Genomic DNA, 72,089 nt, shown 5'->3' with positions numbered 1-72,089 from the left:
TTGCCTTGGCACAAGCAGTGTTTATTTTAATGAAAATGACAAAAGCCAATTTTTTCCTGTTAAAGGTGAAAGATGTTTTACAATTTTCAGTACTTTTTCCAAGATGGACTAAAATAATACTTTCTAAAGGTTCTTTCATCTATGGGTCTCAAAGGACTTCAAAGATAACTCTTGTGGTGGCATAGTGGATAGAGCACCAGCCCTGGAGTCAAGAGTGCCTGAGTTCAAATCCAACCTCAGACACTTAATAATGACCTAGCTGTGTGGCCTTGGGCAAGCCACTTAACCCCATTTGCCTTGCAAATACCTAAAAAAGATAACTCTTAGAGTTAGCCATTTTTTTCTCTCTCATAAATAAAGTAACCAGAGAACTGAAAGTTTAAGACAATTGTTCAAGTCTACATGGCAAGACTGGGTCGAACTAAGAGTAGAATTTCACCTACTTGTGTGTATGTGTGTGTGTATATATATATATATATATATATATATATATATATATATATATGTATATATATGTATATATGTTGCTAGACTATATAACCTTAAGTTGACCAAAAATATTATGGAAATAGTTTAATGACAACCCACATGTCTACCAAATTTTAAGGTATATTTATGAGGTACTTTGCTCCCAGAATCTGGGGTGGTTTTATTAAAGAAGTGGGCTTAGAAGTTAGATCAAAAGGGTTTGAAACTGAGAGGTGAAGAAATGAAGACAACAAATGATGACCTCTTCTGTTTGACTCTAAATGGGAGTAGAACATACCATATTGGTTTGAGAGATTGGCAGTTTTTAAAAATGGGGGAGAACTAAGAATGTTTGTGGGAAGAGGGGGAAAAAGGAAAGAGAATGACAGGGCAAGCTTCTGGAATAGATGGAGTGGCATGGAGCACAAGTGGAGGATTCAGTTTTGGTTAAAAGAAGAGCTCTTCTTTAGAAACTAGAGAAGAGCAGGAGAGGATGAGTGAAGATGTAGAAACGTTCTGAAATGATGATATGATGGATAGTTTCAATTTGGGGAGGGAATATTTTTATTTAAAATTTATTTTACTATAAACTTAAAAATCAACAAATAGGAAAAGTTCAGTATGCTAAGATGAGAAAAAAGATTACATTTGAAATTATGAACTTCAATTCCTTATAATTTGAAGGGGTTTTTTTAAAGTATATATTAAACTTTTGTTGTTGAGTCATTTTTTTCAGTCATGTCTGACTCTTTGTGTCCCCATTTGGGGTTTTCTTGGCAAAGATACTGGAGTGGTTTGCCATTTCCTTCACCAGCTCATTTTACAGATGAGAAAACTGAGGCAAACAGGGTGAAGTGACTTGCCTGGAGTCACACACCTCATAAGTGTCAGAGGCCAGATTTGAACTTAGGAAAATGACTCCTCCTGATTCCATGTCAGGTGCTCTGTGCATCATGACACCATTTAGTTGCCCTTATTAAACTAATCATGCTACTACAAAATTTCCTTGATTATCCCCTCTGCGAACAGGGAGAGGAAGGTGGTATAGGATGTTTGAGGAGAGTGGAAAAGATGCTGCAGAAAGTCAGGAAAGAGTAAAAGGATAACCTTGTAGCACTGAGAACCTAGTTAATTCTTCCTGAAGGATTCAACAGTACAGAAGTAGAGCGTGGGCAAGGCTGCTGATGGTCCAGGTAAGTGACTCATAGTATTGGCAATTAAACAACAGAAGGGCAGAGAGGTAAGAGCTTAAAGCATAAAGGATATTATATATTTGACAAAACTGCGTCTATAAATGAGTTGAATTAAACTGGTTAATTATGGGGTGAAGGGAAAAAGGCATATTAGAGTAGAGGTGATGGACTGGTAATAGTAATGAAGATGGAAAATAGGATTGGAAGAAATCAGATGGAGGAAGACATGGAAAGACAGAAGATGAGCAATTTCATAGTTGAGAGTCCTAAAAGTAATGTTGTAAAGTTGTAAAGTGCATTGACTCTTCCATGTGCCTGAGATAAAGAGCATGATCAGAAGAATTGAGCAATCTGCTCAAGTGGGAGGCCAACGTCAAGGGACTGACTGAAGTTTTTAAGTCTGAGGGCAGAGTTTGGGGGAGAGAGGAGCCTAGGAACCAAGTTCAAAACTCCTCCATAAAGGAAGTAAAGTGAGCTGAAGATAAGCACAGCAAAGATCTGGAGCATTTGGAACCAGGAAAGGAAGTGGACTTTAAAGAAAGACAAGCTAGGGGTAGCTAGGTTACTCAGGGAATAGAGCATTGGCTCTGGAGTAAGGAAGACCTAAATATAAATCTGGTCTCAGACACTTAATAATTACCTAGCTGTGTGACCTTGGACAAGTCACTTAACCCCATTGCCTTGCAAAAAAACCCAAAAAAACAGGAGAGAAAGACAGGCTGGTCAGTGATGGTAGCAGAGAAAGGACCTAGAAGTTTTGTAAGGCTAAGACGATTCAGTGTAACTCAATCTAGTTTAACACTGTGCTGAAGAAGATATAAAGACAAAAACACAATTCCTGGCATGAAATAAACTTGTGGACTTGGTGCAATGGTTAGAGCACCAAGCCTTGAGTCAGAAAAGCTTGAGTACAAATCCAGTCTCAGACACTTACTAGTTGTGTGATGTCGAGCAAGTCACTCAACTTCCCAGTGCTTCAGTATCCTCATCTGTAAAATAAACTGGAGAAAGAAATGGCAAATCACTCTAGTATCTTGGTCAAGAAAACCCCAAATGGAGTCATGAAGAGTTGGACATGATTGAAATGACTAACAAATAGACAGATATAGATTATAGATTTGTGTATATGCATATATATATATATATATATATATATATACAGTAATTTTTTTTAACTTACGGAGGAAGAGGAGAGAACATAAATAGATGAAGAAATCAGGAAAGGTCTCATGGAGGAAGTGGCACTTGAATTGAGATTTAATGGGAGCTATGGATTCCAGGAGGTGAAAAAAGAGAGCATTTTAGACATAGCTGAAAGTGTGTTCAAAGGATATGAAGACAGAAGAAGGCATGTTATCTTTGGAGACAACTGAGTAAGCCAGTTTGATGGGATCTAAAGTCTGTGAAGGACTGAGTCAAATGAAATCCATCTGGAAGGATCCAGTGGAACCAGATAGTGAAGGGCTTTCAATGCCCAATACTAGAGGCAACAGGGACCGGGCTGACCTCACCTCCACGGGCTTAGGATGCAGCTGACACTGCCTCCACAGGGTTTGCACCACACAGGCTTCAGATGACTGAAGGGGAAACTGAGGCTGGCGTCCAGCCTCCGCGGGGTCCTTGGAACCTGACAGGAGGGATAGAGGCGCCAAAATGAGTCGTGTCAACACAGGGGCAAAGGCAGGAGCAGGTTGCCTGACTGGGATTGGTTTTGATAGTCTCAGGTTCCTGTATGCCTCAAGCAAGCTAACATCATTTCCAGGGTTACCAAACCATACAGTTTTCATCATCAGTCATATAGCTCATAAGGTTACAAGTTTTAAGCATGTGATTCCAAGTTTAAGTAATAATCATATAGAGAATTGATTTCTTATCCCTACTCAGACCATGATGACTTTAACCTGTCTATTACCTCATTTATTACTACATTGTATAATTGTACATTCATTTAAAGTTATTAATCACGCAATTCTTTTAATGAAAAGTTTTTTATATTTTCTGTGTAATGTTTTTCGATACACTTCCTTAACAACTGAGGGTCGTTATGCTTGTCCGCCCATCCGTTCACTCTTACAATAACCAATTTTTCTTTCAGGCCTTGTTGGATGAAGCCACAGTTTCTGCAACTTTTTGATTCTTTCCCATGAAACTAAGGCTGCTGGAGTTCACATATAGGTCACCTGTACTACCTATTGTCTCACCATCTTTTTCATATATTCCTGTGTTTGTTAAGGGCGGCAAAACTCTTAATTTCCCTGTAATTCTATCTGACCCAATTTGTATCTGTTTTCCCTTTATATACTTTGACATCTCCTTGGAATTCCCAGTGTGGGGTTTTCCAGTGATTTCATAATGTTGAAGCGTTTTCTATGCCTCAAGGAGAGGCACTCCTGTTAAATTTGGATAGAGTTTACAATCTGTTTTATTCAAGGAATTTCTCTGAAATCCTTCCTTTATAGTCATTCCACTATTAGGGTGAGTAAGTACTGCAATCAATAATAGACCTCTTAATATTTGTATGCATAGAATACCTATATATGTTCAAGAATGAAATGTTGTTCCATCATGCGGTGTGACCACCATGAGTCTTCTTGCTGCAATGGTGTCAAGCAGGTTAGACACCCTGGCTCCCAACAGTAGGGTAGGAGAAATTTCTCAAGCCATTTGAGAAAGTATGTTTTCCCCTCCTTCAGCCAAGTCTATTGAGAGTAAGATTTATGCAGGACTCAAATCCTTCTTTCTTTGTCTTTACTATAATAGGTCCTTTGTGACTCATAACTTGTGCTGTTATTTAAACTCCAGTGCCTCCTTCTCCCTGTATAATTTTCTTTTCCATGTCTTAATTGTTTTATAGCTCTTGTACTCATATCTTCTGTCAAAGAATATTCTTTTTTATCTATCCTGAGAGAAGAGCAGTTCTAAGTGATGGATTGATTTAGGAGCTTCAACACCTCATAATCATTTCATACCTACACACTTCCTCCAAGTACCATCACCCTCAACAGTCCCATTAGAAATGAAATTCTCTTCAGATGCCTCTGCTTTCTTATGCCATCATAATGCTGTTTCCTTTTCCCATGTCCTAATTGTTTTATAGCTGTCTTGTATCCCTTCTCTCTATCAAAGTAGTCGCCTTTCAATTGGACTGATAGAAGAGTAATTCTTGAGGCCTATAAGCAATCTTACATCACTAGAAATAATAAATGCATGTGCTTTTCAGGTTATGATGCAATAAGTATTACATGCAATAAAGGGCCATAGAAGGGAAATATAGTCCAAAAATTAATTGGAAATTTAATCAACTTAATTTTAAAGTTATTTAAAATAGTCGATTAAAGAACAAATCATACAAATAATCGCTTCCTCCATGAAAAATTATACTAATGAGGCATCATACCAAAATTTATGGGATGCAGTCAAAGAAATTTCAGGGGAAATTTTATCTCTGTAAATGCTTATTTGAATAAAATAGAGAAAGAGAAGATCAGTGAATTGCGTCTGCCACAAGGAAAAGCAAATGAAAGATCCCTAATTAAATACAACTTAGAAATTCTGAATATCAAAGTAGAGGTGAATAAAACTGAAAGTTATTTTTTATCTTCCTTATGGATATGATTTCTCTCTCATCACACTCAATTCGGATCAATATACAACATGGAAACAAAGTGAAGACTGACAGATTGCTTTCTGGGGGGTGGGAAGGAAGTAAGATTGAGGAGAAAATTGTGAAACTCTAATATTTTCATTAAAAAAATAAAAAAATAACAGTGAAATTTAGAAGACTGATAAATAAAATTCAGTTCATATTATGAAAAAAAGAAAAGCAAAGCATTGGTTAATCTGATTGATCAAAAGAAAAATACCAAAGATCCAGTCCCCAAAATGAAAAGGATGAACTAAGTAGCCATGAGGAAGAAATTAAAGAAATGGTGCAGAGCTATTGTGCCCAACTGCATATCAATAAATTTGATAACTTGAGTGAAATAGATGCATATTTACATAAGAACAAATTACCCAGATTAACAGAAGAGGAAATAGAATACTTGAATAGCCCCATTTCATAAAAAAGAAATTGAAGAAAGCATTAATAAATTACTTTAAAAGTTTCCAAGTCCGGACGGATTTGCAAATGAATTCTACCAAACTTTTAAGAAACAATTAATTCTACAAAAACTATTTTTAAAAATAGAAGGAAGAAGAAGTAGTTCTACCAATATGGCACCAATATGATGGTGATATCTATACCAGGAAGAGTCCAAAGAAACTAAAAAAAAAAAAAAAAAGAAAATGACAGATCAATCTTCCTAATGAACATTGATGCAAAAATTGATGGAAAAATCTCAAATAAAATTTTAGCAAAGATATTACAGCAAGTTAGCACTAGGATAATACTCCATGATCACACAGAATTTATAACAGGTAGGCAAGGATAGTTCAATATTAGGAAAACCCTCAACATCATTGAACATATGAATATCAAAACCAACAGAAATCATATGATTATCTCAATAGATGCTGAAAAAGTCTGTGACAAAATACAAATTCCATTCCCACTAAAAAGACTAGAGAGTATAGGAATTAATGGAATTTTCCTTAAAATAATAAACAGTATTTAATGGGCATAAACTAGGAGAATTTCCAATAAGATCAGTGTGAGACAAACATGTCCATTATCATCATTACTATTCAAATTGAATTAGAAATATTAGCTTCAGCAATAAGAGAAGAAAATGAAATTGAAGGCAATAGAATTGGCAGTGAGGTAGCAAAACTGTCACTCTGGCAGATGAAATGATGGTATAATGAGACAACTCTAGAAACTCATCTTAAAAACTACTTCATATAATTAACAGATTCAGCAAATTCACAGGATACAAGCTAAACACACATAAATCATCTGTCTTTCTATATATGAATCACACACCTTTTCCAAAAATAATCCCTCCAAATGTCCCAATATAAATACGACCGTCAAAAGCTAAGAGTTTGACCACCTCACAGCAAATTTATAGCCATACTCCCTTTTTAAGTACCCTCCCTTGCAATGACCCAATAGGAATACAACTCTCAAGAGCTAAAAATTTCATCCCATCACAGTCAATTTATACTATCTTCTGCCATCTTTCTTTCACTTGTCCTAAGAGAAATATCATTCCACATAATTAACTAGCATTTCCCACTTTGTTTTTTTTTAACTTATACTTCTAATACATTATACATCTTATACATCTCTTCAGTCTTTTATTTGAAAATTAAATTTTCTGTTCAATTGTAGTCTTTTTATCAGGTAAATTTGAAAGTTCTTGATTGCATTGCAAGTTTACCTTTCCCCTGAAACAATGTGCTGAATTTTGCAGGGTAGTTGATTCTTGGATGCAATCCAAGGTCCTTTCCCTTCCAGAATATCATACATCAGTCCTTCTGATTTGTTAATGCTGAAAATGCTAAGTCCTGCTTTGTTCTCACTGTGGTTCCTTTAATTTGTTTCTTTTTTTACTGCAGTTGCTTTCTTTAACTCAGAAATCTGAAATTTACCTATTGTAATTCCTTGGAGTTTTCACTTTGGATCTCTTTCTGGAGATATTGATGGATTATTTTAAGGACTATTTTTTCTTCTTCTTCTTGGATATTCGAGCACTTTTCCATGATAGTTTACCACATGTTACTGTCCAAGCACTTGTTCTGATGGTGGTTTTCAGGTAAACCAGTAATTCGTAAACTATCTCTTCTGGGTCTTTTTTGCCAGATCCATTATTTTTCCGCAGAGGTACTTGTCAGCCTTTTACTGTTGTTTGATGAAAACTTGGTGTCACACAGAGTCATTTGTTTCCATTTGTCCAATTGTACTTTTAAAAATTTTATTTTCTTCAGTTTGATTCCATTTCAAGTTGGTTCATTTTATTTGCTGACTGATCGATTTTATTTTTGAAATTATTGTTTTCTTTGGATAATATTTCATAATGCTTCTATGTGACTCTCATTTCTTTTCTCCATTTTTCTTCTTCCTCTTTTCTTCTGTTTTTAAAATCCTTTTCTGGCTCTTCAGAGCGAGCTTTTTTTGAATCAAGATCAGTTCTTTTACCCCATCGAGGCTTCACCTGTAGGCATTTTGTCCCTGTTTTCCTCTCCTGAGAGGGCATTTTTTCATACTCTATCACAATAGTAGCTGTCAATGGTTAGTACTTTTTTTTTGACTTTTGGCCCTCTTATCAATTGAGCTCTGTTCTTAGGGTCTAGGCTAAATAATCCCATGTTTGGTGTGTTTTTTTTCGGGGGGGGAACCTGGGTCCTGATGCCTGACTTTCCATTCTGATATTTCTGATGCTTCCAGGTTGCTCCCTATGCTAGGGTAGCCCAATTCTGCAAGAGTTTCCCAGGGCTTAAATCCTTGTTCTCTCAGCTGGGGATGAGGCCCTCAGTGCTCATGGAGCTGCACCAGGACCTTTCCTTTGATGTGACAAATAAAGACTTTCTCTGTCTTCCTAACTCTCCCATCTATGCTGGACTATACTCCCCCTTTTTACCCAAACCACAGGCCTTTTCCTGAAGTTCCTTCAAGAGCTTAATGGCTTCATTTTCTTTTTGGGGGTACTCTTTCCTTTTAGGATCTAATTAGAGACTTCATTCAAACTTGTTTCTGGAAAAGCTCCAGGAGGTTTCTATCTTTGTGCCAGCATCTTCTTTCTGCCCTGGGAGTGGCTAAGGATCTTTCTTGAGCTGAATTGCCAAACATACAAACTCTGCTACAGAGATCCCAACTCTAATTCGCTGGTCAGGTAGGCTGAATGTCAAATATAGCTTTGGCAACATAAAATTTTAGACTGTTTATAGAGAACTCACGAAAGACAAAGGCCGCACAGATGTCAAAAGAAGATATGCGAGGATCTTGAGAGGTGTCCGAAGAACCTTGAAATTGTTTGTGAGACACAGGAGACATGGGCACAGGACCTCTCAGCATGGCATGTCCCCATGAAAATAGATGTTGTGTTCTCTGAGCAAAACTCAGTTGGAGTAGTTCCAAAGAAATCTGAGATGTGTAAATTGAAAGACTTCTCTATTCCAACTGTACATATGAGTTATTTGTGTCTGATCTCTGGTAGAGCCTTCAGAGCTCATTTTAGTCTGATATACAAATGGATGCGTTTGTGTCCTGACATGTCATTTTGGTCTCACTTTGAGCCAGCAGCACCTTGTTTACATTTTTCCAAAATACTCATTAGATGTCTTTATCAAAACCTAAAGTGTATGGAATTCAAGAACACGGAGGCCAATCTAAGTCTGGAATATCTAGGCTTGAAGGAAATTTCAGAACACAGAATTCAGAATGTCAAAACTAGGAGCTCACTTAGAATAGGCATTTTCTGAGTTGTGTGTAATTTCCAAATCAAGGTGAGATAGATACTAGAATTTGTTATGACAGCATTGGGAGGGATTATAGTAGATAGACTGTGAGAGATGTCTAGATCCTAAGAAGAGACATTTCCAGAGTCAGTGGGATCCTCAACTGAGAAGGTCAGGATTGGTAGGATCCATAGAGCAGAGAATGGCAGTAAGAAGAAAACAAGGGGCATTAAAACCAGGAGTGTTTTTATAACACAGAATGTCAGAAGGTGTCTTGAAGGCAGACAAAGTCAGAACTGGGGTTTCTGGGAAGTGGTAAATAGTCAGTTCTGGCAAACCAAACAATGTGCCTAGGAAGGAAGGTGCTTGGGTATGTGCTCAGTGGACCAAAGTATAGGCAAGAAGCCACTGTAACCTTTTGTAATAGTTTATTTAATCTTATCAATATATTTTATATCAGACACAATGATGGTACATGAATGAAAACAGAGGTCTTTCAATACCTAGATAATTCTTCAAAGTGCCAAGACAATGGCTCCTTTTCCTTAAAGTGATAAGGAAAAAAAAATAAAAACTCGTAATATCCCGAAATCTCTTCCTCAGTGGGACAGGTCTTGATATTCCCCTAAATGGTAATGATTGTGGAGTATTTTAGGGAAAAGAATAGATGTCAAGTTGTTGGAAGTAAAAAAAGTACTGGATTTGCAATTTGAAGTTATTATACTGATAAGGCAGAAGAGAAGTGTATCGAAAGAATAAAGAATTGAAAAATCGATAAAAGAATATCAGGAACATCATATATCTGAGGAAGCTATGTCCTTCAAAGCTCACACTTCTGGTCTTAAAAGATGGTATCTGGGGTAGTATATTGGAAGTGGCAGGGAATATCGAAGAAGTACATTCCTTGTTATAAGAGAAGTCATCTATGCAGGCTAACAGAATGTTAGCTTAACAGACTGTTAGGATATGAATTATGAATGTAAGAATGTGGATAGGACAGAGATGGCGGGATATCAGATCTGAGAGAACACAAATGACCCAGAATTTATGAGCTTAAAGAAAACATTGGAGGGCACCTGAACTGGAGGATGCCTTAGAAGCTCTGTAGGAAAGTTAGTAGACATTTTAGATCTTAGAAAGTGGGATAAACTCAGAACCTGAATGTGGTACTCAGCTGAAGAAGTGAGATTTTGGCATGCTGAATTTGATGCCTGAAAGGAATCATGGATAAAAGAATGAGACAGGTAGATCACCATACAAAAAGGGAACTCAAAGCAAAGAGGCAATTTAGTACAAAAATGATCAGACTGTGGAGGGTTCGGGGCACCTAGGGGCCACAGTGGATAGAACACCAGTCCTGGAAACAGTAGGACCTGAGTTCAAATTTGGCCTCAGACACTTAATAATTGCCTAACTGGGTTTAGATTCGTAAATTCTATGGTTTTAACCATGTCATCTTGATTTCCCACACTGAACTAGTCTTAGGCCGCACAGAAGTTATCCTGAAGAAATTTTCCCACACTGTAGTAATGTGACAAAATTTTGATATTGAGTTCACAGTCTTTTCCTTGTTCTTAAGAGACTTAGTTTTTACTTTCCCAATTACTGAGTCATTCACGGGAGAAAGTAGAGTGGTAAGGTCAAAAGTCCTCCAGAAGCACCAGAATCCAGTTTTTCCCTTTGCTTAACAGATTTCTTAGCATATCTAGACCAGGGCTGCCCAAAATCCAGCCACACACAGCCTGCAGTGTGATTTTATGCGACGCACTATGGGTTTGGTAAATGCTTTAGTGAGTGAAACCGAGCTACTGTAGAGCTCTCATTAAAGTGGCAAATCAAAATGTGTTGTCCATTGCTTCAATAAAGGAAGGTTGTTTACAAGTAAGGTCGGAGAGCCCTGCTGTGGTCTCACTTTCTGCTGAAGAGAAGAATCTTTCCCAGTTCAAAGGAGAGAGTTATTTTAAAAAAAATCTTAGTGATGTGCACAAGCAATCTTAGGTCTATGCCTAGAACTGCCTAACATGCTAATATTACTACAGAGAGTGCATCTTTGATGGGTTGGACACATTGTTAGAATGTCAGGCGTAGGCTTGCCAGAAACTTTTCTATGGAGAACCCACACAAGGCAAGCGCTCACAGGAGGCTCAGAAGAAGAGATGGTGGACTGTTGAGTCCAGTAGGAGGGAACTCAGTGCCGACACCAATATGATGCCTAAGCTGGTTCGTTTATTGATCACAGGATACATACTTTTATACTCTACATTTAGGTAACCAATTACATAAGCGTTTTAGCAAGCATTTGTTTCACATGCATACCTTGTGTGTGTGTTATGTGATTGTTTTGAGAACCAAACAGTGTTTTGAAAAACAGAGTGCAGAAGGTAATTATCTCAGAATGTGCTTTCTATCTGAGCCTGGGAATACATCTCGTTAGCTCAGACATGCAGCTACTCCCTTATCTAAGCTCTGAAGCACATCTTGCTCGTTAAAGCACATAGCTATTTCTGTGTTAACCCTTCATAGCTCTTAGCCTAGAACACATATGACACCACACTGGACCACCCTGAACGTCCCTCTGAGGAACTTTAGAATTGACTGTGCAGCATGGGAGACACTGGCGCAGACCGCACAGCCTGGCATGCCCTCATCAGCGAGGGGGACTGTGCTCTAAGAACAAGGCAGAATGGACGTAGCTCAAAGGAAACGTGACGTCCGTAACTTAGAGTAAGCAGACAGGTGTTCCTGTGGACTGTTTGTGTCCACCCAGGGCAGAGTATTCTAAGCTCCTGTTGCTCTGATCAGCCACAGCCTGACGCACTGTCATTTGTTTCAAATGTACTGATGTCATTTGGAGTGTCTTCGATAAGTGAGGACAAGAACCAAACAAACACCTCTATGCAACTAAGAAAACCTACCCTGCACCCCTACCCCTGAGTTCAAAAGGAATATTAGAAGATATTTCAGCATTTAAAAATCAAAGAATAATTTAGAGATTTACACTAAAGGTGACACATATCGTTACAAATATAGTCTATCATTAGGTTCCACTGCAATAATTTTCTTCAATCCAGCAAAAGGTTTCCCAGTCCTTCTTAACTCTCCTTATCTTTCACTCTCAGTGTGATCAGGGTAGAAACGATCTGGAAGAGCCTCTTCTAAAACCTTGTTTCCCACTGAAAGTCTGAGCACAGGGTCAGTGGAAGTAAGTCCAGGCTTCCTGAGCTTCTGAATTTTGTCATTTATTACAGTTTGGAGTGAGAACTGTTTTAATGGCTTTATATTAATAGGCTTATGCAAGTTTTCATTTGAAAACAAATGAACCTGTCCTGTCATGCAGACAACTTGGAAGAGGCTACTTACAAATGTGTGGCCCAGCTACAGTCTTCTGCACCTTTCTAAGTTCCCTAAACTTGCTTTATTGTTCTCACAACACTCTTCTTGGGAAGAGTTAGGGGAATAGTGGGTGTTGGGAATTGAGGCCTGGACTCTAGTTCCTCACTTGGAGCAGTGGTGTGTTCACAGCATCCTTAATAAAGTGTCCTTGAGTGTGGTCATACAGGCACTGGCTGTTTGGGTTCGGTTCTGCCTATGAGGAATCATTATTTAGACTTGCGAAAGCATGGGTGGAAAGGTGGAAATCAAACAAAAATTTATTTTAAAAAGTTACAAGACATAGGCAGGGCTGGGAGAGAGAGGGAGAGAGAGGGAGGGAGGGAGGGAGGGAGAGAGAGAGAGAGAGAGAGAGAGAGAGAGAGAGAGAGAAGAACAGCTAAGCAGTGTTCTCTGGTCCACAGTTGAGAAGTCTGTGGCCCTGAGCTGGGATCCAACTGAGGGTTTTCTATATTGCTTCTCCTAGTAGAGCAAGAATTAGGTAAAGCCTAAGGAGATCAGGATACAAATTTTACATTAAACAATGAATTAGTGATATATCAAGAATGAGGGAGGTCTCCACCCAAGCATCCTTTAAGAGTATAACTCTTTGTGTTACAGTCACAATTCTCTACTTCTAGTCATTTTACATCTCAAGAGGAAGGTCTTAGTCAATTTACATCTCCACCCAAGTTCTACATTCACAGTTCTCTTCATCTTTCCCCTGCATCAGTCAGAGGGGGCTGGGGTCCTTCTTCCTCTGGCTGGTGCAAGGGCAGTGAGGACAGAAGGAAAGTCATCCATAGTTGTCTATGAAACTCTCCCAGAGTCATTGGCTGGGAGGGGACCAGGTGCCTGGCCTTGCAGGAAGGGTCTCCTTGGCTCCTGTGGGAGATTCACTGCCTAACCTGTTGTTCTCCTAAGGAGAAAGACGAGCGAAAGGTCAGAGATGCAGGTCCAGGGGCAAGGTACCCCTGCCTGGATGGGTCAATCCCTCCTGCAGGTGTGAAGCCTTATGTCGTTAAAACAAAAGATCTAAGGTTTTCCATGGTCAGGCCTTGTAGTTTAGCTACAATTACTGACCCCCAATTCACCCTTGATATACAGGGAGGGGAGAAGAGCAGGATTGATCTCATGCGCATATTTAAAACAGTTTTACTATTTAAAAAGACCACTGAACACCCTTGACTGGTCCTGGTCAAACTCTCAAGACCGTACTTGATTCACATTGCCTATCTCTTTAGGAACTAGCCATGGCTGAATGGAAACAGCATAATGCTTGGGGTTCGGGGAGGAGTGGCTCCCTCCTCAGGCAACCTGGAAAATTTGGTTTTATTCCACAAAATATTGGGAAGAAGTCTTCTTTGTTCTCCAGCTATATGAGATCTAATTAGACCTTAGCCTAATTGGAGTCTCACCCACGGAGAGGATGCTCTGCCCATGACCTTCCAGATTGGGACTCTAGAGGCTGTACCTCAGGACTCCCCAGCGTCTATTGATTCAGGTGTTGAAGCTGCCCCAAATGGGTGTTGTTTTCTCTTCATATTTAATATATTTATCTTAATATTTCTCTTACCATTTCTGTTTATGCAGGCTTTGCTCTTCGTTTTATTATATCTATTTATTATATTAGGAATTATTGGTTACTTTTGCTGTTAAACTGATTTATTTCTACCTGTTTTATAATCACTTTATCCAATATACGTTTTAATTTTGTTGGTGTGAATGCATCATGTTGTAGGAGCAAATTGAAAGCGAAACTCATTAATCAAACGTGCCTTCAAAGGAAAATATTGATCCTTTATTTCCATGAGTCCCCAGTAGTGATTGGGAGATCTTCACATCGGGCATTAGTTGTGCCCTTTTTGTACTCTGACCATATGCAGGTTTGCATTAAGGTCTGCCTGAGGAAGACCCTGAGCCTGTCTCTGGACACCTCTTATTAGTATTCTGGCTTCAGTCCCTGTTCCTGACCTGGGGGCACTAAGCATTTACTGAAATGGGAGAGTAGGTGGCAGGAGGGTGTGATGGGGAAACTTTCACTTTTATCCTTCTGGCTTCCCACTCCCCAAAAAGAAATAGAGATGAGAAGTCCCTGAGAAACAGGAAGATGCTCAGCCATGAGGCAAGGTCAGCTCCATGCACCTGCAGAGCAGTGCCACCCAGAATGATGAGCCCAGGGCGAGCTAGGTGGTGCAGGGGCTAGAGCACCAGACCTTGAGTCTGGGCAAGTGGCATTACCCTATTTTCTTACAAACACCCCCTCCAAATGATGAAGAGTCCAGGCTGGGGGGCTTTTATAAAACCACCTGCAAATGTTCTCCCTGTTCTGTGTAGATGATGGATCTCTCCTGTGTTGGGTGGAATTGTCTCAGACTGCTGTGTAAAGGGGATTCCTTCCCTCATGGTGTTGTTCTCTGTGTCTCTGCAGTCTGTCATCTCTGGACTGGGCCTGGCCTCTGACAGAAGGTCGGTGGAGGAGACCTAAACCCTCAGGCCACAGGACAACAGGCTCTGTGCCATGGTCTGCAGACCCCATGATGTGAGTCTCAATGCAGCTTGACCTCGGATTGTTCTCAGGTCCCACTAACATCAGGATCCTGATGTGACTCTTAACATACAGGACATGTATTCCAGCCAAAATCTACAATGAAAACCTCGAACCACCCCATGTAACCTGAACAGATTTTGAGGGCGCCTTTCCCTGTGCAGGGCTCCCCAGATCTCTGCAATCTCCATGATCTCTATTTCAATGCAGAATCTGTGGAACCCTAGAATTTCATTTGCCTCCTTTCTATCAGGAGAGCACAGAGGGAGCCCATCTTCCTGGACCCCTCCCCGCTTGATTGACTTCTAAGGGACTAACCTGAACAGACTTTTCCCATTCCTTTCACTGTTCAGAGTTCTCTGGATCTAGGTGTGGCTTGTTGCTCTTTGTATCTCTGTCATTTATAGAGTGCATCCATCCCCTAGCAAGGAAAGGACTAGACACAACACAGATTGGACTCCCCTGCAGTCTTGATCGCCTCTTTGAGTATCCTGCCATCCCCACCCTCTCTCTCCTTCCAAGCAGGGAGTGGGGGAGTAGTTGCAAAGAGAAAAGGAGCCCAGCTCAGAGAAGAGGGCTTGGGCCATCCTTGGCTCCCCTCACTCCTTGTCCTGACATGTTCACTTTTGTCCACTTCCCTTGGCTGGTCTTTGCTCTGGGGCTCATATGCACCAGTCTTCTGGAGGGGAAAAGTCTTCAGGTGACTGAGAAGACCTCAGGCCACGAGGACCCGAGGGTCAGTTCCAGGCAGGAGGCATCAAACGACCATTATATCAGGTCAACTAAAATCCTTCAGAGATTGGTGACAATTTCACAGGTTTGCTGAGCTTATTTTATAACATAAAACATCTAACTTATCCATATTCACCAGTCTGGTACATACGTTTTACAAAGAAGTTGGTACATTTGCAATACGGAGCTGCTGGGTGGGTCAGGGGCATCTTGGGAAGTTTGTAGAGTTAAATTCCAAATGTCATTTTTTTTAAAACTTACGTTTCCATTCTCTGAATTTTTGTGAGAAGTGTCTTTCAGAGATTCTTTAAGGATTTCTGCTATGGGTGTGTGTAACTCATTGAAAAAAAGTATTAATTTACTCAAATAGAACTGGGGGATGGTGAGCTGAGATTCAACCCTCCACCTCTCTACAAAAAGGCTAATTTGAACTTTAGTAAAGAGTCCCATGATATCTGTACATAATCCTATGGTTGCTTTATTTTATTCCAATAAAGATGCATTTAGGTTGATTGTTAACTAATCTATTAAATTTTGTCCAGATACAGACATTGGCAGAAAGGTCTGGGGATGGCACCCTACTGAACAAGAGTGCACATGCAGCTAATACAAATGAACTATTGCTACAAGTGAGTTACTTCTCTGCTTTCTCCCCTACCCTTCTCACCCAATATACTTAAATCTCAGTGACATACAGTATTGCTCTAGGTAGAACTCTCAAAGCAGATGGCAAGATGTGGCTATCCAAAACTGGCCCTCCTATCGACTGCCTATGGCAGTGGAGGCTGGCTTGCTTCCTGCAATCATTTAAAGTCAAAAGAATGAAAAAGTAGAAGAAAAAACGAAAAATCTGAGCAGAAAAGCAATTGACAGGGAAATCTACATGGAGAAGAGTTCATTTAAGAGTTATTGATCTACCTGAAAACCCACCTAAGAATTATTTTGAGAAATTATTCAAGAAAAGGACCCTGATAGCTTAGACCCAGAGCATCAAAATAAAAGTAGAAAGGACCCAACAATCACCTTCTGAAAGAAATACAGAAATTGGAAACTCCCAGTAATCTTTTAAGCAAATTCCTGAGGTGTCAGGTGAATAAAAAAAAAAAACATTTCAAGCAGCCACAAGAAAACAAATTCCAATATCATGGAGCCAAAGACACATAAAAGTTAGAGGCTTCTGTGGTAAAAGAGCAGAGAGGCTGTATATGATATTTGGGAAGTCAAAGTGCTAGAATTGTGATGAAAAATAAACTATGCAGCAAAGCTAAGTAGCATTAAATTCCAAATGTCACCGATGTAGAACTTATGTTTCCAGTCTGTGAATTGTTGTGAGAAGTCTCTTTCCCTCATGCACAGGGGGAAGTGGACATTTCAAGAAATACAGAAATTTTAGGTATTCCTAAACAGAAGTCTCCAGAGAAGCCTAAAGAAGGCTAAATTGTTTAAATAGCAACATGTAAAGATGATGCATGTAACTCATAAGATCTTCATTATGATAAAGGGTAGTTTGAAGGATTCTACATAGACAGAGAATGGATTATCATGCAATGATCTCTGGCTGAGACAGAAGTTTAACAATGAAAGGGAAATGGGGAGGAGTCAGTGGGCAATGTTGGAAGCTCACTCTTATCACAATTGATGAAAGAGGGAAGAAACAACATATAGACAGGCTCAGTTGTGGATTGAAATCTAGCTGACTCAGAAGGGAAGTGATAGCAGAAGGGAAGGAGAGCAAAGCACAGGGATGATAAGGAGAAGGGAAGATAAAGGGAGGCCATGGATACAACAAAATAGGCCCTTGAAGAGGGACAGGATAAAAAAAGAGAAGAAGAAACAGAAGAAAATAGGATGGAGGGAAATAACCACTAATGATCATTACTGAAAATTTGAAAGGGGTTGACTTACCCATAATCCAAAAGCAGATGGACAAGAAACTAGAATCCAACAATATGTTGTTTACAAGAAACAGTATTGACAGGGAAAGACCAACATACAGAATTAAGATGAGGGTTGAAGTAGAATCTCTTTGGTTTCTGCTGAAGTAAAAACAACTGAGATACAAAGCATGATCTCAGACGAAGCAAAATTAGACCTTATTAAATTAGATGATCAAGGAAAATAAAAGTTGAATGAAAGCTACCATAGTGAATAAATGAATATCAGAAAATTAATAGCTAGTTTCTATGATAAATACCTTCTCTTTCAAAGTTATCTTATAGGGCCGCTAGGTGGTGCAGTGGTCAGAGCACAGGCCCTGGAATCAGAAGCACTTGAGTTCAAATCCGGCCTTAGACAATTAATTTAAATTACCTACCTGCGTGGCCATGAGCAAGCCACTTAACCCCCTTGCCTGGCAAAAAAAAAAAAAAAGCTAAAAATATTTTTAAAACTGTCTTATAGTCATATAAAAGAGTGTAAATAATGAATATTTAGAGAAAAGTAAAGGAAAGAAACTGTGATATACCAGCTGATGTTATCAGAAATGACAACTGATGGAAGAGATGAGGACAAAGAAGTCCTCTAATGAATTATTGGTGGTCTGCTGCTCCCACCTATCTGAAGAGCCATTTGGAATGTGTGTATCTCAAAGAGATCAAAGGTAAAGGAAAAGATTTACGTGTAAAAAAATATTGATGGAAGTCGAGGGGAAGCTATTTCTTATACTTTGTGTTTCTTCCTTAAGGATATGATTTCTCTCTCATCACACTCAATTTGGATCAATGTATACTATGTAAACAATGTAAAGACTTACAAATTGCCTTCTGTGGGGAGTGGGGGGAGAGAAGTAAGATTAGGGGGGAAATTGCAAAATTCAAAAGGAATAAAATCTTTAATGAAAAACAAAATATAATAAAAAGAACTTGGGATGTAATAATTCAATAATACTAATTCACATTTGGAACTGGGCTTTTTTCACAAAAGCAACTTTTTTGCAATGGACCCATTGAGTTATTAAGCATGTTTCAAATAGATACATATCATTGCGTTCAGAATTCTTTAAAATGATCAGAACATCTTAGGGGATTTTAAATTTTCTTTCTTCTTGGGATTTTTTTTCAAGGCAATATGGCTATGTGACTTGCCCAAGGTCACACAGCTAGGTTATTATTAAGAGTCTGAGACTGGATTTGAGCTAAGGTCCGCCTGACTCTAGGGCTGGTGCTCTATCTACTGTGCCACCTATGTGCCCCAGACTTCAAATTTTCACCCTTTGTCATTAATTCCATTGTAATTAAACAATATTTAGAACAATCAAGTTTTCAAGTCAATATATATATATATATATACACACACATGAATTATTAGGTTTTACAAAACAATATTTCCATTATTATACTGTACATTCTTTAGTTATATCAGGACCCCTGGAGGTGGTCCTGATATTTTCCCATTCATTATCCCTACCAAATAATCAACTATTAATTTCTGGTTTCAATGCTATTACGGTAACTTCAAATAGTTTATATTTTTTCACAACAGACAGCCAAAAGTCAGAGATCCCAAAAAATTCCTAAGAATGTCACCCACCAGCAAGTTATACTAGGAGCTACATAATATGAGTTGGCAGATTTAATTTTCAGAGACCCTGATTGGGTGTTATCTCTTCCTGGCCTCTTAAAGCATCTTGAGGGCGGGATCACTCTTCCTGTCTAATGTCTTTCTGAGTTACAATTTAAGTAGGGAAAGTTATTCTAAGACAAATTCACCCTTATTTCCAAGACTTGAATTTATAATCACAACGAAATGCAAAAATAAGCTCCTCAGTCCAGTAAACAAGTTACAAGTAGCTGCATATTTCCCTTTTACAAGCCCAAGAGAATACTTAGTCTCCTTAATTACAATAGGTATCAATCAGTATTAGGTTAACAGCAAACAAATTAGCTCATAGGCGAAAACCTTTCACAAAGGTATTCCTTACAAAGCTTCCAAATCAGACACTCACACACACACACAAAGACACAGACACAGACAAACACACACACACATAGAGATACAGACACAGACACAAAAACAGACAGAAAGATCAATGCAAACCACATCAGGGGCCCAGCTTTTGTCAAGCCTGGCAAAGCCAGGAACAGCTAATCTGTTGATCCTGCTGAGATTTTTTAAGGAGCTCTTCAAATTAAATAAAGAGATGAACAAAAGCACAGCATTGTGTCCTTTGGTCTGGCTGCCAGTAATGTAGAGAACAGTGAATTTGCAGAAACAGAATCTATTAAATAGGTGGAGCTTCCCTCTCTTGAGATTCTGCGTCCCTTGGACACTGTTGACTGTATCTGGTCTCCTCTTGACCCTGTTCTTTGTACCTTATCCTCCATTTCCATCTACACCTGACCTTGGCCTGTACACTGGCAGGCAGGAAATGATGTGTTAAAATTGGACACTGAGTACCTTGAGACAGGAAGGACTAGCACATACATTGCCCATGGAGGTTACCCGCTCCAAGGTGAAAGACCACACCCCAAACACCACCCTCTGTCCTGTCTACAATGGAGGGGTATTTAAAGGAAAGTGGCACCCCTTCATTCTCTTGCTTCTTCCCGCCTCCCATCTAAAAGGAGGCTTTTCTCTGGTTCTTCCTTAAACCATGTGGCCTGGTTGACCCAAGCCTCATGGCTGCCTGCCCTTTCCATACATGTAGCTTTTCCTTTAAACTCCTCTTAACTTTCCTCTCACTTTCTTCTGTTGTAACTTCTTTTAATAAATCTCTACTTTCTTTTACACCTGCATTCCTGAGTCAAAAGTGTGATTCTTCACAGGCAGATAATCGAATGCAAGAGACAATACGACCAAAGTCTGGTTTGTTCTAAAAAGCTTCCTATAGATTCTCATCTCGAACTAGATTTACTAACCTGGTTCAAAGGAGGATCGTCTTTGCAAATTCTGATTGAGGTCAAATGGTATTAAAATTCCCTACTAAGAAGGTAGACTCACACCCTACACTCAGCTATTGATTATTTAATTTTAAATGTCTTTTTTTTGAAACAATTATATCCCAAGCCCCAAATCAAAGGAATAAATATTTAACTCAACTTTATCGAACAGGAGCCATCTCAAATGTGAATTACACACACACACAGGAGTTTAGACACAAAGACACACACAGACACAACTTCTTTGAACAAAGAGTGCACTTTGATCCAATTATGTAGTAAGACTTGAAGTGGCCAGTTCACTTAACTCTTATATTTAGAGATCTATTCTCAGCTCTCCAGGCCAATGAAGAGATGTGAAAAGAGTCACAGGAACAAAACTATACAGAGCTCTCTAATTGGAAATATATTTTTAACACACACACACACACACACACACACACACACAGACAAACATATATTTGCAATAAAAATCTCTTTAGAAATTCTTCAGAGATGGATTCTGAACAAATGGAAGGTTTTTTGTGATTTTGTTGAGAAAAGAATGAACTCACTATATCACATCAAAGGGTGAGAGTTTGAGCTACACCAAAAGCACTATCAAGGGAGCTTATATGGCCTAAGGCAATGTCCCCTTCCCTGGCACCTTCCCCATAACTCACTGGCTGAGTTTTTCAGGGTTGCACTCAACTGTGAAAATATTGTCCAGCACCGAAGAAAAGAATGAAAGGTTTTCAAAAAATATTCCCTTGTTGCCAAGTTTTCAAGATTTCGAGATTGAAGAGAGAAGATTTCAGGCCACCGAAAAGGCAAAGGAATTTGCAACACCTGGGGATGTTCAAACTGCTCAGCATTTTATTATGGAAAAATGTTGCAAGGAACACAGGGCAAAAGTACTAAGAAAAGTAGTGAGTGCCCTGAGGACAGACCAGGTGGAGTGAGTGAGAGAGAGAGAGAGAGAGAGAGAGAGAGAGAGAGAGAGAGGCAGAGACACAGAGAGACAGACAGAGACACAGAGATACAGAAAGAGATGTAGAGATACAGACACAGAAACACAGAGACAGAGACAGAGAGAGATGGAGAAGCAGAGAATGAGAGACAGAGATACAGAGATAGAGAGACAGAGAGAGATGGAGAGAGAGAGAGAGCCAGAGAATGACAGGAAGCTATGGGGGTTGGCTTAACCAAACTATTCGGTGAGACCCACAGTGCTCCATGTGGATTAAAGAAGAACCAGAGAAAGTCCCATCCTTCGGGATGGGAGGCTAGAAGAAGGGAACAGGTTAAAGGGGCTTCCTATTAAATACCCTTCTGGGGTAGTCTGGATAGAGCTTGGCACTTGGCACGTGGCACTTTCAACTTGAAGCCTGGTATCCCCCAATAGCAAGCCATGTACTGTTCCTTGATCTTCAAGTTCCACATGTCATTTCCTGCCACACAAGCATCCACGGAACAGTCAAATGAAAGGGGAAATTGGGGACAAGATAGTCAGGATACAATCAGTGGAGGGTCAGTTCACATCTCAAGATGGGGAACCTCCATCCATTTAACAAGATTTAACAGCATATAAGATCACAGATTGTGTTGCTGCTCCATTTGTAATTCACTACATCATTTCCCTGCATCATCCTTCCCCCAAGATTATTGGGGACGCAGATTCTTCTGGGTCTTTCAGAGTCTTTTTGGAGATGAATGTATTACAGTGAAGACTTCATTAAGGCATTGTCCATGGAATGATTGCCTGGCACAGCTGGCTGGCATCCTGCAGAGGCTGGTCTTGGAGACATACAGCTGAGAAGCAAAACTCAAGGGGAAAAAAAACTGAGAAAACGAAAACCAAAGAGGTATATTTTTACAGAAAATGTTATGTAATATATGTCCAATAATTAGGAAAAAACTAGAAGTTTTATAAAAAGCAAGAATTATTTTTTATTATCCTAAGTCAGTATCAAAATACCTTTTGTACAAACATGGATTCCAATATAATACAGATTCGTTAATGGATGCCACATAAGATGTAACCAAAAGTTCAAGAACAATCTAAAAAAAAAGTACTGAATAAGTATTTAAAAACTGCATGTGTCCAAAAAGTAATTTGTTACAAAGTTTTCTCCTTTTGCTTTGGCCATGTTTAGAATGAACCAAAAAACCTCTGGTTGAAGAATGAATGTCTCCTTTAAAGCAGTTAAATATGCCAATAGTCATTATCCTGATAGAAGCAATCATACTGATAATTACTTTACCTTTAAGGGATCTTGTTGTGCAAAAAAAAGTCACATCCCATGTCAAAAGAAAAGCCAGCACAAAATCAGCACAATACTTGCAGATTAAGATTTAGAAGAAAGAGTTCCACCAACTCTCTCTCATACAAAGCTATGCTGCACCTGGAATGATCATGGCAATTTGCTATTAAAGAGCAGCGAGGAACCTGAGCACATGTTCCCTTCTGAATTAGATGTCCTATACAGGCAGAGGTTCCAGACAAGTCTTTCCCAGTGAGCCAGGTCCCAGGTCTACCAGCTGAGGGATTCCTTTAAGAAAAGCCTAGCCTGGAATTCAATCCAAGATGGCGAAGAGAAGCCAGGCACTGTGCCAAGGTGTCCTGGTCTTCCCTCATATATAATATGAAACAAACCTCTTAACAGAAATCCGATCGACAAAAGCCAGAAACAGAAGCTAGGAGAAGAACATTGACCTCAAGGTCTGTCTTTGGGGATCATGGGTGAGCCGGGTGCAGAGATCAGAGAGGCAGCCCAGGGGTGGCAGTCCAAGGACCAACCAGACAACAGCTGCATAGGCTTTTACCATGCGAGCAGAGGTCTGAAGAAGTCCAGCACAGAGTTGCAGAGTGCTGCTGGACATCGTTCTGCTCGACTCAGGGCCATGAGCTCCATAGGTTCATGGAGTCCTCTTCCCAGAACAAACACAGTAACAGTCCCCCCCTTCCCACACACATACCCCAGGCTTAGTCGTAGGCAGCAGAGCTCCTTCAGTTGTGAATAGTGAGAGGAATTATTTCACCCCAGGATCCAGCCTAACTTGATGAGGGAGAAAAGTATCCAGCACAGGGCCCCCAACCCCTCCAGGTCAATGGAGAGGGCCTCAAATCGTGGTCAGAGATGCTGCAGAGAAAGCAACCAGCGCCGCGCAATGGACACCCCAAATGGAGTTATTAAACTCAATGAGCAAAGCCTCCAGTGGCCCCTACTGCCCTGTCATACAGTTATTAAATCAAGTGAGAAAAGCCTCTTGCAGCCCCTTATGGCTGCCCATTTGTAATCTCTAAACCCAGTCAGCAAAACCTCTGGGGATCTCAACACAAAACTTCTGTGAATCAGCCCCTCCCCCAACCCAAGTTGCTAGGAAAATGAAGCAAAGCCATCAGAAAGGGGCTTCCATTGAAACCCTTGAAGGCAAAGATCCTAACTCACAGAGATCTAGAACTTCTGAGAGAATGGTTTCCAGCTCAGAAAGACTTCCTAGAAGAAATCAGGAATAAGCTTAAAAACCAATTGGAAAAGAAGTTGGTAAAGATAAATGAAGATACTTCTTCTCTAAAAAAAGAATGCAGTCTGTGGAAACTAATGACTTCATGAGACAACAAGAATCTGTAAAACAAAACCAAACAAATAAACATTTAAGAAAATGCAAAATATCTCATTAGCGAAACAACTTGACCCCAGGAAGAGAATCAGGAGAGACAACTTCAGAATCATTGGGATTCCTGAAAACACTGAAGACAAACAGAGCCTCGACTCAATATTATAGGATTTAGTAATAGAAAATTGCCCTGATATGTAGCCAGAAGGCCAAATAGCTATTGAAAGAATCCATCGATTCCCTCCAGTTATACTTTATGGATCTGAAGGGAGCACTACAGTTCTGTGAAAAATCAGTCGCAGCTAAACATTATAAAAGCCTAGATAGCCTTGCATGAACTAGAGCTGATAAAGCCTACAGTGACTTTAGAGTCCAACCATACCCCCCCATCTCTGGAGAAACTGAGGCTATCACTGAAGTGACCCATATGATATCACCCACAGTATCTTACGTGTGTAAGTGCTAAGTCCTTCAGAGGTTTGGACTAAAGATATTTTCATTATTAAAACAGCTGAAGCCTGGGGAACTGAAGGATCTTGTGAGAACCACAAAAGGATCTGAGACATTGAATTAACAGGGTCAAAAAATAATTTAAACTACTACTTTCTATACAAGGTAGCAAAACACAAACAAAAAAACTTCTTCTTTGAAAACAGTAATATTTATTATATTAGATTGTTGGAATGGAAATTTATTACTTGATAGTAAGGCCTCCCTTATGGTATGCTGTTTAAATAGCACATTTATTTTTTTTTCTAATTTTTTTTTGCAAGGCAATGTGGTTAAGTGTTTTGCCCAAGGGGACACAGCTAGGTAATTATTAAGTGTCTGAGGACCGATGGGAACTCAGGTACTCCTGACTCCAAGGCCAGTGCTCTATCTACTGCACCACCTAGCCGCTCCTTTTCTAATTTTTCTATTAAAGTATGAAATAAAAATAATCTCTGAGACCCTGCCGGTCAGGTCCTCAAGGGTATACTCCTGATGACGCCTTAAACCAGCCCTAGGGAAACTTCTTTTTGCTTCCAAGGCCCATTTGGATATTTATAACCTCATTTTTGGGTCACCCAAAATTATCACCTTGAAAATTAGTCTGCTATATTTGGTCAAACATTTAATTGATTCACTGTTAAATGCTCCTAGATTTATTGAGTTTCAAGTCTCGCCTACAATAACCTTAACAGTGCCAGAGCAACATTAGAATCTAAGACCCCAAGCTTTCAGTGACTGTTGAGGAAACTGGGACTTAGTAAGCTAAAGGGAATTGTGTAAGTTTTCTCACAGACTCTTTGGGATAGAGGTGCCAAAGCTTATTAAAGCTTATGAAGATATACCACTCTGAAGACTACAGGAAAAACTGAGGTCAAGAAGGAAAAAGTCACCTGGGGAAAACAACGAAGCTTTCAAGAAGTACAGCTGACATGCCCTTATGAGGCTTTAGACACGAGAACCTTCCACTCTGTGACTACAGGGGAACCTGAACCACAGAAGGAACCTGGGGAAATCGTGGCAGAATCTTAGACCTAGAGAGGACAATATCTGGAAAGGATTTAAATTACAAGTAGCTAAACCATAAGACAACCAACAAATAAGCAGAAAAAATTTTTAAGTTTTAGAAACAATGGTTAATCTTTATTCTGTAGATTACTTGTAATGGAAATTTCTTCTCATATTAAACTATCTTTTATCATATTCAGAATACATGGCAAAGGTTTTCTCTTTTCTCCACTTCTATTTCCATTTAAAATTAAAAAAAAAATTCACAAAAAACTCACACAAGACCATCCTGTGATTTTAAAGCAAACTGAAGTGCAGGGATGTTAAAGGACAGTTTTGTGATTTCCTGTAGGCTTTTAGAGCTGACAAAATTTGTAGAGGCCTAAGAAGACAAGCCCCTATAATGACTATAAAGGGACCTAGGTTAAGCAGGTAGTTCCAATGACATGCCCACTGTTGACAAGTTTCTGAAACTGGGCTCCATGATCATTACTCTAACTCAGGTTCCTTATTCTAGGTCCAAATCCTCTCAATCTGTTGCCACGTCGGAAGTTTCTGGCACTGAACTAACCAGACTTCCATCCAGTGCCATCACAGTCTGTTCTCCTTCTGCCTCCCCCTGTGAAGAGCACCTGGAGGAAGAGAAGTCAACATTCACTGAAGCCCAGCAAGCTCCAATCTCTCCATGGTCTCCTCTTAAAGGCTTCTACTTTACAAAGGATCTATTCCCATTACTTACGAAAACCCTCTGCTTTTCCTTCCAATTCTTCTCTCTGACCGGAGAGCTTTTTCTTCTTCCCTGAGTCTAGGGCGCCCCACAGCCCGGCGAGGCTTGCCCCTGACTGCTAGTTCTGCAACCCCCACAGGGGCCTTTGCTGTGGCCTGGGAGGAAGAAAGATCTCAATGAGTTCTCAGCGTGGTCACCTCCTGCTGAGTTAATGCCTATTTGTCTTTAACATCTTACCTTGAATTCCATTGGCTTATCTTCCTCTTTCCTGCTGGCTGCTTGTTTTCTGGGCCGCCCTCTGCCCCGTTTCTTGAGGCAGGGAAATGTTTCCTTGGAAGTTAGAGCCTGATTGCAGCCTTGGAACTCAGGCTGGGCCTTCCCAGTAGATCCAGTCATACACACGGTCCCTACCCATGGGTTCCAGGAAGCTCCAGGGGCAGGTGACTCAGCTGTCAGAGAAGCAGAGGGCTCTGGGGTGGTTATGGGGGGCCCCCATTTCCAGCTTTGAAGAAACTGAATTTGGGGATTGCCCATTATGGGCAAATCATTGAGGAAGAACTCAGGGGCCCAGTGGGTAGGTGGTACAGAGGAGAAACTGAAAGGCTTCTGTGTGTCCTTTTGGACAGAAGATTCTGATTTGCCTCTAGAATCCTGAGGGAGGAGACACTCAATATTTGGGGCCAAGATGTTGACCTGTCGACTTGCTCTTCCCCTTCCCCTTCCCCTTGGCCTGCCTCTGCCCCTTCCCTTTCCCCTTCCAAAGACAGGTGATTGCTGAGGAGCTGGAGAGGAAGAAGAATAGAACCGACTGTATGTACTCCTCTTTCCACTCTGGGTGATTCTGGAACTCCATTCCGGGGGTGAGGTTTCAGGGACTGCAGCTTTAGGGGCTAAAATAGGTACATCTGAGGAATGCAGACAAAATGGATCCTGCAGAAAAAGGGGATCCTGATTAAGGACAACAGGATTAATGTATTCAAGCTCATACTCTCATAATTTGCATTTGATCCTTTGTGGCCTTTCCCTCATCATACTGACAGCTCTTCAAAGGAAAGAACTACCCAGAGTTATCAGAGAGAATGTACCCTCCTTCCTCATGACAGAAAGCAAAAACTAGACAACTTGTGTGGCTGCTCTCCCCAAATCATTGTTCCAGGTTCTGCTCTAGCCACGGATCGGCAACTCTGCTTCGGTGGATGAGACTAGTCTTCCCAACAATTCCAAATGACTGCTACCCCAGCCAAACCCCCCCCCACACACACACACACAAGCCAGGTAAGCCGCCTCATCTGAAGCAACAATTAAGTCACCCCTTGCGGGTAAGTTAAGAGGCAGACTGGGTTAGTCTGTCAAGCCATCAACTCTACTTTGATTGGTACCTCCCGTCAGAACTGATGGAGAGAGTCAAGAATCCCCAGATCCAAAGAGTCTCAGCAACAGCAATTCCAGTCTAGTAGCAACTGATTTGCCATCAGAAACCGCTATTTGATCCATGGCAATGATTTTTAAGAAGAGGCATGGCCATCTACCATTGCCTCTGCACCCTGAGGGCCATAGGACCATTCCATGTGACTGAAAACTGAAATCTTACACATATGACTCTCTGCCTCATCTGAATAGGAGTTTCTAAAGAGCACGACCTGTCTTACCTTTGTCTTTGTACTCCTAGTTTAGCCTAGCACTTTGCAGTTTCTAAGTCCTGAAGAAATGCTTTGAGCATTCCTTCATTCTTGTGGACCTGCCTGCTTCCCACCCGCAAAATCTTCAGCAAAAGACTCCAAAAAATATATGTTCTGAGGATGCGCAGAGGCAAGGCAAATAAAAAAAGAAAGGAGAAAGAAAGCCCTTGATTTCCTGAGACAGAGTGAGATAGACAAACAGTCATAAGCAATGAGACTGTGAAATTGGAGGAGCCCCTAACTGGAAATTAGAGGATGGGGAAGAACCAAACAGAGGAGGAGAATGGGAATGCCAGAAATGAAAAGGAGAAAGGGAGAAATGGAGGAAAGGACTATAGAGAGCATCAGGATCTCAGGGTGGGGACAAATCAAAGATTTTCTAGAAATGCGTGGCAGACAAGAAAGCAGAGGTAGGGAGCAGAGAGGAGGAACTCTTACCACTGACACTTCCACATGAGGCAGTGCTTTTCTGTCATGGAGGCCTGGGGAAGAAGAGTTTATCAGTTTGCGCTCTTGCGAACTTTACAGGCAATGAAATAAAGTTTTCCTCTATCACTCACCTCGCTGATGTCTACTATCACTGAGGATTTGGGGGTTTCTGGCTAACCCCTGCAGGGCTTCTTCCTCCTGGTCATACTCTTCTGACATCTGTCCCTCAGCCTCTTGCTGAAGCATTTTTCTGGGGGCTGTTGTTTCCACGCCCTGTGTTTGGGTCCTTTTTCCTGGCGCCCAAAACTCAAATATGTCTTTGTCATTGATTTGTCTCTCCATTCCCTTCTCTTCTGTCTTTGTTTTACCACAGCCTTTTACGTCGTTTCTCTCTGGGATAATTTTCTGCTTCCCTCTACCTGCTATCCATATCTGTCCTCTTTCTGGTATCTCTCTGTGTGCCCCTGGACTCACACATTTTCTCTTGGATCTCTTTGCCTCATTTGCCAGTGTCTTTCTCTTCAAGGTCCCCATTTCCCTTTTTCCCCACTCTGGTGCTATTCTAGGTGTTTCTATTTGTATCACCTGGTTCTCCATGTCATTTTCCATACATTGTGCCTGGATCTCTTTGTTTGTGTTCTCTTTGTCTCGCCTTCTCGAGAATGCTGCTTTTCTGGAGCTCCCAGGCTGTAGATCCAAGGATGTCCAAGGTGGCGAGGGGCAAGCTTCATGGGTTACAATGCAAAAGTCATTGGGTTGAGCTCCTGATGGTTCTGACTGCTCTGAGCAGAATGGACCTGAGAGATGTTACAGAAACAAAATATAATAAGCTTTATAGAGTCTTCATTAAAATACAAGATAAGGCAGAGCATGCAGGGGAGAAATTATTGGCTTCAGATTTGGGGAGGCCCAGATATATGTGTGGACCAGATTCTAAGTGAAGTCTTAAACCCAGGGTAAACTGGAGAGTGCCTGGGCTCCTCTTTCAAATACTACTATTGTCCAAAGAAAGAGAGCCTTACCATCTCCCAGGAACTAAGGTTCAGCCACAAGAGCCCTACCCTCACCCTGGGGCACTTTCCCTTCCAAGTCATCCCCCCAGGCATACAACGACACATCTCTTATTCCGTATAGGGATCCGGGGACCTGTTTCCAGTGTGGGTCTCACCTTCACGGTTGTAATTCACTCTGACAAGGCACTGGGCATTTTGCAAATCTAGATGTAAAGAATAAGAAAAGAAGTTGAAAAAACTCCTTAGTCCAGGAACGGCCACTCAGTTCCCCCTTCTTGTTATCTATAGAAGGTTGGGCATGGAGGGAAAGAGAGGGGAAAACTCCCCATCACTTTTTTTCTGACTGTCTTCAGCACATTCCACATCTGGATCACAATGCCATTCCAAATAATTCTGGGGTCCTTCCCAAAGTACAGGGTGTGACATCTCTAATGGGCTTGTTTCCACCCCCCGTGTTTATTGTGCTATCTCTTGGGAAGGTTGATAGGCCCGTTTCTAGATTGGTTATATGTCTCTTACCCTGGCTATTCATTTCCATAATGGTCCTTTCCATTTGCTCACCACCTGGGACCCACTCTGGCACACTGTTGGCTTCAGCTGAAAGGTGACTGCTCTTCATCCATGTCAGAGATTCACTGCCATCTGCACCTGTATCACTGCTTCCATGTCCAGTAATGGGGTGTTGGTCCTTCTCCAGATGTACTGTGAAGAGAATAAGGTGGGGAGCTCCTCCTCTTTTAGAGCTGCACTGGTTTTCCTAACTAAGGGTATTACCTCATCTGTCCCCACATTAAATTTAGGTGGTGCTAGTGGAGTAGATTTCTTCACTTGCTTTATCACTGATAGCGGTTTTAGATTGGCACGTGTACAAATGTATTTTAGCCTGTCTCACTAAAAGACTCTCCTCTTTCAAATATGTGCCTCTATCTTTCCAGGATAAAAGGTTGAGTCCATAACAAAGAGGCTACAACTGAGGTCCTATTGAGAGCTACTGTCACCTGTTTCACTGATGACTTTTATTTCTCCTTCACTTTTGAAGAATAACATGGTATCAGGGAGGAAATGCCATACTATGCAGAAGTAGATTTCAGAGAGTGAAACTCTGCAAAGTGACCAGTCACCCTTTGTCCACAGAACCATCTGGGATCAGTGATCAGATAGAAATCAGAATGTGTGGAGACGGCCCTGGATGCAGTGAGAGACTTTAGTCTTTTTAAGCGAGGACTTTTCTAGATCACATTTGACTGACGCACTTTCTATTCAGCGATATTTGTGAGGTGAGAGAGGTTAGGAAAAGGGGACAAGAAGGACCACGTCCCCTTCTTCCACACACCCTGAAGTAATTGAAGTTGAGAGGGTAAGATACTTAGGCTTTCTCAATGATTAAAGCAGGGAAAAAGAAAAGAACCACGAAGAGACACTTGCACATTCAAAAAAAAAAATCACTCTAGGAGGGGATGACCCATAGGACTTATGGGAAAATAGCAAAAACTGACTATTTACCTTCACGTTGAACCAATCAGGGTCGAAAATGGACTAAATGTGTTTTGCCAATAAAGGAGAGTCTGAGTGATTTGGAGGCTTGTAAATCTCAAGGTATCTTAGCAGGTGTTTGGGTAGCATCCCCTCCCAACACAAGAAGAAAAGAATAAGAAAGAGCAAGGAAGGAAGGAAGGAAGGAACTTAGGGAATAATGAACTTTGTGCATATTATGCAGGCTCTTTTCCCAACTGACCCGCTTCGTGATATGTAAAATTTACCTCTTTCCTTGTTGGAGTCTTCAGCCAATAAAGTCCCCTGTAACAGAGCCCTCCCCTCCACAGGAACAAGAAGCTTCTCTTGGGGGACCGGAAGGAGGGGTGCACTCAGACGGCGATACTGGCAAAGCATGTCAGCAAAGAGTACCAAATCTCCATCCTTCAAGTGGTAGTTCACCTGAGGGCTTAGGCGTCTGTGAGGTCTCAAGAGGTATGTACCATTGAGGCTATTACAGTCTCGAAGGACAGGTGCCCCATGTTCAGGTGGAATCTCAATTACTGCATGAAGTCTGGAGATGGATGGGAAAGGCAGCACCACAGTAAACTGTGTTATTCGGCTGATCACATTCTCGCCAGGATACAGCAGGAAATCTAGAGGCACAAATTGGCAGAGTTATCACTTCCAGGTCAGAGATCTGCCCCATTCCTGCTCTTTACTGAGTTTTCTCTTTGTCTTCCTTCATTATGCATTTATGTCTTGTCTGGGAAAACCACTGAGGAAGATCAAGTATTTTCGTTGGAAAAGATAGAGATTGTGTACTCTCTGAGGGGGGGGTGGCTATCGGGGCCCACAGAGTCATGAAAAGGAAGGCTGCCCCCCACCCTGCCTGTGCCGTCACTGACTTGTGTCAGGGCCTCGGTCGTAGTTGAACAGATGCAGCAGTCCCACAGGCTCCTTGTCCACCCATGGTGGGGCCGGCATGACCTGAGTTGGGGGAAGGGGAGGAGAACACAAGGTCAGCATGAGCTGGTCAGACATGGAATGCTCTAGAATGGGGGGGGGGGGTGGAACGTGGCGCCTTTCAGAAAGGAGGGCATCTAGCACAGAAGCTGGGCCCGGGATTCCCTCCTTGGGAGATCTGGGCCGAGGCCAGGGAGGAGAGACCCCCGGGGCGGAGGGCCCCAGGGCTGGCTCTGCCACCTACACGCCCGTGACCTTGATCCAGTGTGTCGGCTTCTGTGGGTCTGCAGAAGCCCCAGGGCACGAGAGCAGGGCGAGGGGTCGCCCCCAGCCCGCCTCTTCCACGATGTGGGGACCACCCGGTCCTGAGAGGCCGCAGGGGACCCTCCTCTCCTTGGGGGGCGCAGGGGAAGGGGGCCCCGCGATGGGGGCGGAGCCAGGGCTGTGGCCCCGCCCCCAGCCACACCCTCTCCCGGGACTCCTCGGGGGGGGCACTGCAAGGAGCCTCCGGCCCTCAGAGCCACCACAGGGGCAGGGGAGGCCCCGAGGGGCTCCCGGAGAGCCCCCCTCGAGGCCCGCGGCCCCTGGTCCTCCCCGGGAGACGAGGGAGCCCAGGAATCCCAGATAACTCACCCGAGGGGTCTGGCCGCGGCTTTCCCGCCCCGAGGAGGGGGAATCCCGGGGCGCCCCTAAGTAGGAGAACGCCACCGCCCCAGGCCTGGATCTGGGCGCATGCGCCCTGCACTGCTCCGGGGAGCGGAGGGGCCCTCGAAAGTCATGCTCTCATTGGCTGCTTCTGCAGTCCCGCAAGGCCATGTTACACCATGATTGGCCAGCGTGGGCGCTGGGACCAATCAGGGACAGCCTGGTGTGGGTTCCCGTTGGAGCTTTCTAGAACACAGTGGGGGAGGGTGCTGATGGCGGGAAGGGAAAGCACCGCCCCCCCTGCCCCGGCCTCAGACGGCCCTCTCTGATTGGTGCAGCGTCCGGGCTGTAACCGTGCTGGGGGTCAGCTGACACACGGCCCAGAGCACCCGGGCTCGGACCACCCCCGTGAGCCCCGCTGCTGCTGCCAGAGAAACAGGGCGGACCAGAGACTGTTGTCGGGGGAGAATAAACTCAGAAAGCTCCTCCTCCCTCTGTGACCGTAAGGGAAACTGAGGCCCGGGGCTCTGCAAGGGCTGCTGGGAGATCAGCCCCTGGCTCCGACCTCCTGAGTAACGGGCTTCAGAAGCAGAAAGACCACCCCGCGGGGGTCCAGCCTCTGGGGGGTCCTTGGAAGCTGACAGCGGGGACGGAGTCGGCGAAATGAGTCGTGTCCACACAGGGGTAAAGGCAGGAGCAGGTTGCCTGACTGTCAGCTGCTGGGATTGGTTTTGATAGTCTCAGGTTCACGTATGCCTCAAGCAAGCAAGCTAACATCATTTCCAGTTACAAAAGTGTACAATTTTCATCATCAATCATATAATTTATGTGGTTACAAGTTTAATCATATGGTTACAAGTTTAATTCACTATCATATAGTTAATTCACTTTTTTATCCCTCCTCAGACTATGTTACCCTCAACCTGTTACCTTGTTTATTACTACATTGTATCAATATTAATTCATTTGAAGTTTCTAATTAACCAATTGTTTTAACGGAAAGTTTTTTTCTATTTTCTGTGTAAGTATCGTCTTTCGATCTACTCCCTTAATGATCTATAGTGAGTGTCGTTATGCTTGTCCACCCATCTGTTAACTCTTATAATAACCAATTTTTTTTCCAGGCCTTCCTGGCAGAAACCACAGTTTCTGTGACTTTTTTATTCTTTCGCAAGAAACGAAGGCTGTTAGACTTCACATATAGGTTACCTGTACTACCTATTCTCTCACCATCTTTTTCATATATTCCTGTGTTTGTTAAGGGCGGCAAAACTCTTAATTTCCCTGTAATTCTATCTGACCCAATTTGTATCTGTTTTCCCTGTATATATTTTGACATCTCCTTGGAATTCCCAGTGTTGGGTTTTCCAGCGATTTCATAATATTGAAGCCTTTTGTATGCCTCAAGGAGAAGCACCCCTGTTAAATTTGGATAGAGTTTACAATCTGTTTTATTCAAGGAATTTCTCAGAAATCCTTCCTTTATAGTCATTCCACTATTAGGGTAAGTATTGCAATCAATAATAGATCTCTAAATATTGGTATGCATGGAATCCCTATCTATGTTGAAGCAGAAAATGTTGTTCCATCAGGCGGTGTGACCCCTTGAGTCTTCTTGCTGCAATGGTGTCAAGCAGGTTAGACACCCTGGCTCCCCACAGTAGGGTAGGAGAAATTTCTCAAGCCATTTGAGAATGTATGTTTTCCCCTCCTTCAGCCAAGTCTATTGAGAGTAAGATTTATGCAGGACTCAAATCCTCCTTTCTTTGTCTTTACTATAATAGGTCCTTTGTGACTCATAACTTGTGGTGTTATTTAAACTCCAGTGCCTCCTTCTCCCTGTATAATTTTCTATTCCATGTCTTAATTGTTTTATAGCTCTTGTACTCATATCTTCTGTCAAAGAATATTCTTTTTTATCTATCCTGAGAGAAGAACAGTTCTCAAAGGCTTACTGAGTGATGGATTGATTTAGGAGCTTCAACACCTCATAATTATTTCATACCTACACCCTTCCTCCAAGTACTATCACCCTCAACAGTTGCATTAGAAATGAAATTCTCTTCAGATGCCTCTGCTTTCTTATGCCATCATATTTTTGTTTCCTTTTCCCATGTCCTAATTGTTTTACAGCTGTCTTGTATCCCTTCTCTCTATCAAAGTAGACGCCTTTCAATTGTACTGATAGAAGAGTAATTCTTGAGGCCTATAAGCAATCTTACATCACTAGAAATAATAAATGCATGTGCTTTTCAGATTATGATGCAATAAGTATTACATGCAATAAAGGGTCATAGAAGGGAAATATAGTCCAAAAATTAACTGGAAATTTAATCAACTTAATTTCAACTTAATTTCCATGTCTGGATGGATTTACAAATGAATTCTACCAAACTTTTAAGAAACAATTAATTCTACAGAAACTATTTTTAAAAATAGAACAAAGAATATGTAGTTCTACCAATATGGCACCAATATGATGGTTATATATATACCAGGAAGAGTTCAGATTAACCAAAAAAAAAGAAAATGACAGATCAATCTTCCTAATGAACATTGACGCAAAAATTGATGGAAAAATCTCAAATAAAATTTTAGCAAAGATATTGCAGCAAGTTAGCACTAGAACAATACACCATGATCAGGCAGAATTTATAACTGGTAGGCAGGGATAGTTCAATATTAGGAAAACCCTCAACATCATTGAACATATGAATATCAAAACCAACAGAAATCATATGATTATCTCAATAGATGCTGAAAAAGTCTCTGAAAAAATACAAATTCCATTCCCACTAAAAAGGCTAGAGAGTATGGGAAGAAATGGAATTTACCCTAAAATAATAATCCGTATTTAATGGGGATAAACTAGGAGAATTTCCAATAAGATCAGAGTGAGACAAACATGTCCATTATCATCATTACTATTCAAATTGAATTAGAAATATTAGCTTCAGCAATAAGAGAAGAAAATGAAATTGAAGGCAATAGAATTGGCAATGAGGTAGCAAAACTGTCACTCTGGGCAGATGAAACGATGGTATAATGAGACAACTCTAGAAACTCATCTTAAAAACTACTTGATATAATTAACAGATTCAGCAAATTCACAGGATACAAGCTAAACACACATAAATCATCTGTACTTCTATATATGAATCACACACTTTTCCCAACAATAATCCCTCCAAATGTCCCAATATAAATACAACCCTCAAAAGCTAAGAGTTTGACCACCTCACAGCCAATTTATAGCCGCACTCCCTTTTTAATTACCCTCCCTTGCAATGACCCAATAGGAATACAAGTCTCAAGAGCTAAAAATTTCATCATATCAGTCAATTTATACTATCTTCTGCCATCTTTCAGCTGTCCTAAGAGAAATATCATTCCACATAATTAACTAGCATTTCCCAATTTGTTTTTTTTAACTTATACATCTAATACATTATACGTCTTATACATCTCTTGAGTCTTTTATTTGAAAATCAAATTTTCTGTTCAATTGTAGTCTTTTTATCAGGTAAATTTGAAAGTTCTTGATTGCATTGCAAGTCTCCCTTTCCCCTGAAACAATGTGCTGAATTTTGCAGGGCAGTTGATTCTTGGATGCAATCCAAGGTCCTTTCCCTTCCAGAATATCCTGTTTTAGTCCTTCTGACTTGTTAATGCTGAAAATGCTAAGTCCTACTTTGTCCTCACTGTGGTTCTTTAATTTGTTTCTTTTTGACTGCAATGTTTTCCTTTAACTAAGAAATCTGAAATTTTCTTATTGTAATTCCTTGGAGTATTCACTTTGGATCTCTTTGTGGAATGATTGATGGAATTTTTTAAGGACTATTTTTTCTTCTTCTTCTAGGGTATTCGAGCACTTTTCCATGATAATTTATGACATGTTACTGTCCAAGCACTTTTTCTGATGGTGGTTTTCAGGTAAACCAGTAATTCCTAAACTATCTCTTCTGGTTCTTTTTTTCCAGATGTCATTTTTCCTCAGAGGTACTTGTCAGCCTTATACTGTTGTTTGATGAAATCTGAGATGTGTAAATTGAAAGACTTCTCTATTCCAACTGTACATATGGGTTATTTGTGTCTGATCTCTGGTAGAGCCTTCAGAACTCATTTTAGTCTGATATACAAATGGATACGTTTGTGTCCTGACATGTCATTTTGGTCCCACTTTGAGCCAGCAGCGTCTTGTTTTTATTTTTCCAAAATACTCAATAGTCGTGTTTATCAAAACCTAAAGTTTATGGAATTCAAGAACACGGAGGACAATCTTAGTCTGGAATATTTGGGCTTGAAGGAAATTTCAGAACATAGAATTCAGAATGTCAGAACTAGGAGCTCACTTAGAATAGGCATTTTCTGAGTTGTGTGGAATTTGCAAATCAAGGTGAGATAGATACTAGAATTTGTTATGACAGCATTGGGAAGGATTGTAGTAGATAGACTGTGAGAGATGTCTAGATCCTAAGAAGAGAAATTTCCAGAGTCAGTGGGATCCTCAACTGAGAAGGTCAGGACTGGTAGGATCCATAGAGCAGAGAATGGCAGTAGGAAGAGAAAAAGGGGCATTAAAACCAGGAGAGTCTTTATAACACAGAATGTCAGAAGGGCCTTGAAGGCAGACAATGTCAGAACTGGGGTTTCTGGGAAGTGTTAAATAGTCAGTTCTGGCAAACCAAACAATGTGGCTAGGAAGGAAGCTGCTTGGGTATGTGCTCAGTGGACCAAAGTATAGGCAAGAAGCCACTGTAACCTTTTGTAATAGTTTATTTAATCATATCAATATATTTTATATCAGACACGATAATGGTACATTAATGAAAATGGAGGTCTTTCAATACCTAGATAATTTTGCAAGGTGCCAAGACAATTCTGCCTCTTCTGTAAAGTGATAAGGAAAAAATATAAAAACCTGTAATATCCTGAAATCTCTTCTTCACTGGGCCAGTTCTTGATAGTCCCCTAAATGGTAATGATTGTGGAGTATTTTAGGGAAAAGAATAGATGTCAAGTTGTTGGAAGTAAAAAAAAATGCTGGATTTGTAATTTGAAGTTATTATACTGATAAGGTAGAAGAGAAGTGTATTGAAAGCAAACAGAATTGAAAAATCGATAAAAGAATAAAAGGAACATCATATATCTGAGTAAGCTATGTCCTTCAAAGCTCACACTTCTGTTCTTAAAAGATGGTATCTGGGGTAGTGGAAGGGAATATTGAAGAAGTATATTCCTTGTTATAAGAGAAGTCATCAATGCAAACTAACAGAATGTTTTTCCCAGAGTTCTTATTGTTGCTAACTATTTTCCCCTCTGTACTATTCCCCCACCCCCATTTATTCTATTCTCTTTCTCCATCTTGTCCCTCTTCTGAAGTGTTTTGTACCTGACTACTCCCTCCCACGGTCTTCTCTCCCTTCTCTCACCTCCCCATTTATTCCATCCCCTTCCCCTCCTACTCTCATCTAGGGTAAGATAGATTTCTATATCCAATTGATTGTGTATGTTATTCTTTCTCTGAGGCAGTTGTGATGAGAGTAAAGCTCATTCACTCATCCCCCTTAGCTCCCCGCTTCCATTGCACTGCAAAAGCTTTTTCTTGTCTCTTTTATTGTGAATTAACCCCTTTCTACCTTCCCCTTCTTATCTCCAGTGTTTTATTATATTATCCCTTCATAGTCAACTCTCACCTTTGCCTTGTCTATATATTCTCCTTTAGACTGCCCTAATAAATGGGAAAGTTCAGATGAGTTATCAGTATCCTTTTCCCATGCAGGAATATAAACAGTTCAACAATCTTAATTCCCTTATGATTTGCCTCTCCTCTTTCTCTTTTTATGTTTCACAATTTATCAATTGGTGAATGGTGTATTTTTTTATAAATTTGACTCAGTTCTCTACATGTTTTAGAAATATGTCCTTTGTTAGAAACACTAGTTGTAAAAATTGGTTCCTAATTTACTACAGTCCTCTTAATCTTGGTTGCAGTGGTTTTGTGTGTGCAAAACCTTTTTAATTTAATGCAATCAAAATCAAGTTGGTCATAAATTTCTCCCCTTTTCATAGATCTGACAGGTAAACTATTCCTTGTTCTCCTAATTGGCTTATAATATCACCTTTTATGTCTAAATACTGCACCGTTGGTCTATTCTGACTTTTGTTTTTTTAATAAGATATTTCACATTATCTTCTATTTTTTCATCCTTTTGATTTTGTTTTATTATTTCTTGATGTCTCATGGAGACATTAGCAACTAGACTTTAGAGAAGAAAAGGAAAGACTCGCATGAACGAATGCTGAGTGAGGTATACACACTAACTACAAAATTATCAGATGATCATCCATAATGGATGCAGCTCCACTTAGCAGTTCAGAGATCAAGGACAATCTTGAGAGATTTGCTTTGGATTATGCCATCCACATCCAGAGGAAAAAGCTATGGAGTCTCAGTGTAGAACAAAGCATCTGATGTTCACTTTTTAAAAACTTCTTTTATGTTTTTCTTTTCTTTCTCATGGATTTTTCCCCTAACATTTCCTCATTCATAACATGACTATAAGAGAATTATGTTAAATAAGATTTTACATATACAACTTTTACCAGATTGTTCAGAACCATGGGGAGGAGGATGGAGGAGTGGTGGAGAAAAATGTGGAACTTGGAAATTTGCAGGTATTTGAAAAAAATAAAGAAAATTTCAAAAACCTCTGAAGACCTTGTTATCTATATAGCTAAGAAACTGTTGTTGATGTCACAAAAAACTTGTAATTTCTTTGTCAGCTTCTTACCTAAAAACCTGTTTGTCCTTTCTTATAAATCTCTAAAAATCTCTAGATATAATTTCCCCCCTTAATAATCATAGGGCCTTGAAGTCAGAAACCTCTGAAACTTTTAACACCATTATCTTAAATAGTCTGTGAATGATTTCACTAAGGAACCTTAAGGTCCCATGGCCTCAGTTTAAATAGTTTCAGTTGAACTGTATTCTAAACTGTAAATCTGCTAAAAGCCCAGTCTCGTGTGTACCTATGAACCTGAGGTGATGTCACAATGGTTCCTTCAGGTCTTCATGAATAGTTGGAGGAGGGTCTCCTGAAATTCAGGCCTCTTAAGGCCTTATCAGCTCTCTTCCAAGGATCTGTTAGAGATTTCAGTTCCTGAAAGCTCCCTAGGCCTTGAGCAGGGGGTGATCTCACCTAGGCCTCATCAGTTTCCTGAGCCTCAGAAACTCCTACCATTACAGTGGGGCCTTGTCCTTTTGGGATAATCTCAGTCCTATGGAGGTGTTAGCTGTTCTTAGCTTACAAGATTGTCCTTGACCTCACAGTGGTTTGTCATATTGCTAATCCATGGTTATCCTTGAAATCACAGTGAGAAGCAGTGTTTACCTTTAAATTCTCCAAAGGCCGTGACAGTTCTATAGCTAAGAAGCTGCTGTTGATGTCACACAGGATTCTTCTCATCTATATGCCTCAGTTTCCCCTGGAGTCACAGTATCGTGTTTCTTGGCCTCTAAAATATCTGAAGGCCTTTTCAGCTACATACCTAAAAACCACTTTATTATTTCACCCAGGTCTCCTTCATGTGGCAAGAAATCAATTTCCCCCTTTTGTAATCAGAAACCTCTAAAGGACCTGTCTGCTCCAGGTTTGGGGCTGTGTGTGATCTAACATTGCCTCAGTGCTCTGTTTTTCCTGTATTAACTCAAAGGGCTCATGGTCTAACATCTCTGAGGACCTTTCAGCTAAATGACTGTGAAGCTGCTGCTCATCTCAGCCAGGTCCTGTCAGCTCCTTTGGCCTCATTTTTCCCTTTAGTAATCTGAAGTTTATGTAGTCCCAAATCGCTAAACCTTAGAACCTGTTGGTGATTTCACACAGGTTCCCATCAGTTCTCTAGCCCTCAAGTTCTTCTGCAGTAATTAGAAGACTTAGAAGTCTATCACCTCTGAAAACCTTTTAGGCTGAGGCTACAACCCTATGCTTGATCACAGCCTGCTTTTTTCATTTCACTAGTCCTCAGTTTCCCCTGAAGTCAGGGGACTCTCTGAGGAGTCTTTGCCTCTAAAACCTCTGAAGGCCTTGTCAGTTATATACCTATGGGCCTGGGGTTGATGTCACAGTCGTTTCCAGCTCCTTATGCCTCAATTTCCACTCAGTAGGGGTGGGTTGACCTCCAAAACCTCCAAGGCCTTGTCAACTGTATATGTAAAAACCTGTTTGTCCATTCACAGAAATCTCTAAAGGTCTCTAGAAATCAGTTTAACCCTTAATAGTCAATGTGTGGGGACTGGGGGCCAAGATGGCGGAGAGAAGACAGGCACAGTTCTAAAGTCTCCTGATCTCTTCCCCATCTATCACATGAAACAAACCTCTTAAAAGAAATACGAACCAGGAAACCCAGAAAGAAAAGCCAGGAGAGGAAAATCTACCTCAGGATTTGTCTCCCGCAGCAGCCTTGGCTGAGTACCGGCAGGTGAGTCTGAGCTCCCAGGGAAGATCAGCCAGACCAACAGCTGAATCGGAACCGGGAGTCTGAGGGCCCGAGAGCCGGACCTGCTGGATCAGTGGTGGGGCTCGACGAAGGGGGCTTGGATCCGCCGGGAAGCAGAGGCGCTGGTGTTGGGGCTGTCCCCCTGGAGCTTGGGGAAGGGGCTGCGGGGAGAGGTCTGGTGCAGGACAGCTGCGGACACCATCCCGGGGCTCCTCAGCTCTGAGAAACTCTGAGCCCACGCCTCCATTGCACTGAGGCCTCTTCTCAAACAAATGCAAATTATTTCTGCCTCAGGCCCAGGTGTGTGAGCAAAAGAACCAGCCCAGCTGAGGAATCACCTCAGGCCAGGGTAAAGCCCACCATTGATTGAAGGCAAAAGAATTCAATAGCTCCAATTCCTTCCCTCAAGCAAAGGGAGAAGGCCTCGCAACCAAGGCCACAGACACCCCAGAGAGGGCAACCAGCACCTCCTACTGGCCAGCCAGAGAAACTGCACTCAGTAAAGCCTTTAGAGATCCCAAGCCCAGGTGAACCAGCCTCCCCCAACTCAAGGTCTTAGCATAATGAAGAAGGGTCGTGGAAAGGTGGATCCATAGAAAAATTCCTGGAAGGGAAAGACCCCAACCCAGAGAGACCTGGAACCTCTGAGGAGAATACAATCTGGTCTCCAGCACAGAAAGATTTCCTTGAAGAAATAAGGAAGGAGTTTAAAAATCAACTGGAAAATTTGGGGGAGACAATTAATACCTTGCAAAATGAGAATAATTCTCTCAGATCCTCAAATGAGCAAATGCAAAAAGAAATTAATTCTCTCAAAACCTCAATTGGTCAAATGGAAAGCTCTTTCAAAAGTAGAATCGACCAATTGGAAAAGGTTAATGAAGAAAACTCCTCCCCCCCAAAAAGAATGGAGTCTACAGAAACTAATGACTCCAAGAGACAGCAAGAGTCAGTTAAACAAAATCAAAAAATAGAAAAAAATAGAAGCAAATGTGAAATACCTCATCAACAAAACCACTGACCTCGAGAATAGATCAAGGAGGGGGAACCTGAAAATTATAGGACTTCCTGAAAACATTGAAGAGAAAAAAAGCCTGGACTTAATATTACAGGATCTAGTGATGGAAAACTGCCCTGACATCATGGAATCGGAGGGCAAAGTAGTTATTGAAAGAGTACATCGATCTCCACCAGAAAAAGATCCTAAAATGAAAACACCAAGGAATGTTGTTGCCAAACTCCAGAACTATCAGATAAAAGAGAAAATCGTGCAAGCAGCCAGGAAGAAACAATTTAAATATCAAGGAGCCACAGTAAGGATCACGCAGGACCTGGCTGCATCAACTTTAAGGGATCGAAGGGCCTGGAACGAGATATTTTGAAGAGCACGGGAGCTTGGAATGCAGCCAAGAATCTACTTCCCTGCAAAGCTGAGCCTTCTCTTCCAAGGAAAAAGATGGACATTTAACGAAATGGACGAATTCCAAAAATTTCTGATGAAAAGATCAAAGCTAAACAGAAAATTTGGATATCAAACAGGAGGTTCAAGAGACACATGAAAAGGTAAAAAAAAAAAGGGGGGGGTGGTAAAAGGAAAAAAACGCACTCCAGCAAGTTGAAACTGGCTATATCCCAGCATGGGGGGGGGGGGTAGAGACTCTCATAAATCCTGAGAATCCTGAGAAATGTAACTCTAACAGAGAGAATATACCTAGCCAGAAATGCTGGACATCCATGACCTATCCATGAGACTGATATCTAATGGGATGTAACTGGCTTTAACTCCACTGGGGAGAAAGACTCTAATAACTCTCAGGAATTTGGACTCTATTCAACAGAATATACTGAATTAGAAGGGACAGACACTCAGAATTTTCTATGACTTAGATAGAATGATCTAAAAAAAAATACACTACCTCCCTAAAAAGGGGACAGGAAAGAGATGGGAGGAGGGAGGGGATTGAATGGGACAAATGTCATTACACTACGAGGTACAAAAAACCTATGGTAATACGGGGGAGGAGAAACACCTGAATCTTCTTCTCATCCAACTTCGCTTAAAGTTAACCTACACATACTCAGTTAACTTATCAAACATCTAACCTTTCAAGAAGTAAAAGGGGAAAAGGGGAGGGGGGACAGAGAAAGGGAAGGGGAGTGGAGGAAATAAGGGGAAATAACAAAAGGAAGGGAAGGGAACAGGGAAAGGGGAAAGAAAGGGGAGGGAGCGATATAGGAGGGCAAACACAGTGAAGGGGGTGGTATTCAAAAACAAAATACTGGGGAATATGGATAAAAGGGGGGGAAAGGGGGAAAAATACAAACAGAGGGAAGATAGCACAGAGGGCAATAAAGAATTAGTAATCATAACCTTAAATGTGAATGGGATGAACTCTCCCTTAAAACGTAAGCAAATAGCAGAGTGGATTAAAAACCAGAATCCTACAATATGCTGCTTACAAGAAACTCATTTGAAGCAGAGAGATACATATAGAGTAAAGGTAAAAGGTTGGAGCAAAATATATTTTGAATCAGCTGAAGTAAAAAAAGCAGGGGTAGCAATCCTTATCTCAGACAAAGCAGCAGCAAAAATAGATAGCGTTAAAAGAGATAAGGAAGGAAACTTTATCCTCCTAAAAGGTACCATAGACAATAAAGTCATTTCATTATTGAATATATATGCACCCAGTGGGACAGCACCCAAATACTTAGAGGAGAAGCTGAAAGAATTACAGGAAGACATAGACAGCAAAACTCTACTAGTAGGAGACCTCAACCTCCCGCTATCAGATCTAGATAACTCAAATCATAAAACAAACAAGAAAGAAATTAGGGAGGTAAATAGATTGTTAGAAAAATTAGATATGGTAGACGTATGGAGGAAACTGAATGGGGATAGGAAGGAATATACCTTTTTCTCTGCAGTACATGGAACTTATACAAAAATTGACCATGTACTAGGACATAAAAACCTAACGATCAACTGCAGAAAGGCAGAAATAGTGAAGACATCTCTCTCAGATCACAATGCAATAAAAGTCATATGCAATACTGGGCCAAGGAGATATAGACCCAGAGCAAATTGGAAACTGAATAACCTCATCTTAAAAAATGAGTGGACCAAAAAACCAATTATAGAAAGGATTAACCATTTTATCCTAGATAATGATAATAATGAAACAACATAACAAAACCTATGGGATTCATTCAAAGCAACTCTCAGGGGATATATTATAGCTCCAAATGCTTATATGAATAAATCGGAGAAAGAGGAAATCAATGAACTAAACATGCAACTAAAAAAATTAGAGAAAGAACAAATCAAAAATCCCCAATCAAATACCAAATTAGAAATTTTAAAAATCAAAGGGGAAATTAATAAAATTGAAAGCAAAAAAACTATTGAATTAATAAATAAAACCAAAAGTTGGTATTATGAAAAAACCAATAAAATTGATAAACCTCTGGTCAATTTGATTAAAAAAAGAAAGAAGAAAACCAAATTGCTAGTATTATAAATGAAAAAGGTGAACTCACCACCAATGAGGAGGAAATTAAAGTAATAATTCGAAATTATTTTGCCCAACTTTATGCCAATAAATTTGATAATCTAAGTGAAATGGATGAATATTTGCAAAAATATAAGTTGCCCAGGTTAAATGAAGAAGAGATTAAATACCTGAGCAACCCTATCTCAGAAAAAGAAATTCAACAAGCCATTAGTGAACTCCCTAAAAAAAATCTCCAGGGCCTGATGGATTCACAAGTGAATTCTCCAAACATTTAAGGAACAATTGGTTCCAATCCTATATAAACTCTTTGGAAAAATAGGGAAAGATGGAACTCTGCCTAACTCTTTCTATGAAACCAATATGGTACTGTTACCTAAACCAGGAAGAGTTAAAACAGAGAAAGAAAATTATAGACCTATTTCCCTCATGAATATAGATGCAAAAATCCTAAATAAAATCTTAGCAAAATGACTACAACAAGTCATCACTAGGATAATACATTATGATCAAGTAGGTTGCTTCAATATTAGGAAAACTGTTAGTATACTCAATTATATCAATAACAATCCTATCAGAAACCATACGATCATATCAATAGATGCTGAAAAAGCTTTTGACAAAATACAGCATCCATTCCTATTAAAAACACTAGAGAGTGTAGGAATAAATGGACTGTTCCTTAAAATAATTAGCAGTATCTATCTGAAACCATCAACAAGCATTTTATTCAATGGGGAGAGGCTAGAGGCATTCCCAGTAAGATCAGGGGTGAAACAAGGGTGCCCATTATCACCACTACTATTCAATATTGTATTAGAAATGTTAGCATCAGCAATTAGAGAAGAAAAAGGAATTAAAGGAATTAGAACTGGGAAGGAAGAGACAAAACTCTCACTACTCGCAGATGACATGATGGTCTACCTAGAGAATCCCAAGAAATCATCTAAAAAACTACTGGAAACAATTAGCAATTTTAGCAAAGTTGCAGGTTATAAAATAAACCCCCATAAATCCTCAACTTTCCTATATATGACTAGCAAGAAACAGCAGGAAGAGCTAGAAAGAGAAATTCCTTTCAAAGTAACCTCAGACAGTGTAAAATACTTGGGAGTCTATTTGCCAAGACAGACTCAGAATCTTTTTGAAAACAATTATAAAACACTTCTCACACAAATTAAATCAGATTTAAATAACTGGGCATATATCAACTGCTCATGGATAGGTAGAGCTAATATAATAAAAATGACAACTCTAACCAAAACTAAACTAAGTGTTTAGTGCCCTACCAATCAAAATTCCAAAAAATTACTTTAATGAGCTAGAAAAAATTGTAAGTAAATTCATATGGAGAAATAAAAAGTCAAGAATTGCCAGGAGCTTAATGAAAAAAAAAAATGCAAACGAAGGTGGCTTAGCACTACCAGATCTAAAATTATATTATAAAGCATCAGTCATCAAAACTGTTTGGTATTGGCTAAGAAATAGAGTGGTGGACCAGGGGAATAGACTAGGTGTAAAAGCAGGAGAGGATTATAGTAATCTGCTGTTTGATAAACCGAAAGAGTCAGGCCACTGGGATAAAAACTCCCTCTTTGATAAAAACTGCTGGGATAATTGGAAGTTAGTATGGAAGAAACTTAGATTAGACCAACACCTCACACCCTTTACCAAGATAAGATCCAAATGGTTACAGGGCATAGACATAAAAAACAATACTATAAGCAAATTAGAAGATCAAGGACTAGTCTACCTGTCAGATCTATGGAAAGGGGAACAGTTTATGACTAAGGAAGAGTTGGAGAACATCACTAAAAACCAATTAGATGATTTCGATTACATTAAATTAAAAAGTTTTTGCACAGGTAAAACCAATGTAATCAAAATCCAAAGAAAAGTAGTAAATTGGGAAACAATCTTTACAACTAATGATTCTGACAAAGGACTCATTTCTAAAATATACAGAGAACTGAGTCATATTTTTAAAACAAAAAGCCATTCCCCAGTTGACAAATGGTCAAAGGATATGCAAAGGCAATTTACAGATGAGGAGATCAAAGCAATCCATAGCCATATGAAAAAATGCTCTAAATCATAAATTAGAGAAATGCAAATTAACGCTTCTCTGAGGTACCACCTCACACCTCTCAGATTGGCCAGTATTACCAGGAAGGATAATGATCATTGTTGGAAGGGATGTGGGAAATCTTGGACACTATTACACTGTTGGTGGAGCTGTGAACTCATCCAACCCTTCTGGAGAGCTATTTGGAACTATGCCCAAAGGGCAACAAAAATGTGCATACCCTTTGACCCAGCAATACCACTACTGGGTCTATACCCTGAAGAGATGAGGAAAAAGGGTAAAAACATTACTTGTACAAAAATATTTATAGCAGCCCTGTTTGTGGTGGCAAAGAATTGGAAATCCTGTAAATGTCCTTCAATTGGGGAATGGTTTAGCAAACTGTGGTATATGTATGTCATGGAATACTATTGTTCTATTAGAAATCAGGAGGGACTGGATTTCAGGGAAACCTGGAGGGATTTGCATGAACTGATGCTGAGTGAGATGAGCAGAACCAGAAAAACACTGTACACCCTAACAGCAACATGGGAGTGATGTTCAACCTTGAAGGACTTGCTCATTCCATCAGCGCAACAATTGGGAACAATTTTTGGCTGTCTGCAAAGGAGAGTACCATCTGTATCCAGATAAGGAGCTGTGGAGTTTGAACAAAGTACAAGGACTATTCCCTTTAATTCGGAAAAAAAACCCCAGATGTCTTATGGTTTGATCTGGTTACCTCTGAGAATTCTGTTCTCTTTAAGGATATGATTTCTCTCTCATCACACCCAATTTGGATCGAGGTACAACATGGAAACAAAGTAAAGACTGACAGAGTGCTATCTGTGGGGTGGGGGTGGGGGGGAGTGAAGCAAGATTGGGGGAAAACTGTAAAACTCAAATAATATCTTTAATAAAAATTAAAAAAAAATAGTCAATGTGTGTTGAAGTCAGAAAGCACTGAAGCCCTTATCACCACAGGTCCTTTCATATTCCTAGGCTTTAAGTTAACTACTATCATAGTTGAGGAGTGTCCTGAATTCCAAATCCTCTGAAGGCCTTTTCTCCTCTTTTCCTCAGACTCTGTGGGTAATGTCACAATGGTCCCTTCATATCCTTAGTCCTTAGCTTTCCCTATAGTTATGGGGAAGAGTGGTTTCATGAACTCTACTGCTGCTTGATCTCTGGTCACCCTCATACCTAAGAGCCTGTGGTGATGTCCCAATGGTTCTTTCAGGTTTCTATGTCTCAGATGAGCCTTTATGAACAGTTGGAAGAAGATCTCCTGGAATGTCAGTCCTCTGAAATCTTTTCTGGTTTTTCCCCAAGGAACCTGTTGGAGGTCTCACACAGCTTCCTAGGCTTCAGTTTCCCAGTTATTTTCAGGAAGCATTGTGGATGTCACTCAGGTAGTACTTCCAGGTCCCTGGGTCTAAATGTCTCAAGAAGTCACAATGAAGAGGGATCATGGCCTCAAAACTGTCTGAAGGTCTTGTCAGCTATAAACCTAAACAGCTCTTGGAGATGTCACAAAGCTTACTTCAGGACCCTCGCTCTCAGCTTCTCTGCAGTCACCACTGTGGGCAACCTCAAACTTTGAAACTGCTATACAGCTTCTCTCCTCTCAGACTGGATTAGGTTCCAGTGATCCCTTCAGTATCTTAGTCTTCCATTATCCCCTCAAACATGGGCAAGGAGAAGCTGCATGAGTTTTAAGTACTCTAAACCTTTCCTCATCTTCACCTCTTCAAGCCTGTGGTAATGACACAATGGTTCCTTCAGGGCTCTAGGCCACGGGTTGCCCTTGATGAACCCTTGGAGTGGGTCTCCTGTAATCTCATACCTCTGAAAGTCTTATGAGCTCTACACCAAGGACCCTGTGGGTGATGTCACAGAGGTCCTGCCAGGTCCCTAGGCCTCAGTTTCCCCTTTTTGATTAGAACTAGCCCATTAAATATTTTGAAGTCCTTCATGCTAATTCCTAGGATGCTGTGGGTGATCTCAGCCAGGTGGCTTCAGTTCCCTAGGCCTCACTTTCCCCTTTTTTATTAGAAGTGTCAATACTTCAAGGACCCAGAAATACTTTCACTTCTCTATCTAAGAGACTGTGGGTGATCTCACCTAGTTCTCCTCTGTTCCCTAGGCCTCAGAGAGCCCTACAATCACAGTAGTTGAGGGTAGCGCTTTTTGTTTGGAAACTTGGACCTCTGAAGATTTGGTCAGCTCCACACCAAGGATCCTGTGGGTGATCTCACACAGATCCTGTCAGTTCCTGAGGCCTCACTTTCTCCTTTTTTAAATAGAGGACATAGTACTTCAGAGCTTCTGATATTCTTTTGAATTCTACAACTAAGAGCCTATGGGTCATCTCATCCCAAGGCCTCAGGGACTTCTACAAATCACAGTGGAATGATTTTTTTTCACAATCCAAGGGCTAGGAAGACCTTCACAACTTTATTCATGTCCCTGCAGTCACAACTGAGGGGTTTGCTAAACTCTAAATCAGTTGAAGGGTTTTTCTCCTCTCTACCTACGAATATTCGGGTGATGTCACAATGTTTTATTCAGGGTCCAAGGCCTCATTTTGGCCTCCATGACACTGGGAAGAGGGGCCTCTGAGAATCTCAGCCCTCTAAGGCATTATGAGCTCTAGGCCAAGGACCCTGTGGATGATCTCAGGGTTCTCTCTAGGCCACAATTTCCCCTTTACTTATCTGAAGGTGTTATAGTCATTACAACAAGTCTGAAAGTATTTTCAGGTCTACACCTGAGAACCTGTTGCTGAGTTCACAAAGGACCCTATACTTCTCTAAGCCTCAGGTTTTAATCCACTTCAGTTGAAAGCTTGATGTCCAAAACTTCTGACCACTTTGTTCCCTGTATACATAGCTGTCTCTGCGGGATTGAAACTGGTGACCTCAATTTTCTAAGCCTCAGTTTCCCTTTCTATTCCAGGAGTTGTGATGTGTTTTGGAATCAAAGATCCTTGAAGGCCTTGTAAGCTCTTAGAGCTACTATGCTCTGCTTGAGTGATCTCACTTGAGTTTCTTCATATGCCTAGTCCTCAGTTTCACCTGATGTCACAGTGAAGAGGTCTCTCTCATCTCTCTCTCTGTCTCTCTGTTTGTGTCTCTGTAACAGTTTGAAGGGCTCACAGAATAACATCTCTTGAGGGTCTTTATGGCAAAACACCTAAGATTCTGGTGCTCATCTTGCCAGTCTTGTCAGCTCCTTAGACCTCCCTTTCCCTTTTAGTAATCTGAAACCTATGTAGGCCAACACCTCTGAAACTGCAAACCTAAAAAAATGGTTGGTGATTTCACAGGGGTCCCTTCAGTTCCCTAAGCCTCAGGATGCCCTGCCATAATTAGAAGACCCTAATGTTCCAAACCTCTGAACACCTTGTCACCTCTATGCCTAAGAACCTGTGAGTGAGCTAAACCAGGTCCCTTCAATTCTCTAAGCCCGTTTCCCCTTCAAATACAGTGTTGTGTGGTTTGACTTGGAAGCAAAGGCCTCCTAAGACCCCTTCATCTCTAGCCTTACAAAACTAACTATCCCCTCACTGCTTTCTTAATTTCCCTGATCTGCAGTTTAACCTGATGTCACTATGAGATGCTATGCTGGTTTCAACACTTTGGAAGGCATTGTCACCTATATCCCTGACAACCTCTTGGTGGCATCATGCAGGTTTCTTCAGGTCCTTATGCCTCACTGTTCCTTCAGTCACAGGAGGAGGTGACTTGCCCTCCAAAATTTCTGAAGGTTTTTTCATCTCCGTAACTAAAAATCAGCTTGTCATTTCATACAGGACCCTTCACGTCCCTATAAATCAGTTTTTCCTTTTCAATAATCAGAAAGCCATGGAGTCAAAAACCTCTGAATCCTTGGGACCATTTAGCCCCGGCTTCCACTTGAGTGATCTGACACAGGACCCTTCAGATTCCTATGTTTCACATTTGAGTCACCTTGACAGTGACATTTGAAGGGTGTCTTAATTTCTAAATAGACTTAAGGCCTTGTCTCCTCTCTCCCTTAGATCCCAAAGTGATGTCCCGATGGTCCCATCAGCCCCTTAGTTCTCTGCTTTCCCTACTATCATTGGGCAGGAGTCATTCCTAAACTCTAAGGTCTCTGAATCCATTGTGAACTTTGTAACGAAGAGCCTGTCACAATGGTTCCTTCAGTGTTCCAAGCCTCAGACTGGCTACCCGGTGCAGTCAGCGGAGAGTCTCCCATAAACTCAGACCTCTGAATGTCTTAGTAGTTGTCTACCAACAGGTGATGACACAGGTCCTCTCAACTCTTCCTTTTGTAATCAGAAGAGCTCATACTTCAAAAATTCTGAAATCCCATAGAACTCTGTACTTAAATAAATATGGCGGGTTTCACTTAGGTCTCTTCAGTTCCCTGGACCTCTGGTACTCCCTAAAATCATAATGGGGGGATAATTTCTTTTTTCCATACTCTAAGTCCTCTGAATCACTTTGTGGGTGAGCTCAAACAGGTTCTTTCATTTTCCCAAATTTAGCTTTCCTGAAGTAATTCAGAGGGTTCATAGTCTAAAATTTCTGATGGCCTTTTCTGCAAACTATCTAAAAACTTTTGCTTATCTCACTCAGGTCTTGTCAGCTCCCTAGGTCTCATTTTCTCATGTATATCCTAAAGGCTATGTAGTCTAAAACCTCTGAAGGATTTTCATTTCTAAACCTCTGAACACCTTGACACCTCTATTCTGAAGAAGCTGTGGGTGAGCTAAACCAGGTCATTTCATGTCTCTAGGCCTCAGTTTCTCCTTTTATTACAGTGGGTTGTGATCTGTTTGGAAATCAAAGTCTCTAAAGGCCTTGTCAATACTAGGCTTACAACCCTCTTCTTGATCTCCCTAGTATTTCTTCTTATTCCCTTGGTCCTTCATTTCTGCTACAGTCACAGTGAAATGTCTGAAGGCCTTATCAGAAATATACCTAAGAATCTGTTGTGGTCATCACACAGGTTCTTTCAGGTTCATAGGCTTAAATTTCCCATGAAGTCACATTGAGGACCACCCCAAACTTTAAAACCCCGTTAGGACTTCTCTCCTCTCAGACTGGATTAGGTTCCAGTGATCCCTTCAGCATCTTAGTCTTCCATTATCCCCTCAAACATGGGCAAGGAGCAGTTGCATGAATTCTAAGGACTCTGAATCTTTGCTCATCTTCATCCCTTCAAGCCTGTGGTAATGACACAATGGTTCCTTCAGGGATCGAAGACATGGGGTGCCCTTGAGGAACAGTTGGAGTGGGTCTCCTATAATCTCATACTTCTGAAAGTCTGATCATGTCTACACCAAGGACCCTGTTGGTGATCCCACAGAGGTCCTGTCAGCTCCCTAGGCCTCAGTTTCCCTTTTTATGATTAGAACTGCTAGTATTTCAAATACTCTAAAGTCCTTTCTTCTATATTCCTAAGAACCTGTGGGAGATCTCACTCAGGTCTCTTCAGTTCCCTGGACCATCCCTTAAAATAACAGTGGGTTTGGGATTCCTTTTTGAAATCTTAATTCCTGTGATGGGAATGTAAGATCTATGCTCAGACCCCTGTATGTGATCTCACTCAGGTCCCCTCATTGCCCCTAGGTTTCTGCTTTCCCTGTACAATTTCCAAAGGCTCATAGTCTAAAGGCTCTGAAGGACTTTTCAGCTAGGTGCCCAAGAAACTTTTGTGTATCTCAACAAGATCCTGTCAGCTTCCTGTAATCCTGATGGGACTTTCAACTTTATACCTAAGACCCTGATCCTTATCTAAACCGAGTCCCTTCAGTTCCCTAAGCCTCTGTTTGGCCCTGAATCACAGTGGGCTTTCATGTATTTTGGAATTAAAGTCTTCAGAAGACTTTGTCAGCTCTTGGCTGAATGATCTCATGCTGTGTTCTTCATTTATAGTCTTCCTTTTCCCCATGTCACTGTGAGGGGTTGTCTTTACCTCTAAAATGTCTGAAGGTCTTCTCAGTATATGTCTGATACCTTTTTATTGATGTGACACAACTTTCTTCAGGACCCTATGTCTCAATTTCTCCTGAAGTCATAGAAGGGAGTTTCTTGGCATCTAAATGCTCTGAAGGTCTATTCAGCTATACCAAAATACAAGTTTTCCATTTCACATAGGTCTTCCCAGCTCCCTAGGTCTCTGTTACCCCTTTTTGATTAGAAGGGCAAGCATTTCAAATAGTTTGAAGTCCTTTCAACTATTTACCTAAGACATAGTGGGTGATGTCACCCAGGTCTCTTCAGCTCCCTAGGTCTCAGTTTCCCCTTTTTATTAGAAGTGCTAATACTTCAACAAGTCTGAAATCTGTTCATATCTATACCTAAGAGACTGTGGGTGATCTCAACCAGGTCTCTTCAGCTCTCTGAGACTGCCTTTTTAAATTAGAAGGGCTAATACTTCAATGGACTTGAAATCCTCTTCTCATCTATATGTAAGGGATTCTGGGTGCTCTCCCCCAGGTGTTTTCTGTTCCTAGGCCTCAAATACCCCTATTGTCACAATTGTGGGGTAAGGTTGTTATTTGGAATCTTGGTCCTCTTAAGTCTTTATCACCTCTATACCAAAGTCCTGTCTGCTCCTGAAGCCTCAATTTTCCTTATTTTAGTTAGATGCCATAGTGTATCCGAGTCTGTATTATATTTTTGAGCTCTTTACCTAAGAGACTGTGGGTCTTACCCAGGTCTCTGCAGTTCCTTAGGCCTCAGGTACCTCTTCAAATCACAGTGGGGTATGGGTCATTGTTTTTGGAATCTAGGATCCTCAGAAGACCTTCATACCCTTATTCTCCAAATGCATGTGAATAATTTCAACCAGTTCCCAAGTTTCAGGTTCTCTGCGGTCAGAGTTGTGGGGTTTACTAAAATCTAAATAAGGTGAAGGCTTTTTCTCTTCCATACCTAAGGACATTTGGGTAAGGAAACAAAGTTTTATTAAGGATTCAAGGCCTCTTGAACTCCTGGGTGAGATCACCCACAGTTTGTTAGATATACCTTCAGATTAGTCTTAATGACACTAAAGAGAGAGAGGTCTCTTGGAATTTCAGTGCTCTGAAGGTCTTATGAGCTAGGTCAAGGACTCTAAATTATTTAAAGTGATCGTTTAAGCTCTCTAGGCCTCAGTTTCCCCCCGTAGTAATCAAAAGGCTATGAAGTCTAACATTTCTGAAGATATTTTCAGTTCTATGCCTCAGAAGGTGTTGGTGATTTCACACAAGTCCCTTCAGTTATCTAAGTCTCAGGTTGTCTTGTACTAATTTGAATACCCAGATGTCTAAAACCTCTGAACATCTTGTCACCTCTATATGAAAGTATCAAAGATATCCTGGCTTTAGGTCTCAGTTTCCCTTTCATTACAGTGGGTCTGGTGTGTTTTCGAGTGAAAGCCTCTGAAGGCCTTCTCAGTGCTAGGCCTACAACCCTCTTCTTGATCTCATTCATGTTTCTTTTTATCCCCAGTCCTCAGTTTTCCCTAAAGTCACAGTGAGAAGGTATCTTGTCATCTATATACCTATGGCCCTGCTTTTGATGGCACACAGGTTTCTTCAGGTACCTTTTGCTCACGTCCTCTACAGTCACCATTGATGGAGAATTTCCCTCTAATACTTCTGAAGACCTTCTCAGCTAAATACCTAAACATCTCTTTGTTAGTTCACATAGATCTCTTCAGGTCCCTTCAAATCAGTTTCCCCCTTAATAATCAGAAGTTCTTAGAGTCAGAAAATTATGAAGTCCTTGCTACCTTCCTCCCTAATAGCCTAGGAATGATCTCACAGCACCTTTCAGGCCCCTAGACCTCAGTTTCCCTTAATCACAACGGTGTGTGTTATATCTCAGGATCCAGCCCCTGAAGGCATTGTTAGCTTTAAGTCTACCACCCCTCTGTTTGATCTCACACTGGTTTCCTCATTTGGCTATTCCACAATTTTTCCTACATTCCCAGTGAGATGTCTCGGCCTCTAAAACCTCTCAAGGTCCTGGTAGCTATATACTAACAAAGCTGTTGTTGATGTCCCACAGGTTTCTTTGGGTCCCTTTTCCTCAATTTTCTGTGCAATCTCACTAAGTAGTATCTTGGCCTGTAACATCGTTGAAGGCCTTCTCGGTTGTATACCTAAAAAGTCATACAGCTTTCTTCAAGTCCCTATTCCTAAATTTTTAATGAAGTCACAATGGGACCTGTCTTGTCCTCTCAAGGGTCTGATGGTCTTGTCAGCTATATATCTAATAATCTGTTTGCCATGTCACACAGGGCTCATAATGTCCCTACAATCCAGTTTCCCCTTAATAATCAAAAGACAGACCATGCAGTCAGAAACTCCTGATGGTCTTGTCTCCTCTATACCATAGAGTTTCTGGGTTATTCCCTTCAGTTCTCTAATCCTCAGGTTGCCCTACAATTACAGTGATGTGTGGTACAGCTTGGAATAAAAGACCTCTGAATGCCTTGTCTTCTCTCAGTGTACAATTCTTTAATTGACCTCGTACTGATTTCTTTCTCCTGCTAGAATTCTTTCTCCCTGAATTCACACAATTCTTAACTTTAGAATTGGGACCCTATGTTTAATCTCACACAGGTTCCTTCTTTTCCTCAGCCCTTGATTTTACCTGTAATAAATTTAAGGCCTCATACTTTAAAATCTCTGAGGGCCTTTTATGCTATTTATAAAATTCTATTGCTCATCTCACGTAGCTCCTGCCTTTTCCTAGGCCTCGGTTTTCCCTTTTTAATTAGAATGGCCAATACTTCATAGACTCTGAAGCCCTTTTCAACTCTATACCTAACAAACTGTAGGTGATCTCATCCAGGTGTACAGGAGAATGCTGATCCTCTCTGTATTCACTGGAATGAGAAGGCATTTCCTGGAACAAGCCCCACAAGAAAAAAGACTAACTGCCCCTGGTGAAATAAGCACTCATCCTTATCCATTTCCCAAAGTTTTTCTCCATGTTAGAGGAAGAAGACTGTAGCCAGAGCTCACCCATCTGGGATCCAGACTTTATGGCTTTCTCTTCTCAAGCTAGTCAGCTAGGAATTCAAACAGCCATCAACCCCACTCCTGTGGCCAGTACTGTGTCATCCAATGGGAGCCCTTCCTCTCTGGAGCAGTCAATTGGAGAATGCTTGAGTCCTGCCTCTGAAGTCTCTTTAGGATTTGAAGGGAAACATGGAGAGAAGAGAAAAATGAATGATCTTCATTCCCTGGAAGAGGTCACAAGACCCAGAGTTGTGGGGGATATTCCCATTGAGTTGATCAGTGAGGCCATGTTCACCATTACAAACTCAGCTGCAATGCAGGGACCAGAGACCAACTTTCTATCAGCACATTCAGCCTGGGATGATGCAGCCAGGCTGGAAGAGAGGCAAGGAATGATTGAATTTCATGTACTTGGCAACTCTCTGAATCAGAAGCTCAACAAAAAGATAATGATGTGGCTGCTTGGCCTACAGAACATCTTTACTCATCAACTCCCTAGAATGCCAAAAGAGTACATTACATGCCTGGTCTTTGATCCGAAGCACAAGACCCTTGCTTTGATTAAAAATGACCATGTAATCGGTGGGATTTGTTTCCAGATGCTCTTGTCACAAGGATTCACAGAAATTGCCTTCTTAGCTGTAACTTACAATGAACAAGGTAAGGGTTATGAAACTCACCTCATGAATCACCTGAAAGAATACCATATAAAACAGCATCCTGAACTTTCTTACATATGCTGATGAAAATGCAATTGGTTACTTCAAGAAACAAGCTTTCTCCAAAGACATCAAAGTCCCCAAAACCAAATATGTTGGATACATCAAAGACTATGAAGGAGCCACCCTGATGGGCTGTGAATTAAACCCAAGGATCCCATACACAGAATTTTCTGTTATCATCAAAAAACAGAAAGCTATGATTAAGAAGCTTATTGAAAGGAAGCAAACCCAGATTCAAAAGATCTATCCTGGACTTTCATGTTTTAAAGCTGGAGCATGTAAGATACCAATAGAAAGCATTCCTGGCATTAGAGAGACAAGCTGGAAACCAAGTGGAAAAGAAAGAGGCAATGAGCCCAAAGATCCTGATCAGCTTTACAGCACATTAAAAAACATCTTGCAGCAAGTGAAAAGCCATCCAAGGGCTTGGCCCTTCATGGAACCCGTGAAGAGAACAGAAAATCCTGGATACTATGAAGTTATAAGGTTCCCTGTGGATTTGAAAACTATGAGTGAACGACTCAAGAATGCTTACTATGTATCTAAGAAATTATTCATGGTGGATTTACAGTGGGTGTTTAGCAATTGCAAAGAGTACAGTGCCCCTGAGAGTGAATACTACAAATGTGCCAATATCCTGGAGAAATTCTTCCTCACCAAAATTAAGGAAGCTGGCTTAATTGACAACTGAAAACTTTTTTCCTTCTCCCTCATAATAATTTGTCACCAGGCCTGATGAATGAAGTTCAGTTTCAAAGAACTGGGACAATGTATTGAAGATATTTAAACATATCTTAATTAGCACTTAAAAAATAAAACAAAAACAAATTCCTCTTACAGCTTTTCAGATGTGTATTTTTTTAATTAAAGTTTTTATTTGAGTTTTATAATTTTTCCCCCAATCTCACTTCCCTCCCCCGACCCCACCCCCACAGAAAGCAATTTTTCAGTCTTTACACAGTTTCCATTGGTATACATTGATCCAAATTGAATGTGATGAGAGAGAAATCAAATCCTTAAAGAAGAAACAAAGTCTAAGAGATAACAAGATCAGACAATGAGATAGCAGTTTGTTTTCTAAATTAAAGGGAATAGTCCTTGAACTTTGTTCAAACTCCATAATTCTTTCTCTGGATACAGATGGTATTCTCCATCGCAGGCAGCCCTAAATTGATCTTGATTGTTGCACTGATGGAATGAGCAAGTCCATCAAGGTGGATTATCACCCCCATGTACAGTGTTTTTCTGGTTCTGCTCATCTCACTCAGCATCAGATGTGTATTTAAATGGAAGCTACAGAACGTTTTTATTTTAGGAAACAAAATTTATGAATTTATGAAATAAAATTTTGGTGATTTTGGAAAAATTTCCAGATCATGAATGTCTTTAGTTTATTTTCTAATGGAGTAACAGAGTTTATTTTTATTTTGCTCAGCAGAACATTAAGGAAAGGTAATAAAAAATTCTTTTTTAAAAACAAACAGTGAAATATATTATGTTTGTGGTCTCATTGTAGACCATTTATAAATATATCTTTTTTTTAAGTGCGGTTCTGTGAGCAATTCTGGAGTATGTGAATCTGAAGAGAGATGGTTGAGTCTCTTTGGACATTCTGAACTGCTAAGACTTTTTCTAAGGATTTGAATTTTCTTTAGTAATACTGTCTATCATAACTTGGGACTTGACCACAATTTTCATGTTTTTTTCCCCCTCTAGATATCTGTGTCATGTCCTATCCTCACTTTGTTTATGTAGGACGTAAGTTCCCAAAGTAGTCTCAAGAACTGCTTGAGACAGAGAGTAGGGCCTAACAATCATCCATATGCTTTACTGGAGCCTTTTTTTTTAACAAGTCATATTTTTCTTCTGTGTAATTCAGGAAGAATGTCTTAAAAATTATTCCTATGATAGGTTTAAGGACATCAGCTTATTGCAAAATCCCACCAAATGAGTCCTCCAGGTTCCATATTTGGCTATGGGAAATATATTTTTGCAGTCAGTATTTTAACTACTGTGGTGGTATGACACCCAGAAGTCTGTCCCACACCATTCTGTAGACAACCTTCTTACTTCATCATTACATTTTAGCTTAAACTTGGATCTATTTACTTATTACACTATGGGGAACACTAGTACATTTCCAGCTCTAGGAAAACCATCTCCTAAAACATACCAAACAAGACCAAACATAATGTTCTTGACACTAATTTTTTTATTGTGATCGAAATATATAAACTGATTTTATTTTTATATTGGGTAGAAAAATCCCATGATAGTGATAACAGTGGTGATCACTGGCTACGAAGTTGCCAGAAATAAAGGATATGAGGGAAAATGAGTCCATGGACAGAGGTTTCAGAATTACGTTGGACCAAATGATATCATATTGGAACTATGATAATTAGTATGGAAAAGAATGCCTTGGAATACTTGCTCATACTTAAAAATGCCATAACTTTTTGGTTTTTTTTTAAATAAACCAGCTTGATTTATAATGGAATACATAGATAAAATCGTATGAAGATTCCCTGGCACTGGTTTTACAAGTTTTGTAAACTGGGTATTCTGTAGCACCTGGTGAGCTTGGTTAAAAAAATAGAAGGCCTTGGAGTCATACAGCTGTAAATGCCTTGTCACCATTATTCCTAATAGGTAGTGAGTGATCGATCTCACAGAACTCTTCAGATCCCTAGATCTCAGGTTCCCTGCAGTCATAGCTGAGGGAGTGTCCTAAACTTCAAATCCTCTGAAGGCCTTGTCTGCTGTCCACTGTTTTACCTGCAATGGGGAGGAGTGATTTCATGAACTCTTAAGTCCTCTTAATCCTTGGTCATCTTGAAAACTAAGAGTCTGCAGTGATGTCTCAATAGGTCCTTCAGGGTTCTTTCTCAGATTGAACTTCATGAACAGTTGGAGGAGGGTCTCCTGGAATCACAATCCTTTAAAGACCCTATGAACTCTCTGACAAGGACCCTGTGGGTCAGCTGTAAACCTAGGAGATTGTGGGTGATCTCACTCAGACCTCTTCTGCTCCTTCAGCTTCAGGTACCTTTGCAATCACATTGCGGGGGGGGGGGGGGTGTTTCTTTCTGGAATTTTAGTCTTCTGAAGACCCAGCCAGCTGTGTGTGATCTCACTTGGGTTCCTTCATTTCCCCAGGACTCAGTTTTTCCTGAAGTAATTCTAAGGTCTAAATTCTCTGAGGGCCTTTTCAACTAAATGTTTTAAAATCTGTTACTCATCTCACCCAGGTCCTGTCAGCTCCCTAGTTCTCATTTTTCCCTTTAGAAATCTGAAGGCTCTGTATTTCAAAATCTCTGAATGTGTTGTCAGCCCTATACCTAAGAACTTGGTCCCTTCTGTTTCTAATCTTCAGATTCCCTTGTAGTAATTAGAAGAACTAGATGTCCAAAAGCTCTGAATGCCCTGCCACCTCTATTCATAAGACCGTGGGTGAGAGAAACCTGGTTCCTTCAGTTATCTCACTGTTTACTCTTCTATCACATGGGATGTGATTTGAAATCCAATTCCACTGAAGGCCTTCTGAACTCCAGACTACTCTCTATCACCGAGCTGCATCAATAACCAGATGCGATTAAATAAGACTTACTACCTTTGACCAGAGAAAGACCAGTTCAGTCCTTCACTCCCATCGTTACACATATAGAGATCTCATAGAGAAAGCTTATCATGATTTCCCCAGGTGAGGAATTTTCACACATTCTTAAAGTAGAAGCATTTCTTGTGATTTGATCCCCAGAGTTCATGCATCCAACAGTGAAGACATTCCTTTAGAAACACATCCGCCTACCAAGAGTTGCCATGCCAACTGAAAAGCTGTAAGACATCACCCTAACCTTGCTTAAGAATACTGTCTTCCCAACCACACAGAACCCAGATTTGTTTTTGACAAATCCTTCTGGGGAGAACTAATTCTTGATCAGGTATCTGGTCTATAAGTGAGCAACTGGGGTCCCCCATGTTGTAATCTCCATAGCTCAGGGGACCCTCAAACATCTATTCCTTCTGCTGGTCTTCGTCATGGGTTTGAACAATGTATTTCCTCAGTATGGGCTAACTGGTTGGACTTTTTTGGTTGGCTGGAAGGATCTGCCTTGGCTGCTGTCAGGGGGATAGTTTTTTTTTAGAAGCATGAAATAAGTGATGAGATTTGAGAGTATTGTGCAGTGTGATCACTAAAGATTTACATTTTATATAATTCAGACTGTCTCCAAGTAAGAGGCATTAATTTGGGGACTAGGGATGTCATACTTCCCAGAGGACACTGCTCCCAAGGGGAATCATGGAGCTGAGCTGAGTAAAGCTAGAGATGCACACAGGATAAAAAAATGTGATTTTTTAATTGAAATTTTATTTCATCTTTCCAGTTATATGCAATGGTAGTTTTTCAATATTCATCTATTTGAAAATTTTTATGAATTTCCCATTTTTCTACCACTCTCCCTTTCCTACCCCCTCCCCAAGGTGGCAAACAATCTAGTAAAAGTTACATTTCACAAGCGTTTGCCTCTTTTTCCTGAGCCAGGAAAGGATTGAGTGCCAGTCCAATTCTGAAGCCTTGGAACTTGCACTGGCACAGCCCCAAACTTGCCTCTACAATTAATGAAATGACTTTCTTCTCTAGCTGTACTAAACCCCAATTCAAAATGTAATGTACAAGACACAGTGAGATTTAATGCTTAATAGGCCAGATATAAGAACACAGAAATACCTGCAGGTTTCTGGGTGACTCAGCTTTTAGTCCCCATGGGAAACATACAGACGGAAACAATAATAACCCTAAACTTTTGTATTTCCATTTCATATAGATACAGCTAATATTAAGGTAATGGTGTCTCTTCTTTAAGGACTTGGAGGCTGAATATTTTCCAATTTTGCAAGAGACAACCTAGTGGGGAGTCCCCATGGGATGGAAGGAGACTGCCCCATTGGGCCATAAGCCTCAAACTACCTATCTAGGGGTCCTTTGCTGCTGTGGGTCACCATTCTGCTCAAAGTGAAGTTGGTTTAGATGATGGTTTCAACTAGCCTTTGACTTTTACAGAGTGCATCCTGTAAACAGTTCAGCAGAAGAGGCATAGGCAAAGCTTTTCTGAAGGTGCAACCAGAATAAAAGAAACACTTCTTGTTACTGTATATTTTGGAACCAGAGGCACTTATCAACTTTTTTGGTGGTTTGCTCTGAGTTGAATGGGAGAAAATCACATCAGTTTGTTTCATCCTTCCATCAAACCTTTTGAAGATCTGGCTTTTAGTTGACCTTCAAGAGTGGATTTGGGGGTGGCTAGGTGGTGAAGTGGATGAAGCCCCGGCCTTGGAGTCAGGAGTACCTGAGTTCAAATCCAGCCTCAGACACTTCATAATTACCTAGCTATGTGGCCTTGGGCAAGCTATTTAACCCCATTTGCCTTGCAAAAATCTAAAAAAAAAGAGTGGATTTGATGGGGCAGCTGGGAGGTGCAATGGATAGAGCACCAGCCCTGGAGTCAGGAGTACCTGAGTTCAAATCTGGACTCAGACACTTCATAATTACCTAGCTGTGCGAACTTGGGCAAGCCACTTCACCCCACTGCCTTGCAAAAGCCTTAAAAAAAGAGTGGATTTGATCATTGAAGAATCGTGACATGCTAACTCCCCATCATTATGTTTCAATGGGGGGAGGCCACCCTTGGTCTCAAGGAAACCTTCCTCCCCACCACAATCTTCTTCAAGGACATATTTCTTATTGGAAAAATGCCTTGAAGAGCAGATATTCATTGATCTTTTGACTGTACTCTCAGCAATTTCTGGATTAAACTCCGCACAGAACCCAAAACCCTGTCCCAAGGCCAATTTTCTTTTTCCATGAAAGCACTCTGCATTCTTCTGCCACTTTGCTGAATCTCACTTTCCTTTTCATCCTCCTTTGTTTTTTGGATAATAGAGCCATCAGAGAGTGTACAGAATGGGTTCTGGCTTGTTCTTCTACTTGTCTGAGGCCCATAGCAATCAACCTTCAGGTCAGTCTTGAAGAGGTCCATCTAGCAGATCCTCTGTACTACCCTGGCTTTGACCTACAGGACCTTTTAAGGTCTTGTCTTTGGATTTGAGCATTTCTTTCCTCACATCTGATGTTACCAAGGATTTTTGGTCAAAGGAATTCTACTTTCTGACATTAAGTTTCTGGTTTCTGCTTTGGGTTTTTTTCCCCCACATGAATCCAGATGGAGAGTCAGAATCTTTTGAATAGAGTTCATCAAAAGGTAGCTCAACAATCTGAAAAATATTGCCTGGGAGTAGCATCATAAAAAAGGGATCAGTACTCTAACATATACATCATCCCATCACCTATCCTACTCAGAATCCTGGCCCACAGGGCACTGTCACTAATTGTTTCCATTACTACATTGGGGTGATAAGTGATAAGTAAAAGTTTGTCATAAACCTGACTGGTGATGACATTCTGTTTTCCTCTAACAGTTTGTAACCCAAAGCCAGAATATGCTTTTTTTCTTTTCACAAATCCTCTGGACAATTCTGGCAGCTACCTCCTTCTGGGAAGATAACTAAAGAAACTAAAGAGAAAACATTCAAAGCAAAATTACATAATATATAAGACAACAATTTTTTTAAAATTGGAGGTAATAGTCTTTGGTCTTTGTTTAAACTCCACAGTTCTCTGTTTGGATACAGATGCTATTTTCCATCACAGATACCCTAATATTGTCCCTGATTGTTGCACTGATGGAATGAGCAAGTCAATTAAGGTTGTCCATCACCCCTATGTTGCTGTTAGGGTGTACAGTGTTCTTCTGGTTCTGCTCATCTCACATCAACATCAGTTCAGTACATACATATTTTTCATAAATGTGTTTACAGATTAGCCATTTCCAGTATGAGAAATTAGGATTAAAGGAAAGAGGTGCGTAAGAGATAATTTTCATAAAGTGTTCATCAGCTTCTGAAGTTTTTTTTTTTCTTCTTGTTTTTCTTCCTCATGATGAGGAAACATTGTCCATAGTTGCTCTAATATGGTTGTCCTAACTCTCTGAACTGCCGAGAGGAGCTGCTTCCATCAAGAACAACCATTTTTTTTAGGTTTTTGCAAGGCAAATGGGGTTAAGTGGCTTGCCCAAGGCCACATAGCTAGGTAATTATTAAGTGTCTGAGACCGGATTTGAACCCAGGTAGTCCTGACTCCAGGGCCAGTGCTTTATCCACTGCGCCACCTAGCCGCCCCAGAACAACCATTTTTAAGGCACTCACCACGTGTCAATGCTCAAAATACAAAGTCTTCTCTTTAAGGGTTTCACATTCTAAAAGAGTGTGACAAGATCCAAGGGAAAATTAGAAAGGAGTTAAACAAAAGGCAGTTTGTGAGGGAGGATCACTAATTAGTAGCAGGGAGAATCCGGAAAGATTTCCTGGACAAAGTTCTGCTTGAGGCACATCTTGAGGGAGACAAAGGAAGGTATGAGTCAAAGGTAAAGGAGTGTATTCCAGGCCTGGAAGGTAATGGCCAATTCAAAATCTCAGAGAAGGAAAATGGAGTTCCTGTGTGAACAATGGAGAGGTGGTTTGTTCAACCATCAATTAGGGGAAGGGAAGTAATACACTGTGAGGCTGGGTACAGGATGTGAAAGGTCTGAAGACCTCGACAAAGAAGTTTACATTTTTGAGTGGAGGCACTAGGAAGTCCCTAGACTATTTATAGAGTAGGTGAGCACCAAGATCAGAACTGAGTTTGTGGAAAATCACTTTGGTGGCTGTGTGGAAAAGCATACAGTGGGGAAGGAACATGAGATACATTAGGAGGCTACTATAGTAGTTCAGGGTAGAGATGATGGCTTTGTAAATGGAGTTGGAAATATGTTGTAAAGGTAGAAATAGTGGGATCAGGCCACTGATGAGACAGGAGGTATGGCTGAATTGATAAATCTGACAACTAGATTCACAGAGCCCTCAACAGAAAGAGAAATGGGTTTTTGGGAGGAAAAGATGATGACTTCTCTTTTGGATAGGAGTTTGAGATGCCTCTGGGACAGCTAATTTGAAATGCCAATAAGTAACGAGTGATGGAACTCAAGAGGAAGGCTGGGACTTAAACATTTACTTCTGGATGCTGATGGGGTCACCAAATGAGAATGAAAGAGCAGAGGACCCAGGACAGGATTCTGGAGTCCACCCACACAAGGGGCATGCCCTGGATGAAGAGCCAGCAAAAAAATCCAGAGAAGAAATGGTCAGAAAAGTAAGGGGAAAACCAGGAGAGGGCGTTTTGTTTTGTTTTGTTTTGTTTTGTTTTTACAAAAAACTGGGGAAAGAAAAGGGTGGTCAGCAATGCCCAGTGCCACAGAGGTCAAAAACAGGAGTCAGAACAGACGAGCAGATATGGCCATGATGAGATCCCTGGTAATTTTGGAGAGAACATTATCAGTCAGTGATGAGGTCCAACGACATACTACAAAGGGTTGAGAAAAGAAGACTGTGCAAAGATTTTTCAAAGAGGCTAGCTGGGAAAGGGAAAGAGGATGTCGGGTAATTAATAGATTGAGGAGATTATATGGTTCAAAGTGAGGTGTTTAAGAATTGGGGAGCCTTATTCTGCTGTATGAAAGGATGAGAAGGATGGCTGGAGGAAAATCTAGAAAGACTTACATGCACTGATGCAAGGGAAATGTACTGTGCACAAAGTAACAGCAATATCATAGGATGATCAGCTGTGAATGACTTAGGTTTTCCCAGCAATGGACACCCAATACTACTGAAGGACTTATGATGAAGAATGCTATCCTTCCCCAGAGAGATGTTGGTATCTGAATATAGAGTAAAGTATACTTTTTTTAAACTTTGTATTTCTTGAAGTTTCTTTTTTTTGGGGGGGGGGGATCATGAAGTTCCATTCTTTCCCCACAATATGACTATTACAGAAAAGTTTTGCATAACTACACATTTTTAACCTATATCAAATTACTTGCTTTCTTAAGCTGGAATGGGAGTAAAAGAATAGAGAAAATTCAAAACTCAAACTTTTAAAAATGAATGTTAAAAATTGTTGTTATATGGGGAGGCTAGGTGGCACAGTGGATAGAACACCGGCCCTGGAGTCAGGAGTACCAAAGTTCAAATCCAGCCTCAGACACTTAATTACCTAGCTGTGTGGCCTTGGCAAGCCACTTAACCCCATTGCCTTGCAAAAACTAAAATAAAAAAAAATTGTTTCTATATATTAACTGGGGAAAATAAATAAGAAAAAAACAAGATTTAAAAAACAAGAGGTAAAAGTTTCAGAGGCAAATTGAAGTTTGATTGTAAAGAGAAACAATTATAGTGGGCAAGAATCCAATTCTCCCTGTGTTCAAGAAAAGAGGAGGTAACTTTGTTAGAGATGGTAAAATGGATTCTTGATCAGGTGGGATGAGGTGACTTATCAACTTCCCTGACAGTCTGTAAAGGGACTTCAGTGGTCGAATAGTCCAATTCCCTGAATTTACAAGGGGGAAACCTGAGACTCACAGTGGTCAAATTTTTTCTCCAAGGAAACAGAGATGGTAAAGAGAGAGAGAGAGAGAGAGAGAGAGTCTATATTTAAAGTTAGGTTCTCATATACCAGAATAATGAATGTTAAGGACCCTTTCTTTTTCTACAGATTTTTGATTTTTCATAACAACTCCCAGCATAAGGGCCACAGTAAATTCACTGCAAATGTGAGTCTACTTGACCCCCAATCTGTGATTACTGAAGTGCTCAACATCCTGTTCATCTTTTGAAAAATTAAAATTGCAAAACAAAATACTGTTAAATATGAGGCAAGGATATCGCTAACTGAAAGTTTACTTTCCATGCACCTGTGACATCCAGTATCTCTTTCATAGGATGTTACAGGGTAGGGGATCAGTAAAATTTATGTTGGAATACACGGAATCATTCTACATTCCACTGCCCCACAGCTGATCATATTGGAATAAACACATGATAGTAAAACGTCTTCTTTCATAGGATGCTACAGGGTGGAGAATCAGTAAAATTTGTGTTGGAATACACGGAATCATTCCACCTTCCACTGCCCTACAGGTGATTATGTTGGAATAAACACATGATAGTAAAACCACTTGTTTCACAGGATGCTACAGGGTGGAGAATCAGTAAAATTTGTGTTGGAATACATGGAATCATTATGCCTTCCACTACCCTACAGGTGATCATGTTGGAATAAACACGTGATAGTAACACATCTTCCTGGTCACTGTCATTTCTATGAAATGTTGGGGCACAGAAGCCTTCCTTTTACTGACCATACATAAGAATAAAGTGTCCCTCAAGAAAAAAGAGCGGAATGTTGACGTTGTTTTCCCGTGTAAGGGGGAAGACAGAAGACCCGTGTGACACGCTAGTCTCCGAGCTGAAAGGTTCCGGGATCCTCGAAAGGAAGAGGGGGGCCCCAGGGGGCACCGCAGATAAAGCACCAGCCCCGCAGTCAGGAGCCCCGAGTTTTAAGGCGGCCTCAGACCCTTCCCAATGCCCCAGCCGTGTGGCCTCGGGCAAGTCACCCCGCTGCCTTGCCCAAACCAAAGCCCTGGAAGAGGAGGGAAGGCAGCCATGGCCAGGGGAGATGCCCGATGAGAGAGAGGAGGGCCGGGCTGCCACCCCCGGGGAGGGGCCGGGGCGGGGGCCCCAGAGGACCGCTGGGCAGGCGGCCTGGACAGGAAGGGCCCAGAGAGGGGGGCCGGGAGCTCCAGGAAGGCCGGCCTGGCCGGGCTCGGGTGGGGGAAGGGGGCCGGGGGCACGAGAAGGGGCAGAAGAGGGCCTGCGGGGGGCCGGGCCTGGCCCCAGGCTCGGGGGGAGGAGGCGGCCGGGCCCCGGCCCGGCTCCCCGGGCCCCGTCCGGCCCGCGCCCCGCAGGGGTCCGGGAGGCAGAGCCGGGCCGCGCCGGCCCCGGGGCACCCGGGGGCTCCTGACCTGCTGGAAGGTGAGAGGCCCGGGGCGGGGCAGGCCATCCGCGGGCACGCACACCGCGCAGCGGGCCACGAAGCGCTGGAAGGCCCCGGGGTCCCCGCTCCGCAGGAGCTGCCAGTCTCCCTGCGCCCCGGCCGGGCTGGGCCCCGGGCCCCGCGCGCTCTGCGCCTCGGCCTGCAGGCGCTGCGCGAACTCGGGCAGGCCCTAGATGAAGTTATTGGCTCATAAATGGAACACTGTCAATTTTGTAAATGTCAGTCTAAGACTATATACTTTTATGAAATTTCATCTCTTGTCATTTCGTAGAGGTCAAGAATATTTCATTACCTTCACCTACTGCAGCCATTCTCAGTTGGAAAGCAACCCCCTTACTTCCTAGTTGTTTGACACTACAAAAAGAGAAGCTATAAATATTTGCTTTTGTTCTTATGGTTCTTTTTCTTCTTCCTTAATTTCCTTAGGTCATAGCTAAGCCTAGTATTGATATAGATAGGTCAATAAATATGAACATTTCCATGATATTGGGGGCCTATTTCCAAATAATTTTTCAGAATAGCTAGATCAATTCCTGGTTCCACTAAAATGCATCAGTCTGCCTTGTTGTCCAGCAGCCCCTCCAGAAAAAGAACAGAAATACTAACTGGATAGAATACTAACAAATAGCCTTCATCAGGCTTAAACAGTTGAGACATCAAAGTAATATGGACTAATTCTTTACTTTTACTGTTTATCATTACTCATTCACTCCAGATTTTCCCCAAATACATGAAATGTTCCCTTCCCTTGTTTAGTGATTCTAAAGTTTAAGAACACATAACTCACAAGTCTGTCCTGACTCCCATGACTCTGACCTGAGCCCAACTTCCGTTTTCTTGGAGCGTTTAGATGCAGGAGCTTGTACTTCCTCATCTTCAGATTGAGTATTTTGATCCTTTTTGGGATCATAGACAAAGAATTTCTCAGTGGTGTTCCTCTTTTTTCTCTGTTTACTCAGTTCTCAAGCCTGTGCCTGGTTTGGCAGTACTTCCTGAGCTTTTGAGTATTATTGAGACACCTGCTTTGTGGGATTTTGGGGACATCCCACTGTGATATTTATTCCTCCTAGATTGTATGTGTTCTTGCCTGTGCTTTGATATGTAGATGACCACAGGCACTCCCCTCTGCCCTGGAGCTGTAAGGAGTATCCCTGCTATACTAGTATGGAAGGCCAAAGTGCAACCTGTATCTGAGTGTGGGCAAACAACAGAGTCCTGCCCCAGGGAGAGCAAAGAGATTCCTGCAGTATCCCCTGACACCCTTACTGTCTGTGGTCTGTGCTCTGGAGGTGCAGGCTGGTTTCCCCAGATTTCTGCTGCAGGTTCTGGCCACAGGGCTGCTCTGAGGCTGGTGCTCCTCACTCTACACTCATTCTGGTGCAGCGGAGTTCTCTCACCACCCCTTCAAGCTGTTCCCAGTAATCCCTGGACTGGGCTTCAGGCAAGTGTAATTCTAACATCACTGTAGTTGCACTCTCTGTAGTGATGTTTGAATACTTGGCAGTTTCACTCGAGAAAGGACCTCAGTATTGAATATCTTCTCCTACCAGGTGATCTTTGAAATCTTCCTGAGGCAATTTAAATGGAAGTGATTCAGTTTCCTGGTATGATGCCTATACACTATACAGGTTTTACAGACAAACAACAATGAGGTCAGTACAACACCTCTATAGACCTTCAGTTTGGTAATCAGCCTAACACCTCTTCTCTCCCACGCTTTCTTTCATATTTGATGCCAAATTAGTGCAATAAATTATATTAATCATCAAATTAGGAGAGACATACTTTCACTAAAATATTACCAAAACCGAATTCAATTACATATGAATCTATATATTACAGAAAAATCTTAATTTATGATTTTAAAACTGTAGTATTTACATTAATGCCATGTATTCCAAACATTTCATATTATAGGGTCTATACAAGTGGCGCTTCAATGTTAAGTTTGTAAATTACCTCAATCATATTTAAAAGCACATCTCAGTTTAGTACAAATCTGTGTCCCACAATATCAGAAGAAATTTCATAGCCTATTAGTGACTCATAGCTCTCTATACTCTTTTTCTCCTTCTATATTGATTTTCAAATTGATTTCCAAAATAAATCTTTTTACTTATCCAAAATCAAACCAACTCCGATGCTTTAAACATCTTCTATATGTTTTATAGAACTCATATACAGTTCAAAAGCCCAACCTTGTTTATCCTTTTCATTTTACCTTTGTAACCTTTTGATTATTCTCTCAAACCCATTAGTCAGAATGGGCAAATGTTATTTCCCTTAATATTTTAGGCTGCATGCACTCCATTGAATATTTCCTTCCAATGATTTTAAATACATAATGTTCTTAAATAGATTCAATGACTTATTTCAAACCTTTCTTTAAACCTTATATTTCCAGCTTTATAGTATGGATAGGGGGCAGCTAGATGGTGCAGTAGATAGAGTACCAACCCTAGAGTCAGGAGGACCTGAGTTCAAATCGGCCTCAGACACTTAATAATGGTCTGTGTGACCTTGGGCAAGTCACTTATCCCCATTGCCTTAAATAAAATTTAAAAATAAAAATATATAGTATAGCTATATAGTGACCATATTGTTAATACATAAATTTATTCATCACACCACAAGTTTTTATTAAATTGTCACAATTCAAAGATTCCTTAAAGGGAAACCCATTATCAGATCTAGTCAGCATAATAGCAGCTCTTTTTTCCTCCACAACAGTCAGCTATGACCACCAACTCCTCAATGACCTGCCAAAGAGACCCACAGTTGATATTGATCTTGGCACCACTTACTCCTGTGGGGGAATTTTCTAACATGGGAAAGTAGAGATTATTGCTAATGACCAAGGAAACAGGACCATCCCAAGCTGTGCTGCCTGACACGGAACATTTAATTGGTGATGCTGCAAAGAATAAAATTGTAATGCACCTCCACCAACAGTGTTTGATTGCAACTGTCCGGTTAGTTGAAGATTTGATCACGCAGTTGTACAGTCAGACATGAAGCATTGGTCTTTCGTGGTAACGATTGATGCAGACAGGCCTAAGGTTCAAGTGGAGTACCAAAGGGAAGGCAAAAGTTTTACCCAGAAGTGGTATTCTCAATGGTCTTGGCTAAGATGAAAGAAATTGCTGAAGCTTACCTTGGGGAAACATCACAAATGGTGTGACCACAGTACCAGCCTATTTCAATGATGCCCAAGATGCTGGAACCATTTCTGGTCTCAATGTGTTCCAGATCACCAGTGAACCAATTGCCGCTACTTTTGCTTATGATTTGGAGAAAAAGGTTGGTGCTAAGAGAAATGTGTTGATCTTTGATCTTGGATGTGCTACTTTTGATGTCTCCATTCTTCCAATTCAATGGTCAATCATTACATTGCTGAGTTCAAGTGAAAGCATAAGAAGGACATCAGTGAGAACAAGAGGACAGATTACTATCTGCACACCATCTATGAATGTACAAAGTGTACCCTCTGTTATAGTACCCAGGTCAGTATTGACATTGACCCCCCCCCCCCATGAAGGTATCAACTTCTATACATCAACCACTAGAGCCCATTTTTTTTCTTTTCTTTTTTTCTTTTTTGTTTTTTCAAGGCAATGGGGTTTTGCGATTTGCCCAAGGTCACACAGCTAGGTAATTATTGTCTGAGGCCACATTTGAACTCAGATCCTCCTGACTCCAGGGCCGATGCTCTATCCACTCTGCCACCTAGCTGCCCCAGAGCCAATTTTGAATTGAATGCTGATCTTTTCCTTGGCACTCTGGACCCTGTGGAAAAGGCATTAAGAGATACCAAGCTAGATAAATCACAGGTTCATGATATTGTCCTGATGGGTGGTTCCAAACATATCATCAAAATACAGAAGCTTCTGCAAGACTTCTTCAATGGTATAGATGTCAACAAGAGTATCAATCCTGATGAAGCCTGTAGCCTGTGGTGTAGCTGTACAGGCTGCCATTTTATTTGGCAATAAATCTGAGAATGTGCAGAATTTGCTGCTCTTGGATGTCACTCCTCTTCCCCTTGGAATTGAAACTACTGATGCAATGATGACAGTTCTGATCAAATGTAATGCCACTATTCCCAACAAGCAGACATAGATCTTTACCACATATTTAGGCAACCAGCCTGGTATGCTTATTCAGATATAGGAAAGTGAGAGAGCCATGACAAAGAATGAAATTCTCAGTGTTCCCACTGTGGATAAGAGCACATGCTAGGAGAACAAGATCACCATCGCCAATGACAAAGGTCATCTGAGCAAAGAAAACATTGCATGTATGGTCCAGGAGGCTGAGCAATACAAGACTGAGGGTAAGAAACAGAGAGACAATGTGTCTTTTAAGAATTCCCTTGAATCTTATGCCTTCAACACGAAGGCTGCTGTAGATGATGAAAAAATGCAAGGCAAAAGTGGCAGTGAAGGCAATAGAAGATCCTTGATAAACGCAGTGAAACGATCAACTGGTTGGATAAGAACCAGACTGCTGAGAAGGAAGAATTTGAGCATCAGCAGAAAGAATTGGAGATCTCCAACCCCAATCATTACTGTGCTGTACCAGAGTGCAGGGGGCATGCCAGGAGAAATGTCTGGTGGAGCAGCTCCATGTAGAAGTGCTTCTTCTGGACCCACCATTGAAGAGGGTTGTCTGTCCGTCCCTCTGTGTGTGTCTGTGTGTCCCTCTGTGTGTGTCTATCTGTGTGTCCCTCTGTTTCTGTCT

At 41.1% G+C, this 72,089-nt stretch overlaps 1 protein-coding gene and 1 pseudogene across 1 annotated transcript; one reads left to right on the top strand and one right to left on the bottom strand.

Moving 5' to 3' along the window:
* Positions 1-25,773: 25,773 nt before the first annotated feature.
* Positions 25,774-50,408, bottom strand: LOC141498587 (uncharacterized). Its single transcript, XM_074201793.1, has 12 exons — positions 50,349-50,408; positions 32,875-33,276; positions 32,546-32,656; positions 31,855-31,936; positions 31,234-31,602; positions 29,993-30,175; positions 29,629-29,676; positions 28,592-29,257; positions 28,470-28,513; positions 26,590-27,282; positions 26,365-26,507; positions 25,774-26,257 (listed from the first exon to the last, which is right to left on the bottom strand). Exons 1-12 carry the CDS (start codon positions 50,406-50,408, stop codon positions 26,155-26,157), a joined length of 2,904 nt encoding a protein of 967 aa, XP_074057894.1. The 3' UTR covers positions 25,774-26,154.
* Positions 50,409-50,807: 399 nt separating this feature from the next.
* LOC141498586 (histone acetyltransferase KAT2B pseudogene) lies at positions 50,808-57,050 on the top strand (annotated as a pseudogene).
* The last annotated feature ends 15,039 nt before the right edge of the window (positions 57,051-72,089 follow it).

Source organism: Macrotis lagotis, chromosome X (assembly GCF_037893015.1).
Source record: "Macrotis lagotis isolate mMagLag1 chromosome X, bilby.v1.9.chrom.fasta, whole genome shotgun sequence".
In the NCBI taxonomy this organism is placed as follows: domain Eukaryota; kingdom Metazoa; phylum Chordata; class Mammalia; order Peramelemorphia; family Peramelidae; genus Macrotis; species Macrotis lagotis.
This window is presented reverse-complemented; position numbering and strand designations above follow the sequence as displayed.

Bases quoted from the DNA above. Each gene is read 5' to 3' on its own strand.
- LOC141498587 (XM_074201793.1), bottom strand. From the start codon at position 50,408: ATGAAAAAACCTTCAGAAATTTTGGAGGGCAAGTCACCTCCTCCTGTG. The intron at 28,514-28,591 runs GTGAGTGATAGA...CTTCTTCCCCAG, and splicing joins TGATAGTAGACATCAGCGAG to GCCTCCATGACAGAAAAGCA. The intron at 26,258-26,364 runs GTAAGTAATGGG...CTCTTCCTCCAG, and splicing joins AGGAAAAGCAGAGGGTTTTC to GTGCTCTTCACAGGGGGAGG.